Source organism: Triticum urartu, chromosome 5 (assembly GCF_003073215.2).
Source record: "Triticum urartu cultivar G1812 chromosome 5, Tu2.1, whole genome shotgun sequence".
NCBI classification, from domain to species: Eukaryota; Viridiplantae; Streptophyta; class Magnoliopsida; order Poales; family Poaceae; genus Triticum; species Triticum urartu.
This window is the reverse complement of record NC_053026.1, coordinates 642,953,698-643,025,786: the sequence shown is the minus strand read 5'-3', so window position 1 is coordinate 643,025,786 and position 72,089 is coordinate 642,953,698. Positions and strand designations below refer to the sequence as shown.

At 42.4% G+C, this 72,089-nt stretch overlaps 3 protein-coding genes across 5 annotated transcripts; 2 read left to right on the top strand and 1 right to left on the bottom strand.

Annotated features, from left to right (window-relative positions):
• Window positions 1-31,775: 31,775 nt before the first annotated feature.
• Window positions 31,776-37,336, bottom strand: LOC125511534 (transcription factor bHLH168-like). The gene is made up of 5 exons (XM_048676934.1): window positions 37,177-37,336; window positions 36,932-37,105; window positions 33,795-34,187; window positions 32,975-33,034; window positions 31,776-32,171 (listed from the first exon to the last, which is right to left on the bottom strand). The coding sequence occupies exons 1-5, from the start codon at window positions 37,198-37,200 to the stop codon at window positions 31,947-31,949; spliced, it is 876 nt and encodes a 291-aa protein (XP_048532891.1). The 5' UTR covers window positions 37,201-37,336; the 3' UTR covers window positions 31,776-31,946.
• Window positions 37,337-44,221: 6,885 nt separating this feature from the next.
• LOC125511533 (transcription factor BHLH6-like) lies at window positions 44,222-53,778 on the top strand. 3 transcript variants are annotated; one of them, XM_048676932.1, is made up of 5 exons: window positions 44,222-44,384; window positions 44,504-44,696; window positions 44,788-45,048; window positions 51,288-51,458; window positions 53,226-53,778. In XM_048676932.1, exons 1-5 carry the CDS (start codon window positions 44,308-44,310, stop codon window positions 53,292-53,294), a joined length of 771 nt encoding a protein of 256 aa, XP_048532889.1. In that variant the 5' UTR covers window positions 44,222-44,307; the 3' UTR covers window positions 53,295-53,778. The 3 variants fall into 3 exon arrangements, with proteins under 3 accessions (XP_048532889.1, XP_048532890.1, XP_048532888.1); XM_048676933.1 differs by lacking the exon at window positions 53,226-53,778 and adding an exon at window positions 52,318-52,609; XM_048676931.1 differs by lacking the exon at window positions 53,226-53,778 and adding an exon at window positions 52,170-52,609.
• An 8,695-nt stretch (window positions 53,779-62,473) lies between these two features.
• Window positions 62,474-69,162, top strand: LOC125507611. Its single transcript, XM_048672142.1, has 2 exons — window positions 62,474-62,713; window positions 69,012-69,162. Exons 1-2 carry the CDS (start codon window positions 62,474-62,476, stop codon window positions 69,078-69,080), a joined length of 309 nt encoding a protein of 102 aa, XP_048528099.1. The 3' UTR covers window positions 69,081-69,162.
• Window positions 69,163-72,089: the final 2,927 nt, after the last annotated feature.

The following is a 72,089-nucleotide window of genomic DNA, read 5'->3' as shown; positions in this document are numbered from 1 at the left end:
TATGACAAAAATGTATCATCACGGAAGTGTTTTTTTTGTAGTGGCTGGCAGCTCAACAACAATCTGACAAAAATCTTCGGTTTACCTGTCGGCATCTGTGGAGGCAGGAGTAACCTCTAGAACCCTTGGTGTGCCATGTTTAGTGCCGGCGCTACATAACGAGCGTTTGCCTAAGGATTTCTAGGGCCCCCGCAAGGTGCCAAACTACACCGTGGATCAGCCCCCAGAAGCCTGGATTGAGAGCTATGAAATGGCCATGGAGATATTGATTGTTAGTGATGCTGCGTGTGCTAAATATCTCACCATGATGTTAGATGGGCCGGCTCATACTTGGTTGAAAGGGCTGCCCGCTAACTCCACTAAGGCATGGACAGAGTTGAAAACATGTTTTATCCAAAAATTTAAAGACACATGCAAGCAACTTATGTCAATTTTGGATTTAGACTCTTGCGTCCAAGGTGAGGGCGATTCAACAACAAATTGGGTGCGCCGGATCTCAGTCGTTATACACTCATTGGACAATATCAATGCCGGTTCAGTAGTCCTGATGTTGGAGAAGAATTGCCGTTTCCTTCCCCTTAAGCAGAAACTGTGGTGGCTTAAATGCCACTTCAATGACATGGGGGAGCTCATGGCGGCTCTTGTCAAATATGTCGACTCTCATCATACTAAAGACCCTGAGTCTGATGAGGAGAAGGATGGTAAGGGGAAGAAGAGTGGCAAGAGACAACAGCATAACACAGCGATTCAAGGTGGCAATGGTAAGCACAAAGTCGACGGAGGTTTAGAGTTTGTGGCTAATAATACTAGTACGCAGAATAATAATCAGCATCGTCAGGGAAAGCCACCCTAGCTTGGAGGGACAAAGTTCAACCTTGACGCGATGATGAACCAGCCTTTCCCAAAGCATAGTACGGGGGAGAAGCCAGCCAATCATCTATGGAAGGATTTCTTCATCACGAGGGAGTATAGAAATTCCAATTTTTTCTAGAATAATCATGGCCCGAATGGTAGTGCAGGATCCAACTCTCACAGACCTGGTTTGGAGGTGGCGGTTCAAACTCCATTTTACAGGGCCAAGGCAATCAAGGTGGTTTTAATCAGCAATTTGGTCAAGGGAATCAGCAGCAACAATCTGGTTATCAAAGTAATCCAAAGCAGCTGAATAGTGGTCAATATCATGTGTTTACCACAAGTTTATGTAAACGGGATCAGAAGGTTCATAAGCGGGCGGTGAATGTGGTTGAGCCGGTAGTCCCTCGATACTTGCGATGGTCCGAACATGCTATTGTATGGAGCCGTGAAGATCACCCGCCCCGGATTGACAATCCGGGTCAATTGGCTTTGGTGGTTGCGCCTCAGGTTGGAGGGTACAAGTTCACTAAAGAGCTCATGGATGGAGGCAGGAGCATCAATATCCTTTATTATGATACTTTTTGCCATATGAATTTAACTGATAATGATCTTAAGCCGTCCTCTACTATTTTTCATGGAGTGGTGCCCGGTAAGTCGGCGTACCCAGTGTGTAAGATAGCTTTGGAAGTGTCTTTTGGAGATGATCATGATTTCAGAGCTGAGACACTGACTTTTGAAGTCTTCAAGATCGAGAGCCGGTGTCGGTGTCGGTGTCAAAACCGGCGGATCTCGGGTAGGGGGTCCCGAACTATGCGTCGAGGTCGGATGGTAACAGGAGGCAGGGGGCATGATGTTTTACCCAGGTTCGGGCCCTCTTGATGGAGGTAAAACCCTACGTCCTGCTTGATTAATATTGATGATATTGGTAGTACAAGAGTAGATCTACCATGAGATTAGAGAGGCTAAACCCTAAAAGCTAGCCTATGGTATGATTGTTTTTCGTCCTACGGACTAAACCTCTCCGGTTTATATAGACACCGGAGAGGGCTAGGGTTACACAGAGTCGGTTACAATGGTAGGAGATCTACATATCCGTATTGCCAAGCTTGCCTTCCACGCCAAGGAAAGTCCCTTCCGGACGCAGGACGAAGTCTTCAATCTTGTATATTCATAGTCAAGGAGTCCGGCCGAAGGTATAGTCCGGCCATCCGGACACGCCCTAATCCAGGACTCCCTCAGTAGCCCCTGAACCAGGCTTCAATGACAACGAGTCCGGCGCGCAGATTGTCCTCGGCATTGCAAGGCGGGTTCCTCCTCCAAGTACTTCATAGAAGATTTTGAACACAAAGGTAGTGTCCGGCTCTGCAAAATAAGTGTCCACATATTGCCATGCAGAGAATAATATTTACACAAATCTAATCTGCTGACGTATTCTGTAGCGTGACATCACACCACGACCAAGTCTTTATTTGAATCGTTTTACTGTCCCACCTCAGCACGTTTAGCGAGGCGGTTTCCTTGGCACGTCTTGTTAAAGCAGAGATCGTGTCCCCTTATTCCGGGATTCTCATCAATACGGGTGTGGGTAACCCAGCCGCGCCATTGACTACGGCGCTTGGGAGATAAGCGAGTTTTACCAGGCTGGTGGGGGCGCATAGTGCGTCCTCCCATATAAGGGGATAAGGATCCACCTTTTCATCCACGCCTTCTTCCTCCTTTGCCTATCCATTTCCGCGCACTCGAGCTCCAGCGCCCAAGTCTGCACACCCCACCTCAACCTTCTCCAGCCATGTCCGCAGCCAGAGGCAAGTAGATGGTTTCCTCCGTCACAGAGGGACACATCAAAAAACTGAGGAAGGCCGGATACTTGTCTAACGACATTGCGCACCGGCTTCCCGAAGAGGGGCAGCTCATCCCCACCCCTAGGCCCCATGAGAGGGTGGTGTTCCTCCCCCATTTCCTTCGCGGACTGGGCTTCCCTCTCCACCCATTTGTCCGGGGGCTCATGTTCTACTATGGCCTGGATTTCCACGATCTGGCCCCAAACTTTGTCCTTAATATCTCGGCGTTTATCATCGTGTGCGAGGCTTTCTTCTGCATCCGCCCCCATTTCGGCCTATGGCTCAAGACCTTCAATGTCAAGCCGAAGGTGGTGCGCGGCACTCAAGCGGAGTGCGGAGGCGCCATGGTGGGCAAGATGCCCAACGTCCTATGGCCCGAGGGATCCTTCGTGGAGTCCCTAAAGGGGTGGCAATCGAGGTGGTTTTACATCACCGAGCCGCGCGACCCTGAATGGGTCGCAGCCCCCGAATTCCGATCCGGACCCCCTACGCGGCTCACCTCCTGGAAAGAGACGGGCCTGTCGTGGGGTAAAGAAGGAGAGCTGACCGGACTCCAAACATGCGTCCAAACCCTGGTGGACAAGAAGCTCAAACTTGTTAACGTAGTCCAGGTTATGCTCATCCGCCGGATCCTCCCGTGTCAACAACGGGCTTTCAACCTGTGGGAGTTCGACCCGACACAGCACCGAACCCTAAGCAGGCTCTTCGACACAACATACGAAGATTCCTGGAAGGTGCTTTTCAAGGGCGCCGAGGCCCCTGAATCCGCTACTGAGGATCGCGGTTTCAGCACGCAGCGTCGCGCTCGTGCGGTAAGATGTCTTTACATTTTACAGGGTAGTAGTTTTTCATAGTTTGACTCCATGTGGGATCTTAAGCTCCCTTACCTTTGACAGGATTGGCAGGAGACGTCCGGACAGATCAGTTGTCCGGCTCCTTTGCCCGAAGGCCCAGCGGATGCTCGCTTGGCGAAGCTGCTGGTTCCGACACCCTATGTGGTGCCGGAGAAGAAGGCCAAGAAGAAGGCCACGGGGACTCGGAAGAGTGCCCGACGCCTGGGGGTGTCGGATTCATCATCCGATGACTCAAAGATGCACTCCTCCCGTGAAGGCGAGGAGGAGGAAGAAGAGACCTCTCCCCCTCCAGCGGGGGGAGTGAAGAAAAGGAAGGTCGCCCCAACTGGGGAGGCTGAAGGGTCCAAGAAGGGGAAAACCCTTCCTCCGGATGGCTCCACCAACGCCGACGACGGCGAAGAGGAGTGGCCGCACAGGGCCAAGCCCCTGGCGAGATTGTAAGTGTCTGGATACCAGAATGATTCATAGTATTCTTCCATTGCACAGCTTTTCCTTATGTCGGACATGTTTATGCAGTCCACCCAAAGATCGGCTCGACGTGTCGTCGAGCGGTTCCCTAGATTTGTCAGATGGGAATTCGCTTCCGACGGCTACCTCCCCCCATCCTACGGACGACGCCGAGGTGCTGTCCCAACAGGTTCCAAGCCAGGAGGAGGTGGTCCTGGAGGCGCCGCAAGGCGACCTCCCGGACTCCAGGCGCAAAGGGGATAAAACCCCCAAGGGCTCCGAGTCCGGCCTTGAGCCAGACACCACACCGGAACCTTGAATGGTTCCTGACTCCAGTAGGCGGCCTCCTTCCAAGAGGAGCAAGCCTACCGAGCCGGTGACCTCCGTCCAACCGGAGGCACCGGACAATTTGCTGGAGACGCTTAACAGTGCCTCCATCGACGAGGAGCACCGCACTATTATGAGTGTGGTGATCCAGAAGGTTCAGTCCGCCAAGAGCGGACTGACTGAAGCCTGTGCCAGCCTTCTAACAAGCTTTGAGGTAGGTAAAGAATATGTAAAAATATTACCGCATAGACAGTAGCCCCTGATGCTCTGTTCGGCGTTCGGAAAGAAAAGCGGAATAGAGGATCTAGTAACATTCGCAGGAGTCTAACATAATCAAGTAAATATGCGTATGCAGGCTTCGCTGTTGGCCTCCGCCGCACAGACTGCGGAGGTGGCTACGCTGAAGCAAAACCTCGCGCGGTCTGAGAACGAGCTCGGCCATGCCAAGAGGCAACTCGAGGAGAAGGAAGGTAAGTAATACCTTGCGCAATTATATAGAGAAGATGTGGTTGCAAAAAATGATAGGATCAACGTGCTATTATAGGGGCCACGACCGAGGTGGCAACCCTTAAGCAAGCGCTGTCCGAGGCCGAAAACAGGGCGGCCGCGGAGCGCACGGAGAGAGAGAAGCAGGAGGCGCGGGTGGAGGAGGTGCAGAAAGAGCTCTGGGCTCTCGTGAAAAAATAGGAGAGTTTGGAGCTTGACTCAAAGACGCAAGCGTCCGAGCTTGTGGCAGCCCTCAAAAGCGCGAAGTCTGCAAAGGCCGAAGCCCAGAAAGCCCTCAAAGAAATTGACGCGATGAAGAAGATAGCGGTGGGTAAGGCATTCATTATGCAAAGCAAGCACATGAAAGTGAATTACTTATTACTTACCCGAGTCCGGAGGTCTCCAGGAGCGTTCGCAGATTCGCCCCATAGTGCGTCGGATGCCGCCACTCACTACCAAGCCGAAGAGGGGAGCTCGACGGAGAAGGTGTTCTGGTCTAGGTATGCTGAGGCCGGACACCTGGTGCCTTTGAGCGACCAGCTGAAGCAAATGGTCGACCTCCACAAGGTTGCTGAACAGGCCATAAAGGGCCTCATAGTTTGGTTGTGGCCTGGAGAGGCTTTGCCTGGGAGCTACTTCGGACTGGTGAGGCGGCTGGTGGATGCCTGTCCATGGCTTGAATTAATCAAGCGCTCCGTCTGCATCGAAGGTGCCCGTAGGGCGCTTGCCCATGCTAAAGTGCACTGGGGCAAGATGGATGCGGAGAAGCAGGTGAAGGACGGGCCGCCACCGAGCAAGGAGCATCGCGTCCCGGAAGTGTATTATGAGGGCGTCCTGCAGGGTGCTTGCCTTATAGCGGATGAATGCCCCAAAGATGTAATTTTTGAGTAAACTCGCATTTGTGATCCTATACGCTGAAAACTTGTTCATATGCGCTAAGCAACGCTTTTGAATTTAAAATATTACCTTCTGTGCGGCCGTTTATCAAATTTGAGAGATGGCGAGTCGTCGGCTTCTGCCCCCATGGCACGAGTGCTGGGGTGTTCGGGATAAACATGAGCGCTCTTTTTCCCATTCTTGGGTCCTTCGAGGGAGGCGCTCAACACAACGAACAAGGCAATCGAACTATAATGCTTGAACACTCTCACTTAGCCATAGAATTCTATAATTTTAAATTTCGGCGAAGCCCCTAGTGTTCGGAAGACCGAGTTCGGGGCGCTATCCACGCCTAGGCCGGACAAAGCCGACTCCTCGCTCTAAGCGGCATAAGTCTTTAGGGACTCGAAAACCTCTCGAACAGCGACCAGCTCTCGCCTCATCATGGCGGTCAGTTTTAGCTTTCTCTACTGAGGTGCTTAGCCCAGCTCAACTGGGGCACAATCACAGTAGTTCTCCAAGTGCTACCTTAGCCGATATAACGGGACGTAAGGTACCAAAACATAGGAGCCGGGCAAACCCAACATTTGACCCAAGACATGATTCGGTGCCGATGCATATAATGCTATAATTTCGGGGTGCCGCACTTGGGAAAGTGTTCGGACTTCTCACGCCGTATTGTGGGGTACCTAAGCCCCTGGCGTATTGGTCGTACCAAAGTGTACGGGTGCAACATGTCATTAATGAACATATATTCGTAAAAAAGAGGTAATGCAATAATATACGGAAGCTATGCATTGTTTATTTAAAAAAGCTGCGATCAAAGCAGAACAATACAAATAGCGCGATAAGCAAAAGATGGGACTATCAAATATGTCCATTCCTGGGGCGAGCTGCGGAATGTTATGCGAAACAGGTATACTGCTCGTTATAGAGACCACCTTAGAGTTCCGTAGTGCGGCATAGCTTTCAGCTTCCCTGGATGTATCGTTTGTGCTTCAATTGTACTGCCGGACAAGCCTTCCGAAGAATGGAATCCTGAAAATAAGAGAAAATTAAGAAATCGGCAGCCCCTAGTGCGGTTTAAGCCACGTTTTGGGTGTGCCGTGATGGTGCCCCTCCCCCTATGCCCATGGTATTTCTAGAGCGTAGTTATGTACGCGCAACACTGGTTTCGCAAGTTCGTGAGGGCTGGGGTTGGGGCCGCATTGCTACGCTTGCTCGGAACGTGCCAGGCGGTCTTGTTGTAGGTTACTCCGAGCGCGCTTGACGGTGTCCGGACGTTTAATGGCCGGACTGGAGAATTGCCTTGAGAGGCTGCTTTGTACTTCCGTTGTGATAGCCGCCGTATGCTCCTCTGTTCGGAGAGAGCGTTCGGTGTTTCCATTGACCGTGATGACGCCTCGAGGGCCTGGGATCTTGAGCTTGAGGTATGCGTAGTGCGGCACCGCATTGTACTTGGCAAATGCGGTTCGCCCGAGCAGTGCGTGATAGCCACTGCGGAACGGGACTATGTCGAAGATTAACTCCTCGCTTCGGAAATTATCCGGAGATCCGAAGACCACTTCAAGTGTAACTGAGCATGTACAATTGGCTTCTACACCTGGTATGACGCCTTTAAAGGATGTTCTGGTGGGTTTAATCCTCAAGGGATCGATGCCCATTTTCCGCACTGTATCCTGATAAAGCAGGTTCAGGCTGCTGCCGCCGTCCATAAGGACTCTAGTGAGGTGAAATCTGTCATTAATTGGGTCTATAACCAATGCGGCGAATCCGCCATGACGGATGCTAGTGGGGTGGTCCCTTCGATCAAAAGTGATTGGGCAGCAACACCATGGGTTGAACTTTGGGGCGACTGGCTCCATCGCGTAAACGTCCCTTAGCGCACGCTTCTGCTCCCTCTTGGGGACGTGGGTTGCGTATATCATGTTCACCGTCCGCACTTGTGGGGGAAATCCTTTCTGTCCACTATTGTTCGGCGGGCGGGGCTCCTCCTCATCATCGCTATGCAGCCCCTTGTCTCTGCTTTCGGCATTTAACTTGCCTGCTTGCTTGAACACCAAACAATCCCTGTTGGTGTGATTGGCTGGTTTTTCGGGGGTGCCATGTATCTGGTATGAGCGGTCGAGTATTCGGCCCAAACTGGACAGGCCCAGAGTGTTTCTTTTGAATGGCTTTTTCCGCTGACCGGGTTTAGAGCCTTTGAATCCGGCATTAACTGCCATATCCTCAGTATTGTCGCCGTTAATGCGGCGCTTTTGCTTGTTGCGATGCGACCTGCCACCACTGTCCTTGGTATCCGAATTACCAGGGCTCTTGGTCATGTTATTGTTGCGAGCTAGCCAGTTGTCTTCTCCCGCGCAAAAGCGGGTCATAAGTGTCGTGAGGGCTGCCATAAATTTCGGCTTTTCCTATCCTAGGTGCCGTGCAAGCCACTCATCGCGGATGTTATGCTCGAAGGCTGCTAGGGCCTCTGCGTCCGGACAGTCGATGATTTGATTTTTCTTGGTTAGGAACCGTGTCCAGAATTGTCTGGCCGATTCCTCTGGCTGCTGAATTATGTGGCTTAGGTCATCGGCGTCTGGTGGTCGCACATAAGTGCCCTGGAAATTGTCGAGGAATGCGGCTTCCAGGTCCTCCCAACAACCAATTGATTCTGCTGGCAAGCTGTTAAGACAATGGCGAGCTGGTCCTTTAAGCTTGAGTGGGAGGTATTTGATGGCATGTAGGTCATCACCGCGGGCCATGTGCATATGAAGGAGATAGTCCTCGATCCATACCGCAGGATCTGTTGTGCCATCATATGATTCGATGTTCACGAGTTTGAAACCCTCGGGGATTTGATGATCCATTACTTCATCTGTGAAGCATAGTGGGTGTGTGGCGCCTCTGTACTGGGCTATATCACGACGCAGCTCAAACGAGCTTTGTCTACTGTGTTCGGCCCGGCCGGATTTACTATATCCGGTGTGATGAGTACCGTCTCGTGCCGTGGGGCGCCCACGTGATCCGTAGATCGATCTTGTTTGCCTTGCCTTGTCCTCCAATATGTCTCGCAGGTCTAGCGCATTTTCCCATGCCTTGGTATTTTTTGAGCGGCACTAGGGTGTGGCTTGAGTGGAGGGCCGAGAGGCCTCTCTGTCGCGGCCATGGGGTGGCCGGTCGCCTGCATCATGCGCTGGTGATTTAGGTGCTTCCTCCTCTAATTGGGGTAGCAACCTACGCTTTGGGTAGCTCTTGGAGGGGCGTTCGAGTTCATACTCTTCGGCCGCAAGGACTTCAGTCCATCTGTCGGCTAGCAAATCTTGATCAGCTCTAAGCTGTTGCTGTTTTTTCTTGAGGCTTCTCGCCGTGGCCATAAGCCTGCGTTTGAAATGCTCTTGTTCGACGGGATCCTCCGGCACGATAAATTCGTCGTCGTCGAGGCTTGCCTCGTCTTTGGAGGGAGGCATATAATTATCGTCCTCGACCTCTCTGTTTGCCGCTCCCTCATGAGGGCTGGCTTCTCTGTCCTCCTGTGCTGAATCTTGCTGGAGGTGGTTGTCTTCGGCACTGTCCGGGGTGTTATTATCCCCCGGGCTGGAATCACCGTTTTTGTTTTGGCGGGATTTAGAGTGGCGCCGCTAACGCCGGCGCTTAGGCTGCTTCTTGGAGGGGTCATCCTCCGCTGTTCCATCGCCATTGCCTTCTTTTGGGGTGTCCACCATGTATATATCATACGACGAGGTGGCTTTCCAGTGCCCTATAGGCGCTGGTTCTTGACCGTCACCTGCATCGGCGTCCATACTGTCGATGTCTTCGGAGTCGAAGTCGATCATGTCGGTCAAATCATCGACAGTGGCTACGAAGTGGGTGGTGGGTGAGCTTTGAATTTCTTCATCATCCGCATCCCAACCTTGCCAACCATAGTTCGGCCAGGGCTCTCCTGACAGAGAGAGAGACTTTAGTGACTTCAGAATATCGCCGAAGGGCGAGTGCCGAAAGATGTCCGCGGTGGTGAACTCCATGATCGGCGCCCAATCGGGTTCGATCGGTCGGGGCGCAGAGGGCTCGGAGCCCGGAGAGGAGTCTGGCTCCTTGGAGTAACGGGCTTCGCAAAGAATAGGGCTGGTGTTCGGCTCGATCGCCGTAGAGATTGCAGCCCCCGAGGCGGTGTCTAACCACCCATCCTCGGTTGGTGTGATCGGCTCCGAGCTAGGGGTAGGAGCGGACACGGGTGCGGCCTCCAGGGCACTGTTCGGCGGCAGAGCTAAATCATGCCCATTGTGACAGTGCGGCGCGCTCGGCTGTGGCTCGAATCCGTCGAAGATCAAGTCTCCGCGGATGTCGGCCGTGTAGTTCAAACTTCCAAATCAGACTTGATGGCCAGGGGCGTAGCTTTCGATCTGCTCCAGATGACCAAGCGAATTGGCCCGCAGTGCAAAGCCGCCGAATACGAAGATCTGCCCGGGGAGAAAAGTCTCACCCTGGATCGCATCGCTGTTGATGATCGGACAAGCCACCGGCCTAAAATTGACGACACAGAGGAACTCTCAATGAAAGCACCAATGTCGGTGTCAAAACCGGCGGATCTCGGGTAGGGGGTCCCAAACTATGCGTCTAGGTCAGATGGTAATAGGAGGCAGGGGACACGATGTTTTACCCAGGTTCAGGCCCTCTTGATGGAGGTAAAACCCTACGTCCTCCTTGATTAATATTGATGATATGGGTAGTACAAGAGTAGATCTACCACGAGATCAGAGAGGCTAAACCCTAAAATCTAGCCTATGGTATGATTGTTGTTCGTCCTAGGGACTAAACCTCTCTGGTTTATATAGACACCGGAGAGGGCTAGGGTTACACAGAGTCGGTTACAATGGTAGGAGATCTACATATCCGTATCGCCAAGCTTGCCTTCCACGCCAAGGAAAGTCCCTTCCGGACGCGGGACGAAGTCTTCAATCTTGTATCTCCATAGTCCAGGAGTCCGGCCGAAGGTATAGTCCGGCCATCCGCACACCTCCTAATCCAGGACTCCCTCAGCCGGCTTATGCCAAATTCATGGCACGGCCTTGTTATGTTTATCTGCAACTTAAGATGTCGGATCATAAGGGTACCATCACTATACATGGAAACATGAAGATAGCTCTGGAGTGTGAAGAGGGCAATCCCGCTTATGATGAGACTACCTGTGTAATAGAGGAGTTGATGTTCTACAAAGATAATGTTGACCCGGCAGATATGCCTCCTTTGAAAAAGCCAACCACAGAGCACAACCCGTTGTTGAAGTTTAAGTCGACAGATGACACTAAGCTGGTTGGCTTTGTTCCCGGCGATTCATCCAAGTAGTTCAGTATCAGTGCTAATATGGATCTGAAATAGGAAAGCACAGTCATCGAGTTCATCCGTGAGAACCTTGACATCTTCGCATGGAAGCCTTCAGACATGCCAGGTGTACCGAGGGAACTCGCTGAGCACACTCTCAATGTTGATCCAAAGTTTAAACCGGTCAAGCAATTCCTTCGTTGTTTTAATGAAGAGAGGCGTAAGGCCCATAGTGAAGAAGTGGTACGGCTCTTGGCGGTTGGGTTCATCATTGAAGTTTTTCGTCCTGAATGGCTGGCTAATTCGGTTCTGGTACTTAAGAAAAATGGCACTTGGCGCATGTGTGTGGATTACACATACTTTAATAAGGCCTGTCCGGCTGATCCTTTTGCTCTCCCTCGTCTTGATCAGATCATTGATGCTACGGCGGGTTGTGAGCGCTTGAGCTTTCTGGATGCTTAATCTGGGTATCATCAAATCAAGATGGCAGTTAAGGGTTAGGAGAAGACAGCTTTCATCACTCCCTTTGGATCCTTCTATTATGTATCTATGCCTTTTGGGCTCAAGAGTGCCCAGGCGACTTATCAGAGGTGTGTTCAAAATTGCTTGCATGATCAGATTGGACGAAATGTTCATGCTTATGTGGATGATATCGTTGTGAAGTCCAGGAAGAAGGAGACCTTTATAGATGATTTGAAAGAGACCTTTGACAATCTCCGGGTCTACAAAATGATGCTTAACCTGGCCAAGTGTGTCTTTGGTGTGCCAGCAGACAAGCTCTTGGGGTTTTTGGTTTCTGAAAGAGGCATTGAAGCTAACCCAGAGAAAATCAAGGCTATTACTTCTTTGTCTAAGCCAGTGTGTATTAATGATGTCCAGTTCTGGCAGGACGTATCATGGCCTTAAGCTGGTTTATAAGCCGGTTGAGCGAAAAGGCTATCCCTCTGTATCAGATGATGAAGAAAACAGACCACTTTGTTTGGAGTGATGCTGCTGATCAGGCGTTTGAGGCATTGAAAAAGTAGTTGGATGAGCCACCGATCCTTGCAGCTCCTATGGATAAAGGGCCCTTACTGTTATATGTCGCTACTAATAGCCGAGCTGCCAGTGTGGCGATTGTTGTGGAATGGAAGGAAGTAGGCAAGGAATATCCGGTTTAGTGTCCGGTTTATTATATCAGTGAAGTACTCATTCAATCCAAGCAAAGGTATCCACATTGGCAGAAACTGGTGTATGGAGTGTTCATGGCTAGTCATAAGCTGAAGCAGTACTTCTTTGGTCATCCCATCACTGTGGTCAGTTCTACTCCTTTAGGAGATATTATTCAAAACAGGGAAGCCACAGGTCGGGTTGCCAAGTGGGCTATTGAGCTTGGAACCCATGGTTTGAAGTACATGCCTCGGACAGCCATCAAGTCTCAAGCATTTGTGGATTTCATCAATGACTGGACAGAGTTGTAGATGCCTGAGGAGAAGCCAGAAATCACATATTGGACTATTCACTTTGATGGATCTAGACAATTGGAAGGATGGGGGGATGGAGTTATTTGACTTCCCCACGAAGTGATAAGTTTTTTTATGTCTTAATATTGATGTTCCGTTGCACTAACAATGCAGCTGAGTATGAAGCCTTGTGATGTCGCTTGAAGCTACGTCGGTATTTCCCCAAAGAGGAAGGGATGATGCAACACAGCGGCGGTAGGTATTTCCCTTAGATATGAAACCAAGGTTATCGAACCAGTAGGAGAACCAAGCAACACAACATAAACAATCCCTTCACCCAGATAACAAATCCTCGCAACCCGACGTGTTAAAGGGGTTCTCAATCCCTTTCGGGTAACGGTGCCAGAAATTGGTCTGTGATGATGCAATAAGAATCATTTTATCCTAAGTAGCAGCGATAGATACGTGTCGTTTCCCTTTCTGTCACTGGGATCAAGCACCGTAAGATTGAACCCACTACAAAGCACCTCTTCCCATTGTAAGATAAATAGATCAAGTTGGCCAAACAAAACCAAAATATCAGAGAAGAAATACGAGGCTATAAGCAATCATGCATAAAAGAGATCAAAGAAACTCAAATACTTTCATGGATATAAAAAGATATAACTGATCATAAACTCGAAGTTCATCAGATCCCAACAAACACACCGCAAAAGAGTTACATCATATGGATCTCCAAGAGACCATTGTATTGAGAATCAAGAGAGAGATGAAGCCATCTAGCTACTAACTACGGACCCGAAGGTCTACAAAGAACTACTCACGCATCATCTAAGAGGCACCAATGGAGGTGGTGAACCCCATCCGAGATGGTTTCTAGGTTGGATCTGGTGGTTCTAGAATCTACGGCGGCTGCTGGATGAATATTTTGTCGATGCCTCTAGGATTCTGGGATTTTTGGGGTATATATAGAGCAAAGAGGCAGTCCGGGGGGCATCCGAGGTGGGCACAACACACCAGGGCGCGCCTGGGCCTCCTGGTGCCCTGGTGGGTTGTGCCCCCTCGGGGCAACCCCCAGGCACAGCCAGGGCCCATTGTGTTCCTTCTGGCCCATAAAAACGCATCTAGGTTTTGACCGAAAAACGGAACCGGTCAAAGAAAAAAAAACCAGCGGCGACGGCGGCGAGGTGGCGGGGCGGCGACGCGGCTCCGGTGAGTCGTCGGCGGGTGCGGCGGCGGCGGCGCGTGGCGCGGGCGGCGGCGGCGGGACTGGATTGGCTATGATTCTCTACTAACTCCTTGGGTAACTCTTCGGTCATGAGTGTATTGACATGACTCTTGCGGGTCAACGCATCGGCTACTACGTTAGCCTTTCCGGGATGGTAGTGCAACTTCATGTCATAATCCTTAATGTCTTGCTTCTATTGCCGTGCCTCCTACTGACCCATTAGAACAATATTTGCTAGACCATGAAAATGATATGTTCATGAATGAAAGATGGGAAATACATGAAGTATTCTTTAAACAGGGACCTACTCTGAAACACAATTTGCCTGTTGGAATCCTAGGGGATCCTCCTCCACCCAAGGGTGATCCTGTGTCTAAGCTTAAACCATTACCTGATACTCTTTAATATGCTTATCTTGATGAAAAGAAAATATATCCTATTATTATTAGTGCTAACCTTTTAGAGAATGAAGAAGAAAAAATTATTGAAAACTCTAAAGAAGCACCGTGATGCTATTGGATATACTCTTGATGATCTTAAGGGTATTAGTCCACTCTATGCCAACACAAAATAAATTTGGAGGAAGACGCTAAACCAGTTATTGATCACCAATGACGGCTGAATCCTAAGATGAAAGAAGTAGTAAGAAAGGAAATACTAAAGCTCCTTGAGGCAGGTATAATTTATCCTATTGCTGATAGTCAGTGGGTAAGTCCTGTCCATTGTGTCCCTAAGAAGGGAGGTATCACTGTTGTTCATAATGATAAAGATGAATTGATTCCGCAAATAATTATTATAGGTTATAGGATGGTAATTGATTTCCGCAAATTAAATAAGTCTACTAAAAAGATCTTTACCCTGATAACCCACAAGTATAGGGGATCGCAAAAGTTTTCAAGGGTAGAGTATTCAACCCAAATTTATTGATTCGACACAAGGGGAGCCAAAGAATATTCTCAAGTATTAGCAGCTGAGTTGTCAGTTCAACCACACTTGGAAACTTAGTATCTGCAGCAAAGTGTTTAGTAGCAAAGTAATATGATAGTAGTGGTAACGGTATCAAAAGGTAACGATAACAAAAGCAATATTTTTGTTGTTTTGTAGTGATGACAACAATAGCAACGGAAAAGTAAATAAGCGAAGAACAATATATGGAAAGCTCGTAGGCAATGGATCAGTGATAGAGAATTATGTCGGATGCGGTGCATCATGTAACAGTCATAACCTAGGGTGACACAGAACTAGCTCCAATTCATCAATGTAATATAAGAATGTATTCCGAATATAGTCATACGTGCTTATGGAAAAGAACTTAAATGACATGTTTTGTCCTACCCTCGTGGCAGCGGGGTCCTAGCGGAAACTAAGGGATATTAAGGCCTCCTTTTAATAGAGTACCGGACCAAAGCATTAACACATAGTGAATACATGAACTCCTCAAACTACGGTCATCACCGGGACTGGTCCCAATTATTGTCACTTCTGGGTTAACGGATCATAACACATAGGTGACTATAGACTTGCAAGATAGGATCAAGAACTCACATATATTCATGAAAACATAATAGGTTCAGATCTGAAATCATGGCACTCGAGCCCTAGTGACAAGCATTAAGCATAGCAAAGTCGTAGCAACATCAATCTCAGAACATAGTGGATACTAGGGATCAAACCCTAACAAAACTAACTCGATTACGTGATAAATCTCATCCAACCCATCACCGTCCAGCAAGCCTACGATGGAATTACTCATGCACAGCGGTGAGCATCATGAAATTGGTGATGGAGGATGCTTGATGATGACGATGGCGACGGATTCCCCTCTCCGGAGCCCCTAACGGACTCCAGATCAGCCCTCCTGAGAGAGTTTAGGGCTTGGCGGCAACTCCGTATCGTAAATCGCGATGAATCCTTCTTCTTTATTGTTTCCTCCCCGAACACGAATATATGGAGTCAAGGTTGAGGTCGGTGGAGCTCCAGGGGGCCCATGAGGTAGGGGGCGCGCCCAGGGGGGCAGGCGCGCCCCCCACACTCATGGCTAGGGTGTGGCCCCCTGGCCTTGATCTTTTGCCAGTATTTTTTTATTATTACCAAAAATAATTTCCGTGAAATTTCAGGTCATTCCGAAAACTTTTGTTTCTGCACATAAATAACACCATGGCAATTCTGCTGAAAACAGCGTCAGTCCGGGTTAGTTCCATTCAAATCATGCAAGTTAGAATCCAAAACAAGGGCAAAAGTGTTTGGAAAAGTAGATACGACGGAGACGTATCATACCCCTTACCTTTTATTGATTAAATGCTAGAAAGATTATCCAAACATACACATTTTTGCTTTCTAGATGATTACTCTGGCTTCTCACAAATACTTCTGTCAGTTGATGATCAATCAAAGACCACTTTTACTTGCCCTTTTGGTACTTTTGCTTATAGACGTATGCCTTTTGGTTTACGTAATGCATCTGCTACCTTTCAAAGATGCATGATGGTTATATTTTCTGACTTTCGTGAAAAGATATGTGAGGTATTCATGGATGATTTCTCCGTTTATGGATCCTATTTTGATGATTGCTTGAGCAACCTTGATCGAGTTTTGCAGAGATGTGAAGAAACTAATCTTGTTCTGAATTGGGAGAAATGCCACTTTATGGTTAATGAAGGTATTGTCTTGGGACATAAAATTTCTGAAAGAGGCATTGAAGTTGATAAAGCTAAAGTTGATGCTATTGAAAAGATGTCGTATCCCAAGGACATCAAAGGTATAAGAAGTTTCCTTGGTCATGTCGGTTTTTATAAGAGGTTCATTAAGGACTTCTCAAAAATTTCTCGGCCTCTGACTAATCTATTACAAAAAGATATTCCTTTTGTCTTTGATGATGATTGTGTAGATACTTAACAAAGCATTGATTTCTGCACCTATTGTTCAGCCACCTGATTGGAATTTACCCTTTGAAATTATGTGTGATGCTAGTGATTATGCTGTAGATGCTATTCTAGGGTAAATAGTTGATAAGAAATTAAATGTTATTCAATATGCTAGTAAAACTCTAGACAATGCCGAGAGAAATTATGCTAAAACTGAAAAGGAATTCTTAGCAGTTGTTTTTGGTTGTGATAAGTTCAGACCTTATATTGTTGATTCTAAAGTAACTATTCACACTGATCATGCTGCTATTAAATACCTTATGGAAAAGAAAGATGCTAAACCTAGACTTATTAGATGGGTTCTCTTGCTACAAGAATTTGATTTGCATATTATTGATACAAAGGGAGCTGAGAACCCCGTTGCAGACAACTTGTCTAGGTTAGAAAATGTTCTTGATGACCCGCTACCTATTGATGATAGCTTTCCTGATGAATAATTAAATGTCATAAATGCTTCTCATACTGCTCCATGGTATGTTGATTATGCTAATTACATTGTTGCTAAATTTATACCACCTAGTTTCACATACCAGCAAAAGAAAAGGTTCTTCTATGATTTGAGGCATTACTTTTGGGATGACCCACATCTTTATAAAGAAGGAGTAGATGGTGTTATTAGACGTTGTGTACTTGAGCATGAACAGGAACAGATCCTACGCAAGTGTCACTCTGAAGCCTATGGAGGACACCATGCTGGAGATAGAACTGCACATAAGGTATTGCAATCCGGTTTTTATTGGCCTACTCTCTTCAAGGATGCCCGTATGTTTGTGCTGTCTTGTGACAAATGTCAAAGAATTGGTAATGTTAGTAGACGTCAAGAAATGCCTATGAATTATTCACTTGTTATTGAACCATCTGATGTTTGGGGCTTTGATTATGTGGGACCTTTTCCTTCCTCTAATGGGTATACACATATCTTAGTTGTTGTTGATTACGTTACTAAGTGGGTAGAAACTATTCCAACTAGTAGTGCTGATCATAACACCTCTATTAAGATGCTTAAAGAAGTTATTTTCCCGAGGTTTGGAGTCCCTAGATATTTAATGACTGATGGTGGTTCACATTTTATTCATGGTGCTTTTCGTAAAATGCTTGCTAAGTATGATGTTAATCATAGAATTGCATCTCCTTATCACCCACAGTTTAGTGGTCAAGTAGAAATAAGTAATAGAGAGCTCAAATTAATTTTGCGAAAGACTATTAATAGAACTAGAAAGAATTGGTCCAAGAAACTTGATGATGCATTATGGGCCTATAGAACTGCATATAAAAATCCTATGGGTATGTCTCCGTATAAAATGGTTTATGGTAAATCATGTCACTTACCTCTCAAACTAGAACATAATGCATATTGGGCTATTAAAGAGCTCAATTATGATTTTAAACTTGCCGGTGAGAAGACGTTATTTGACATTAGCTCACTGGATGAATGGAGAACCCAAGCCTATGAGAATGCCAAACTATTTAAAGAAAAGGTTAAAAGATGGCATGACAAAAGGATACAAAAGTGTGAGTTTAATGTAGGTGATTATGTATTGTTATACAACTCTCATTTAAGATTTTTTGCAGGAAAACTTCTCTCTAAATGGGAAGGTCCTTACGTTATCGAGGAGGTCTATCGTTTCGGTGCCATAAAAATCAACAACTTCGAAGGCACAAATCCGAAGGTGGTGAACGGTCAAAGAATTAAACATTATATCTCAGGTAATCCCATAAATATTGAAACTAATATTATTGAAACCGTAACACTGGAGGAATACATAAGGGACACTTTCCGAAACATTTCAGACTCCGAAAAGGAATAGGTATGTGGTAGGGTAAGTAAACCGACTCCAAAACAGTTATAATGGCAATATTACTTCTTTTTGGAATATTTAGAAAAATAGGAAAATAAGAAGCAGACCGGAAAGGACACGAGGCTCCCACGAGGGTGGGAGGCATGCCCTACCCCCATGGGCGTGCCCCCCTGCCTCATGAGCACCTCGTGCGCTCTCCGGACTCCGTTTTCTTGCACATTACGTATTTTGGTCGGTAAAAATTCATTATATAATCTCCCGAAGGTTTTGACCACCGTATCACACAAATATCTTATGTTTTTCTTTCGAGCTATTTCTGCTGCAGATTTAGAGCAACATGTCTTCTCAAGAGTCAGTCGGGGATAGCCGGGTGTCTCATCCGACACCAGGACCAAGATCAAACAGTGATGCTGGCCACTTTGGGGCATCAACGGAAGAGGAGATGGAGGCTGATTTGAAAAGGATAGATGCCATGGAAGAGGATCAAGAAGTTACTTCTCGTCTCCGATCTGAATTCACGATGGGGGAACTACAGAGCACACCAATTCCGAACTCGGTCATTCCTTCCAATGTTATATTTCTTTCTTATGAAAATATGAAAAGGAGTGTTACTTGTTCTCCCGCAGCTATGCAACATCCATTGGTGAAAGGAGCTTTAGCCGTCACGGGCAAGCTCCGAAAAGAAATGATGGGCTTCAAGCAGCAAGTCAATAAACTTGAAGAAGAGAACCGTATCCTGAGGGGCATCATTGCCAAGAATATCACCTCACCGCCTAAGAAGAAGGAGATATAAACACATGGGTATAGGCACTCCCCTTGGCAACTGCCAAGCTTGGGGGAGTGCCCCAGTATCGTATCACCATCACTTTTATCTTTACCATTTTTCTTAGTTCGATCATTTTGATGATATCTTGATCTAGCAGAATAAAGTTTTAGTATGATCTAGTTGTGAGTTTTGCTTTACGATCCCTCTATGTAATCGAGTCCGTGAGCTATATAATAAAGATTAGTGTTGAGTCAAGGCTTGATTATTTTGCCATGATATTGAGGGAATAAAATAAAAGAGAAAAAATAAAAAAAAATAAACAAAGAGATCATATGGAACTTATGGAAAGTAATGAGCTCACATATAAAGAGTATGATGAATAAAAGTTGTTGAGAGTTGGCAAACATAGTTTTGGTCATCGTTGCAATTAATAGGAAGTAATAAAGAAAGAGAGGTTCACATATAAATATAATATTTTGGACATCTTTTATGATTGTGAGCACTCATTAAAGTATGACATGCTAAGAGTTTATGTTGGACAAGGAAGACAACGTAATGGGTTATGTTTTATTTCATCTGAGATAAGTTATATTGGCATGGATCATCCAACATGTTGAGCTTGCCTTTCCCTCTCATGCTAGCCAATTTCTTCGCACCAAGTAGATATACTACTTGTGCTTCCAACTATCCCTAAACCGAGTCTTGCCATGAGAGTCCACCATATCTACCTATGGATTGACTAAGATCCTTCAAGTAAGTTGTCATCGGTGCAAGCAATAAAAATTGCTCTCCAAATATGTATGACTTATTAGTGTGGAAGAAAATAAGCTTTATACGATCTTTTGATATGGAAGAAATAAAAGCGACGGACTTCATTATAAAGGTCCATATCACAAGTGGCAATATAAAGTGACGTTCTTTCGCATTAAGATTTCATGCATCCAACCATAAAAGCGCATGACAACCTCTCCTTCCCTCTGCGAAGGGCCTATCTTTTACTTTTATCTACTACCTTACATAAGAGTCATGGTGATCTTTACCTTTCCTTTTTACATTTTATCCTTCCCTCTGCGACGGGTGCGGGCGCTTCTGCACGGGCATTCTGGCCGCCTGGCTGCCCTCCCCGCTCCTTGTCGCGGAGCTCGTCGCGGGGGGAGAGGACAGTCGGGTGCGTGCGGGCGAGCGGAGGAGTGAGAGAGAGGAGGCAGGAGGTGGGTGGAGGCGGCTCGAGTCGAGGGGGAGGCGGATCGAGACGGATCTGGGGAGCGCATGGGGGAGGCCATGGACGGCGGGGAGCTCCGCCAGGGAGAGGTGGCGGCCGCGATCTGGAAGGGAGGAGGTGGCAGCTGTGATCTGGAAGGGACGAGCGCGGATCCGACCGCGGCCGTGGGAGAGAAGGGGAGGGGAGGGGTTGTCGGCGACCGGGGTTGGGGGAGAGGACGGAGGACGGCGGCGGTGGCTGGGTGGTTGGGGATCGAGATATTGAGACGGAGGAGCGAGAAGGTTGGGGGTTGGCGGCTGTGGGACGAGAGGAGGAGAGTGGATCAGGGAAGTTAGGGTTTGGGTGAGAGGGTGAGGGGTGAGGGCTGCCGTTGGATCCAGAAGCATCCAACGGTGGTTGAGGCATGATCCGCGTGATATGCTATGGACCAATCAGAGCGCACCAAACAATTTGAAGATTTTTTGACGATATAAATTGGTCATGATTGAATACATACAAATTTTTCATTTCATTTTTCAATGCTCAAAATGAGTTTTTTTGTGAAAGACCTATCAAATATTTGTTCAAATGATGTCATATTTTGCACAAGTTTACATCTTAGATTGGCAAACAACATTGACAAACGGAGTTTTTATTTCTTTTGTATGAAAAAACAATTTTCCATTTTCCGAGTGCCCAAATGAGTTTTTTTGTGAAGGACCTACCATATATTTGTTGCAAAATTGGACCTAATCAAATTTATAAAATACTAGGCCATATTTAATGCACAATTGACAAAATGGTTGGGTGTCAAAAGTTTTGATCCACCTCTGGTGAAAAAGACAAATTCCCGCCGATTGAGTAGGAAGCGGGTCAAATTTGAACTGCATCTGCTTCATAGTTTGCTCTTTATTTTTCCAAAAATCATTTCTAGGTACATAAGTATCTATTTAATTAGATAATAATTAAAAGTTTTCCAAGATTCAACCACTAGCTAGGAACGATCAAGCCCGCCGTTTTGACCGCATTTTGAAACAGGCATAAAAAATTCAAAAAAAATCAAAATATTGGAAAACCTTCGCATTGTGTCATTATATGTGACCAAGTTTCCAGGAAAAATAATAACCTTGTAATACGGCAATTATTTTAAAAACGTGTTCTCAGAAATGAGGTATCATGCGTGAAGATTCATGGCTTTCAAGCCAAATGATCAATCTTATGGCCACATTCATGGCATAGTTCGTTCAAATGATCTCATATTGTGCACAAGGGTGCATATTGGAATTCCAAACAATGTTGCCTAAGGGAGTTTTCATTCTCTTTTCACAGAAAATACATTTTCCATTTTTTGAGTACCCGAAATGAGGTTTTTTTTGTGATGGAACTACCAAATAAATGTTGTAAATATCGACCAAATAAATTTTATAAAATACTAGGCCATATTTAATGAACAATTGAAAAAAATTGTTGGGTGTCAAAAGTTTTGATCCACCTCTGGTGAAAAATACAAATTCCCGCCGATTCGGTAGGAAGCTGGTCAAATTTGAACTACAGCTGCCTCATAGTTTGCTCTTTACTTTTTCCAAAAATCATTTCTAGGTACATAAGTATCTATTTAATCAGAGAAACATCAAAAGTTTTCCAAGATTCAACCACTAGCTAGGAACGGTCAAGCCCGCTGTTTTGACCGCATTTTGAAACGGGCATAAAAATTCAAAAATAATCAAAAATTGGAAAACCTTTGCATTGGGTCATTATATGTGACCAAGTTTCTAGGAAAAATAATAAACTTGTAATACGACAATTATTTTAAAAAAGTGTTCTCATAAATGAGCTATCATGCGTGAATATTCATGGCTTTCAAGCCAAATGATCAATCTTATGGCCACATTCATGGCATAGTTTGTTCAAATGATCTCATATTGTGCACGACGGTGAATCTTGGAATTCCAAACAATGTTGCCTAAGGGAGGTTTCATTTTCTTTTCACGGAAAATACATTTTCCATTGTCCGAGTGCCCGAAATGAGTTTTTTTTGTGAAGGACCTACCATATATTTGTTGCAAAATTGGACCTAATCAATTTTATAAAATACTAGGCCATATTTAATGCACAATTGACAAAATGGTTGGGTGTAAAAAGTTTTGATCCACCTCTGGTGAAAAAGACAAATTCCCGTCGATCCAGTAGGAAGCGGGTCAAATTTGAACTGCAGCTGCATCATAGTTTGCTCTTTATTTTTCCCAAAAATCATTTCTAGGTACATAAGTATCTATTTAATCAGAGAAACATCAAAAAAATTCCAAGATTCAACCACTAGCTAGGAACGGTCAAGCCCGTCATTTTGACTGCATTTTGAAACGGGCATAGAAAATTCAAAAAAAATCAAAAATGGAAAACCTTCGCATTGTGTCATTATATGTGACCAAGTTTCCAGGAAAAATAATAAACTTGTAATATGTCAATTATTTTTAAAAGTGTTCTTAGAAATGGGCTATCATGCGTGAAGATTCATGGCTTTTAAGCTAGATGATCAATCTTATGGCCACATTCATGGCATAGTTTGTTCATATGATCTCATATTGTGCACAAGGGTGCATCTTGGAATTCCAAACAATGTTGCCTAAGGGAGTTTTCATTTTCTTTTCACGGGAAATACATTTTCCATTTTTCGAGTGCCCGAAATGAGTTTTTTTTGTGAAGGAGCTACCATATATTTGTTGCAAAATTGGACCTAATTAATTTTATAAAATACTAGGCCATATTTAATGCACAATTGACAAAATGGTTGGGTGTCAAAAGTTTTGATCCACCTCTGGTGAAAAAGACAAATTCCCGCCGATTTAGTAGGAAGCAGGTCAAATTTGAACTGCAGCTGCCTCATAGTTTGCTCTTTATTTTTTGCAAAAATCATTTCTAGGTACATAAGTATCTATTTAATCAGAGAAACATCAAAAAATTTCCAAGATTCAACCACAAGCTAGGAACGGTCAAGCCCGCCGTTTGGACCCCATTTTGAAACGGGCATAAAAAATTCAAAAAATTCAAAATATTGGAAAACCTTCGCATTGTGTCATTATATGTGACCAAGTTTGCAGGAAAAATAATGAACTTGTAATACGACAATTATTTTAAAAAAGTGTTCTCATAATTGAGCTATCATGCGTGAAGATTCATGGCTTTCAAGCCAAATGATCAATCTTATGGCCACATTCATGCCATACTTTGTTCAAATGATCTCATATTGTGCACAAGGGTGCATGTTGGAATTCCAAACAATGTTGCCTAAGGGAGTTTTCATTTTCTTTTCACGAAAAATACATTTTCCATTTTCTGAGTGCCCGAAATGAGTTTTTTGTGTGAAGGACCTACCATATATTTGTTGAAAAATTGGAACTAACCAATTTTATAAAATACTAGGACATATTTAATTCACAATTTAAAAAATGGTTGGGTGTCAAAAGTTTTGATCCACCTCTGGTGAAAAAGACAAATTCCTGTTGATTCAGTAGGAAGCGGGTCAAATTTGAATTGCAGCTGCCTCATAATTTGCTCTTTATTTTTTCCAAAAATCATTTCTAGGTACATAAGTATCTATTTAATTAGAAATACATGGTTTGGTGGCGATACATCGAGGTTTGGATGGTGGCTAAGGGCCCCAACTCTAGAGCACGTAAGCTCGCATGCCCGCCGCGTGGTCACCGCGTGACCGTGGCGTTGCCATGCATTCTGGGCGGCCTAGGCATGTCTAGTGGGTTGGGCACTCCCCAGGTAGGTGCTAGGAAGAAAATTACAACATAAGATTCCCATGAGGAGACCGAACTATGCTCAAAGATGAATTAGTAGACAAGTGTTTCATTAGCGGTACGGGAAATGCATATGGCCAATGGGCGTGAGTTTTAGCTGAGGATGATCATTTACTAAGAAGAATGTCTTCACAAATTTTCAGCTCAAAAGGAGGATCCTAGGTGGTACTTCCTTCGCAATGCATCTAGGTGGACAAAAACTTTGGAAATTCGCTGAGGAAGATTTACTAGGCAAATGGAACTTAATATTGTCATGAGGCAATGATTTGGATAGGAAATAGTGCCCAAAAATTTTGAGGGCAATCAAGAATATATAAATAGCACTTCCTTCACAAAGTGTTTTTTTGAACAGAATAGGAAAATGAATATTGTTGAATTATTTTTGAACTAGGCAAGGAAGATTTTGTACAAATTTGACAAAGATATGACCCAAAGAATTTATGAGATTTTTTTGGGAATTTTGGGAATGATAGAAATATAGGTTGCCTCACGACCTAGGGCAAAAACTAACACATGGACATGACACATAGGCAAAACTAATGAGGTGGCGCCTAGTCATAGCAACCCACCACAATTTACAAGGTTATGACCATCTATATTGGTCATGACCAGCTAGAAATAAGGCAGCGGACCAGTGCTATATGCTTTATGACCATTTCGTGTAAGGAAATTATGACCTTTCTGACCAAAATGGTCGTTATAGTTTAGGGTTTCGAGCCCCCGAACAGCTTTTGACCAATTGGTCTCAAATGTCATAGATCTATGACTAATTCTTCTAGGGTCACTGACAAAATCTCACTAGTTGACATATTTCTTGTAGTGGCTATGTACCAGACCTATTGTGTACCTCACCATAAGATTGGAAAGAGGGTAGAATAGTGATCCAGGAGTGGATCACTGGACAGCGGTCAAAAATATCCTTAGTGGAATAAGGAAATGTTTCTCGGTTATGGAGGTGACAAAGAGTTCGTCGTAAAGAGTTACGTCGATGCAAGCTTTGACATCGATCTGGATTACTCTAAGTCTCGATCTAGATACATATTGAAAGTGGGAGCAATTAGCTAGAGTAGCTCCGTGCAAAGCATTGTAGACATAGAAAATTTGCAAAATGCATACGGCTCTGAATGTGGTAGACCTGTTGACTAAATTTCTCTCACAAGAAAAACATGATCACTCTTAGGGTGTTAATCACATAGCGATGTGAACTAGATTATCGACTCTAGTAAACCCTTTGGGTGTTAGTCACATGGAGATGTGAACAAATCACATAAAGATGTTAACTATTCGTGTTAAATCACATGACAATGTGAACTAGATTATTGACTCTAGTGCAAGTGGGAGACTGAAGGAAATATGCCCTATAGGCAATAATAAAGTTGGTATTCATATTTCCTTATTTCAAAGATGTGAACTATTCGTGTTAAATCACATGAAAATGTGAAGATTACCTGGGATGACTTCTGTCGAGATTTCAAAGCTCACCACATTCCTACAAGTGTTGCTGAGAGGAAGCGTGAGGAATTCCGCAGTCTGAAGCAAGGAAGCATGCCCGTGTATCAATACAACATCCAGTTTCAGAAACTTGCTCGCTTCGCAAGGCAGGACGTTCTTGATGAAAACAGCATGATCTATCACTTCAGAGGTGGCCTCAAAGAGGATCTACAGTTAGCTCTCGTGCTTCTTGAGCCTACTAAGTTTGATCAATTCTATTGTTGGGGAACACAGTAATTTCAAAAATTTCCTATGCACATGCAAGATCATGGTGATGCATAGCAACGAGAGGGGAAGAGTGTTGTCCACATACCCTCGTAGACCGTAAGCGGAAGTGTTATGACAACACGGTTGATGTAGTCGTACGTCTTGACGATCGACCGATCCTAGTACTGAAAGTACGACACCTCCGTGATCTGCACACGTTCGGCTCGATGACGTCCCACGAACTCACGATCCAGCAGAGTGTGGAGGGAGAGCTTCATCAGCACGACGGCGTGATGACGGTGATGATGATGCTACCAGAATAGGGCTTCACCTAAGAACCACTACGATATGACGGAGGTGGATTATGGTGGAGGGGGGCACCGCACACGGCTAAGAGATCAATGATCAACTTGTGTGTCTATGGGGTGCCCCTGGCCACGTGGAAGAGTGAATCATGTTAGCAGTTGCCTTCTTGCGATTTCCTTCTTGTGTGAAGATGACCCTTCTTTTCACACAATCCCATGTAATGAACAAGAAAGGGATAAATAGAGTTGGCTTACAATCGGCACGTCACACAATGATCAAATAATTCATACATCATCCAAAGTACACGCATAGTCCGGCTACGAACAAATCCAAATGAAAAGAAGATAACCCCAGAGCTAGATCCCCGATCGTCCCAACTGGGCACCACTACTGATCATCAGGAAAAGACACTTAGTAACGGTCAAGGTCCTCGTCGAACTTCCACTTGAGTTCGGTAGAATCACCTACATTGGTATCATCGACACCTGCAACTGTTTTGGTAGTATCTGTGAGTCACGGGGACTCAACAATCTCAAAACCCACGAGATCAAGACTAACTAAGATTATGGGTAGAATGTGGTAATGATGTGGAGTTGTAGCAAGCGCTAACAAAATATGGTGGCTAACATACGAGTACAAGAGAAAGATGAGAAGCTGCGCAACGGTTGAGAAGATAGAAGCGATCAAGAAGTGATCCTGAACTACTTACGTTCATACATAACCCAAACCGTGTTCACTTCCCGGACTCTGCCGAAAAAGAGACCATCACGGCTACACACGCAGTTGATGCATTTTAATTAAGTCAATGTCAAGTTCTCTACAACTGGATATTAACAAATTCCCATCTGCCACATAACCGCGGACATGGCTCTCGAAATTTTATACCCTCCAAGGGTGTCCCAACTTAGCCCATCACAAGCTCTCACGATCAACGAGGGATATTCCTTCTCTCGAAAAGACCCGATCAGTCTCGGAATCTCGGTTACAAGACATTTCGACAATGGTAAAACAAGACCAGCAAGACCGCCCGATGTGCCGACAAATCCTGCTAGGAGTCGCACGCATCTCGTTCTTAGGGCACACCGGGTGGGCAAGACATCGGGTTGGCTGAGACCCTGGTTGCCCAGGGGCGCCGGACATTGCCCAGGTTGGACCAGCACTCAGAGGAACACTGGCCCAGGGGGTTAAATAAAGATGAACCTCGGGTTTATAACTCCCTAGGGAAAAGTTTAGTTTATTATTAGGCAAATGTTAAAACCAACGTTGGTCCTTGTTGGAGGAGTTTTATTCAAAGAGAACTATCAAGGGGGTCCCATAACCCCAACCGCGCCAGGAACGCAAAATCAAGTAACATAACACCAGTATGACGGAAACTAGGGCGGCAAGAGTGGAACAAAACACCGAGCAAAAGGCCATGTTTTCCACCCTTTGCCATGTATATAGATGCATTAATTAAAATAAGAGATATTGTGATATCCCAACATATCCATGTTCGAACATGGAACAACCTGCAAGGCACCTGCAACTAGCAACACTATAAGAGGGGCTGAGCAAAAGTGGTAACTTAGCCAAACAACGGTTTGCTAGGAAGGTGGATTAGAGGCTTGACATGGCAATATGGGAGGCATGATAAACAAGTGGTAGGTAGCGCGACATAGCGATAGAACAAATAACTAGCAAGGAAAGATAGAAGTGATATCAAGGGTAATGGTTATCTTGCCTGCAGAGTTCTCAGAGTTGTCGAAAGCTTGCTCCTCGTTAGCATACTCAACCGGTTCCTCGTTCACGTACTCATCTCCCGGCTCTACCCAAAGCAAGAATACAATCAACAGAACAACAATCAATAATGGTGCACTGCACAAGCAACATGATGCAAGACATGACATGGAATGCAAGATATGATGTGCAATGCATATGATTACTCCGGAGTCCAGAGAGGAAAGGTGATCAAGGCATCAACTTGGCAAACCAAGTATGCCGCTGGAAAGATGTGGTGATTTCGGTCGAAATCGATATAAGGATCACCGGAAACGGATGCACGGTTTGCAAATGACAAGCAAAACAAGAATGATGCAAATCTGCGGTTAACAACACCATAGCACTTAGGATGCAACAACAAACTATGCTACAACACTCCAACATAGAAAAAAAGCACATGGCAAAAATGCAAAAATGGCTCTATAAATCATGAACACTGAGCTCCTACTAGAACTCAGTAGAACAAGCTTAAAATAGCATGGCAAAAATGCAAATGATATCAACCTCACAGAATTCGAGAAAATACTAAACAGGGCATAAGCAACATCAGGTAGCAATGTTTAGAGCTAGCAAACAACATGCTACCGAAACATATCATGGCAAACAAAGGCATGGCATGCTAGTACTAAAGGCATAGAACAAAACTCCCTTACTGAAATTTAACCAGAGATGCATGGAAAATATGGTAGCAGCCATGCAAACATGGCAAGTTATATGGTCAGCTTCAGATTTGGAAGAAAAACGGAGCATGATAGAAATAGATTCATGATAGGAACTTTGCAAGCTCACACCACTCACCACAATGCATTTCATGGCATAGCAACGTAACCAACATTAAGTAGTCATATTAGTGAAGCTAAAAATGCCAAGAGCAAGTTCATAGGGTGCATGGATCACTAGCAAAACACATGGCAAAACTGAATCTCATGTTAACAATCTACCGACAACAATACTTAGCAAAAGTAGAGCATGGTAATGACAAGCTAGAGTACTCCATAATTGCAACCAGAGGCATGAATGGATATAGCATAACCACATCTTCAAAACACTCTTACTGAACTACCTCAAAATATGCACGGAACTACTTGTAGAAACAAGTTTCCATAGCATCAAAATGTAACACGAAAAGACTTGGCAAAATTACTGTCTGAAAACAGCAACATCGTGAAGCCTACTTTGCATGCTTGTGCTAGTCGCCACAGAGCTCATAAAAATACAATGCTTGAACCATTGTAAAGATGGATGGAGATGCTCCAAAAACATGTAGACATCATGCTCATCGGATGCACACACAAAATGCAATGAAAATGACAAATCAGCAGGTTATGATAAATTTCAGCAGACAACATCATATAGGACTTTTGCAACGAAGATTAGGGCATCAATATGGACATTAACATGCATTCAGATGACACTAACATGAAGAGCATCACGAGACAAACATTTTGATATATCATATGCGCAAATCAGAGTTAAGCGCATGGAGATATGAAATGATCAACAAGTGCACATGAAGTAAGAATTTCAGGACTTAGAAATATATTCAACCACCGGAGCTAGGGTTTCCGGGCGTGCGAACCGAGGATCGTCGGAGTCCCCCGGAGAAGAGGGAGGTGGTGGCCGGAGGAGCTCGAGGGAGGTCCGGCGAGGGGGCCGAGCACCGGATCTGGTGGAGGCGGTTGCCGCCGACGACGGGCGACTGAGGAGACGACGCGGCGGACGAGGCGGAGGCTTGGGGCGGCGCTGCGCCGGCAGGGAAGCTCCTGCAGTGGTGAGGTTCGGCGCGGCGGCGAGGCGAAGAGCGGCGGCGGCGCGAAGGCGCAGGACGCTCGGGCGAGCGATGGGGAGTTTCGGGCCAGGAGGGCCACGGTCGAGCCCGGCGGGCCTGCGCGGGTGGAGGCGGCGAAGTGGGGCGCTCCCGGGCGATGTGGCGGCAAGGGAGTGGCTCCAGGCGGCGGGTGGTGACGTGTCGCCTCCCGGATGGCCGGGGCGACGTGTCCGGCGGACACGTCCGGCGGCGGCGGGTTTGTCCGGCGGCGCGAGGGGGTGTGAGTTAGGGTTTTATCCGCGAATTTGGAAGGGGGATGCCTATTTATATGTAGGGGAGCTAAGAGTGTTCAAATGAGGTTCAGTTTTCGCTCACACGATCATGATCCAATGACAGAGAGCATGGAGGGGGTTTAAATGAGTTACTGGGTTGTTTTGGAGGGGTGTTGGGTTGCAACAAGAGAGGGGCTTTTGCGGTTACCCGGTTAACCGTTGCGGCATCAAACGACCTCCAAATGGAGCGAAATTTGGCAGGCAGCTTACCGGTGATGTACCAAGACCACTCGACAAATCTCGACCCATTTCGAGAATATTTTTCTCCTGCTCATGAAACGAGATTGAGGGGTGCAACGGGTGCATGTGGGAGTGTCGGATTGCAAAACGGACAACGGGGAAAATGACCGGATGCATGCGATAAACATGAATGTAGACGAGATGCACATGATGACATGAGATGAGAGGCATGACATGAACCAAATGCAAAACGAAGACAAAAACCCAACCATGGAGGGAATATCATATCACATAGCCGGAAATGGCAAGAGTTGGAGTTACAATTATGAAAAGTTTTATCCGGGGCGTTACACGACGACAACCTTCTGATCGTGCCCGGGACGATCCATGGTGTACTCGAGGTCGAAGCCGACCACTTGGTACTTGTCCTCGGCAAGGAACTGCTGCATAGTTTGGATGCAGCTCTCCATCGAGACTGGATCATTCGTGTACACCACCGAGAGAGCCTTCCCCCTCACGTGGGTGTCCACGGCGTGTTGCGTAGTGAACTGCCTGCCGTTGTCGTCGTCGGCCGCTGGGAGTGGCATTGGAACCGCTGGATGTCCTCTCTGTATGTGTCCTCGTGGGTGTGCTTATTGTGTAGTGTGAGACGAGAGATGAAGGTAAATGGCCGCAGCAATAAAACGGCGTTGGGCGGCGTGGATTCCCGGCGCGTCCGCATGGCAGTTTTGCAGTGGGTAACTGCATTGTCGTGCCGCGCCCGGCGCAACCGCATACATACGAACGTGCGTTATCGTGCGTCGGCCCCAAACACTGGCAACGCGCGTGGAGGGGCGAGGGCAGAGCACCTGGAGGGACGCGAGAGCAGAGCGTGCGCGTCGCGGCCGCCTCAACCGCAAGCAACCACATGCATAGAGCTGTTGAACACGCAGGAAATGGTCGCCTACAAGCCGGCCGACAGTTGCGTCGCTGGTATATGTTGAAGTTCTTCCCCGGCAACGGCGCCAGAAATTCCTTTTGATGTCGCTTGAAGCTATGTCGGTATTTCTCCAAAGAGGAAGGGATGATGCATCACAACGGCGGTAGGTATTTCCCTTAGATGTGAAACCAAGGTTATCGAACCAGTAGAAGAACCAAGTAACAAAACGTAAACAACACATGCACACAAATAACAACTTCTCGTAACCCGACGTGTAGCTGTGGGAGGGCGGAGAGGGTAGCGGAAATTCTAGGACGATGAGCTAATATACAACATGTTTACAATTCTTTATCTTAACAACTCACCTTAATAAATATATAATGCTTAGATCAATTTGGAGCTTGCAACATTGTGAAAGTGCATCTCTTAGATATTCCCTATTGGGGTTTGATGATTTATGACATGTTTCGCCGCCACCACGCCCAGGTGGAGTGAAGTTGCTTGAAGAGTTGCCCTAGAAGGAGAGGTATTGCTGCTCCAACATGATTTGAAAAGAAAGTAGACGATAATACAACTCACCAAGGGATATCGGGTTTGTTTGAGTTGTGATCAATGGCAACGGGGGATTGTAACACAAAACATAGGAGACCATGTCGTCTTTGGCGAGAGGAGATAGTAGCATGGCCATAGTTCGACGAGTTCCTTTACTTTGTTGAAGTAGTCATTTACCGAGAGACATTCTTCCTCATATTTGCTAATTACATGGATGAGAAGAGAACATGCACCCAAAGGTAGACCAGCGCGCAACCATGGTTGACACAGCCCGCACCTACTCGAGTAAGTCTGTTGATATTGACGTAAGCAGGGAACTCCACATCACTTGGTCTTGCTTAGCCCAAGACTCACACTCGGGATTTGGCACCTTATTAGTTACACCTACATCGTTGTTGCTGACGAGCTCCTTGGGAGTCGCATTGGTCCCATCAGTGTACCTGAGGACCTGATTGCTGCGCATGCATGACGGTGCCTGATTTTCGTGCGAAGAAAGTCGGAGCTGCACATTTAGATGACCAAACAAGACAAGCATTTTCAAAAAAATGTTCGGTTTATACAACACTACATCTAGGAGGGTGGGATAAGATAGAACACTTTTAAACTTTATCTCAATTAACAACATACAACAAACTATGACAACCCAAAACATGTTAACATAAATTTATACTAGGTGACTATTGATCAAAGATCAATCAACATCTTTGTCATACATCGATCATGTTGTGAAATTAACATGGATAACACTATAACTAGCTAATTAAGAATGCGGCCATTCGGTGCCCAGGTGCAGAACTAATTAAGAGTGTCGTGATTCGGTGATGCACCTAGGCGTGAACATCAAATTCAAATAAAATTACAAAAACATTCAAAAAAATCTAATAAAACTTGGCATCCGATATGCTCGAATGTGTGATGTGCATGCAAAAATTCATGGTGTTTGGACATTATAGGAGGCTGTGGCTAAAAAGAAAAAAATGGCTCTGAAAGAAACTTTGAAAAAGAACACTATGTGTACTTTTTTATCTAGAGGTCCTCGAATGTCCAAACACCTCAAAATGTGCATGCTCATTCTGCACATGAGCATCTTCCATGCCATAAACTCTAGAACCATTTGAATTTTTAACTCCTTTTTTTAATTTATTGTTCTCTTTTTAGCCAAGCTTAGACATGAATTACTGGCTAGTTAAGGTGTTTCCATCCCCTACTTGGTCGATTAATCTCTAGACTTCTATGTACCATCCGTGGGATAATCATTTTATATAGTTGTTTATATATTTTGCATAAATCCATTTACTATCATACCAGTGCTCCCAGTCGTTCAGATACCCTTAAAACATCTATGCCAATTCTCGAGCTGAAGGCCTGCATATTTTAGAAGAAATTTATGCAATTAATTAACTGGACTTTGAGGCAAGAATAGATCAATGTTAGATATTTAGATAGTAACCAGTCCTCCATCACGCAATACAAAAGAGACATTTTGCAGTCGCATATAATTAAATTTACTAGACAATCTAGACAGTAGAGAGGGACGAAAAAGAAAGAAACATGTACTAAAAAGAAAACATATTAAGATGTGTATGGTACGTGTGTACATCTAAGTTGTTATCAAACTTCTCCACTAGAGATCCCCCCCCCCCCCCCACAAACAAAAAAACTTTTTTTGGGTCTCTTGTTATAGCTCCACAGCTTTTGAGAAAAATTTTGGGAGGAATCTATGGTTCCCATTTTGACCTATGGGTACATGGATGCACCGCTCTCATCTTTTTCTCTTACGATGTGCATTTTACTTGTATATATATGTCGCTATTCAGTTTAATATTACACTAGAAACAAATGGGTACCTCTCAATAAATTATGGTCAAATATTTTTATAAGGCTACTGATGCAAAGTTCCAAAAAGGAAGACTGCTTTTGGCACAAAACTCGTTTCATTCAGAATCAGGTGCTTTTGAATACGAATCTAGTGATACGATTTCCATACAATATAAACTATATTTTATAGGTGTAATTAATTATTGTTGAAAACTTGAATCCTTAAGACTGTTGTGTGCCATACATTTTGCAACGTAGATATATTTGCTAGTTGCAAAAGCAAAAGGCTGAACCTATGTATACATACCCGAGAGTGTATAGTATAGAACATTTTGTGGCCAGCAACCGAGTGATTGGCGTTGATGATCTCAGCACCTTCTTCCTCATGGATGGTGATTACCTCATGGAGCTTGATCGGCCTCTCCATGCAGCATATCAGTCTCACCTCCATGCTTGAATCATCGTGTTGCCGCACCTGCAACACCGGTTCCGATGCCTCCCAAGCTTTCTCTTCCTCTGGCGACCCTGCACCACTGCTTGTGGTAGTCGTGGTAGTGGGCGTTGGGATGCTAGTATCTCCTTTTAAGGTATCCAAGGCCTGCACAGAGCTCCTCCTACGTTGTAGCTCATCGACCCTCTCCTTCAGCTTCTTGATGTATGACGCCCCAACATCCAGGCTGCCTAGTTGGGTCATTGTATCCTACACACACATTTAAGGAACAACAATATGGAAACATTATGTGGAAGAATTTACAATTTTTATTTCTTGACATGATTTACTTCGCTCAAACAACATTATATTTTAGATAATGGAAGAGTTCTATTTTTACCGGTCTTTGCATCATGATGCACAATCACACATAATAAAACCTTTTGGATTACAGAATCATCTAACAAAAGACCAATTGTGGGGTTTCTTCAACGATATGTGGTACCTAAAGCAGTTAGGAAAAGACTTGACTTCTTGGTTAGTAACCTCCCCACGTACTTTATGTGTTCCTTTCTTCTCCCTCCTGGTGTGGTTGAGCAAATCGATCGTAGGCGTCGTGTTTTTGTTTGGACCGGCAAGGATACTTGCTCGGGTGCTCGCTGTCTAATTGCTTGGGATAAGGTGTGTGTTGATGTGCAGGAAGGTGGCTTCGGGATCCGCGATCTTCGACGGCAAAACATGTGCTTGCTTCTCAACTTCGTCCACAAGCTTCACCTCCCGGAGTCTCCGCCTTGGAAGCAGTGGTTCCTGCGCTGCTCCCGCGGCGACATCGGTGATTCCACATCGTCCCCGTCTTTTCTCCAGAGCATCGTCGACATGGGTCTGCCGACGTACAGGTCGGTCACCCGCGTGGAGCTCGGGGATGGCTGCACTACTTCTTTCTGGCAGGACAGGTGGCTCCCGGATGTGCGCTGTGCTTCCAGTTCGAGGCTCTCTTCTCCCACTCGACGCGGCCTAACGCCACCGTCGCGGTGGGTGTCCTTCAGAGACGCATCTCGCTCAGCCCGCGGCTAGTGCCACGGCTATGTCCGCTCGATCTGGCCGCCGGGAGCTGGAGGCGGTCCGGGTGGTGCTCCGCTCCGTCCATCTCTACCCTAGGGCGGATCGCCGGATCATGGCCTGGGGCCCGGAGACGCGGTTCTCCTCACATGCAGTGTACCGGGTGCTCTCTCTGCACGGCTGCACCGACCTCACCTCCTCCGAGATTTGGGCCTCCCGCTTCCCCTCGAAGATCAAGGTGTTCGCGCGTCTTCCCACCGGCGGGCGCCTTAGCACGCGGGTGAACCTCCATGCCAAAAAGTTACTCCCCCACCCCCGTCATGCGAAGTCTTGTGCGCTGATGAGACCATTGACCACCTCTTCATCCCTGTACACGCGCTGCCGAGGTCTGGGGGCGGTCAGCATGGGCTCCTACGTTGTGTTGCGAGCGCTCTCTCCTCTGCTCCCCCCTGAGTCTGTCTCTCGCTCGTTGGAGAGACGGGCTGTTGTTCTCCTCTTGGCAGGTTGGAAGGCACGAACGACGTGGTCTTCAACCGCCAACAGTGTGACGCGAGTCAGTTCTTCAGAAGGGCTTCCGATGATCTCCTATCTGGAAGTAGGCGCTTTCCGTGACCATGAGGCGCCACCAGCTGATGGTCGTTCGCGCCTTGCCTCCTTGCTTGTGCCTTAGCATAGATGAGCTCACTCCCTCCACCTGTTGTCTTCCTTATCTTGTTGCTTTTATCTTTTCGATAAAAACACTGTATGACTGCCGAGTCGTTCGAGTAATATAACAAACGGTGGGGTCCCCCCCCCCCCCCCCGTCATTCTCGAAAAAAAAAATGTTCATGTTGTCCATCTTTGGGGTACCAAAGCGGTTAGGAAATGACTTGACCTCTATAGATCTAGATTCTTCTTGCAATCTGATGAAAACAAAAGAAAATATCGCCTAACGAGATGCAGTGTTATTTGCATATCTATAGACCAAGGTGGTCTTGGTCTGGAGGATCTCAAAATAAAAAATAAGTGTCTGCTCAGCATATCGTTGCTCAAGTTACTTACTGAGGATGGGGTCTGGCAGGAGTTGTTGATAAATAAGTATCTCCACTCAAAATCCTTGTCTCGGGTCAAGCCAAACCCGTTGATTCGCCATTTTGGAAAGGTTTGATAGAAAAATGATCTTAACTAAGAATAACCTCAAGAAGCGTGAGTGACAAGGTTGCACAAAATGTTGTTTTTGTGGCAATGAAGAACTGATTCATCATATTTTCCTTCAATGCCTTCTTTGTCAAGTTATTACGGTGTAGTGTTCATGTCGTCTTTAATCTATCTCCACCTACAGGTAGTTTGAATACGTTTGGGTACTAGTTGGAGTGTATTCATCCTAGCATTAAGGCTCAGATTAATGTTAAAGTTTGTGCTTTACTTTTGGCTATGGAGAGTTGCCGCAATAATTGTGTTCTAACTTTTTAACCCAATTGAAAATTCAAATCTTTTACATGTCATTTTCAAAGCTATTAATTGGCTCCATACATGGTCCTTCCTGAGCTGGGAGGAGAGCTAGGCGTTCACCGTCGCCGGGTGCAACTGATAGAAGATGGTCACTCGGATTTTATTCAATCATTATATGGTTGGCATTCTAGTAATAGGATTTCTGAGGTAAGAGGATTCATATGTCCTTGTTACTTTTTTGTTGATGTTGCTTTTTTCCTTTTTTACTATGACCGCCCTGCCTGGCGCTTATGTCGTTTTCTTCGGTTGGATGCTGTAGAACATTGAGTTAGATAAGGTAGGGCCATGTGCGTCACTCCATGACCCGGGGTGTGTAATCCATCTTTTTCGAAAAAAAATCCATTAGTAGATTCCAAATAAAGATCATGCCTTTTCGAGACGATATCACAAGATAAACATGGAGTGAAAAAGCTGGCAATCACGCTGCTCAGGCATGCAATGAGAAGAGGCGTACGTGTTCTTACAGTGCTGGAGCAGCAGTGTTCTCTTGGGATAAGGGATGCGAGCTTCTCACAGAGGGCTTTCATGCGCTTCCTCCTCTCCTTCTCCGACTCCTTTTTCTCCAGCAGCACCACCGTGGTGCCGCCGCTCGCTCTGCTCCTCTTCCCGCCCCTCGCCGGCTTCGCCTTCACCTCCATCTATATAGCTCACGAGGTAGAGATCAGCATGGAGCCGGTCTTAACGGGTATGAAGAAGAAAAGGAAGATACCGAGTTCAGAGCGCAGGCATTCATGGAGTAGGAGACGAAGAATTCCGGAGGGAGGAAAATGATGAGATGGAGGACGAAGGACCAGTAGATGGATAAGGGCCGGCCGGCCTATGGGAGTATGGGAAACATGCTACTATATATAATGTATATATAAGGGCACCGCACACGTAACTAGTTTTAATTAAAATGTGTGTAACTGAGGTATATGTGGTCACAATAGTGCAATACAATGCAGTACGTCACCGGAAAGTCACTTTGGAGCACCGGCACTTTGAGCCCCATTTTTAAGTTCAATTTTTTTATTGTTCATAAAATTCTGATTTTTTTAACTCAGTACACGCAGACGCTCATACATACGCTCACATCTATGAACAGACACATGCCCACCCTATACCCCGGCCTATGAGCACCCCGGAGACACTGAGCCGGCACATTAGCTTGAGATTGACGTAAGTCTCCATAAACGCCTTCGTAGTCGACTAGGACGTCTTCTCCCACTTAATGCACATCGCTGGAAGACCTGGAATAAATTCAAGAAAATGCGAGCATCAATACCTAGTTTAGATCTTGAATCCTAATGGGCTGGAATACCACTATCCTTCTAACTATCCAATCATATGTTGGTTTGCAATTTTGAATTTTTTTTCTATATATGCATATAGAGATGTGTATTACCCCCTCGGTTATTTAATATAAGATATTTTTTTGACAGTATCATAATGTCAAAAACGTCTTATATTAAGTTACAGAGAGAGTATATATCTATGAAGTTCCATGGTTTGTATGTGAGATGCAAAAAAAACTTCAGAATAGTTTTTAACCTTTTTTGTCTTTTTGTGCAGGTTATATGTATTTTATGCTGTGTCTAGCTCTCATGTAGACAAGAAATAAATATGTTCATCTAACTTGTAGACCATTGGATTTTTACACGGAGATTCGTAGGGATATTTTTTTTCTGTTTGGTTAATCAAGTAGTGTAGGATTAGATGAGAATTAGCAAATCTGTATATTTTATTATTGGACAAAAATTAACAACTATATGGAGAACATCCATACATATTTCTGTTACAATATATTATTATTAAAACTTCAAAAATACCGTTTTGAGGTTTTTAAAATGAAGTGCTCCAGTGCCCCCGTGCTTCCAAGTCGACACTCATCCTACTCCAAGAAATATCAACGGAATTGGCCACTATGTTGTTGCTGTTATACTAGCAACATAGTATAAACGTGCTAACTGGGCACATGTTGCTGTTACACAAACATTCAATGTGGTGACAAAGTGACAGCAGCGTATATTTGGATCCATCGTTTAAAGACAAGCACATAGTTATCGGTCATGGGCCATACATGAACATTATTGAGTGCAGGTCCTCTTCCCACAAGAAAAAAGCTGCAACATTTTATGAGCATAAAATGCAGTAAGTGGAATGGGAACCGGCCGCACAAAAAGCAGTAGCTACCTATATTCCGGGATGCAGAGAATAGAAAAATATTTCTGGCTCTCACATTACTTCACTCCGAGAAAGAGAAATAACTCCGGCCGGTGCTCTACAAAGATTTATTTTGCTATGTTGTTGTAATACAATTGAACTGTTTCCTGTGAAATTTCAGAGAAGCAGCCCACAGTTCATCATCTTCTGACCGTGGAGCAGGCAGCTAGCTCCACGAGAAGCAATGGAGACCACCACCTCGCTCTTTGCCAAACACTGCCCATTACGCAGGGACCTCACCTACCACGCAGACAGATCTGCTACCATTTGACCCTCTTTTTATCGCCAGTAAAAAAAGACTTCTTTTTTATTTCCACTGAGCGGCATTTCTGCATTGGCTAAACAAGGGTTTGCAAAAATGTTAGTGACACACTCGAAGGAGGTCAATGCAAATATACTATGGCGTTGAACTCAGTTGGACTAAGTATATGTCATAAGATAATATAGCATTAAATTCATTCTGAATGGTATAATTTTTATGGCACACAACTCATATATGACTGTTCTAATTGATATTCAAAACAAATCTTGATACGTTTAGATGGTTATGTGCATTTCTTACCAATATAGATGTGAACATTTCTTACCAATATACCTATATCCATGATACGTTTCAGATTCTTGGTAAAAACTTAAAAATAAATTATTGTGATAAGAAAAAGAGCATTGATTTCTTTTGGAAGCTAGCTATGGCCCATATACATGTCACGGATAGATGTAGACATCAGACAGGGAAACGTGTGGACGTACTGGATAATGTTTCTCACATGTGTATGCATGCATGCCGTCCAGATCGGTACGCCGTCGACAGGCCACAGGCGTAGCGTACAAACAAAATCAGCATCCATCTAGCTACAACGTACGTATCTCAGTTTGTGAGCTGGCTTGGCTATGGTTCTTCGTGGTCCAGGAGGCATTTGGAAACGTAGCTTTCCGATCGACTTAGCTACATATAGACGAGATCGAGCTATACACAACCAGCCAACGACATGCTACATCTAGATAGAAAATGGCCACCGCCCGGAGCCCACAGCCAGCAAGTACGAAAGCTACAGATCCCCACTCGTTTCAGTCATTGTTATTCTCTCCTTTTTATCCCATTCTAGGATGATGAGATGAATGTGGCCAGCAATTTCATTGGCCAACAGGTACTGTACACTATAGTTGAATACTTGTAGGAGTATAACTTAAGCTTCACGTGGCCTGTCTATTGACACTCTACCTCGTGTGAGTCAGAACTGTAGTTGTCTTTTGGTTTTCCACTTGTCTTTAAAATTAGTACTGTAGACTTTTTTACATGGAAGATACATGTTGTTCTTACATCCTGCATTGTTGTCATTTATTAATGAAACTTCTAGGTGAGTCTGGGTGCATTGATAAGTTTTGGAGTACCGGATAGCAATATTATTGACTATGTGCATTGTTCTCTCGATTCCATGGCATATCGTCATTTTTCTTTGTGTTGGACCGAAACATAACTTTTGGAGTGAAAGAAATGGGGCAAATTCTGCTTGTTTTTACTCTCACTGAATGAAAATACACATGTCATTTTGGGGATTGACACGCCGGTAACATACACCTTCAACTCGGCATTTTTTTAGGTATGTGTTCGTAAAATTATACAAAAATATAAGCTGTGGAACTTTTATCCATGAAAATAAACTGAAAAATATGTCACCTTATCCATGTGAACAGCTCTAAACGTTTTCATAGCCAAGTTACACAAGTTTTTTTTCGCGGGTAAGTTACACAAGTTTAACTGCATGCTTTTCTGGACAACATATATTTATCAATTTAGGTGATAACCAATTAGCAGTTTAGAAATAGACACCATTGGGAACAAGTACATTCACTCTATTTTTCATGTTGTATCATGCATTGATGTGGTCATGAACACAATACAATTACCAGTATTTTTCTAGCTTGTACCTGTTGGTAAAAATTACTAGAAACTAGATGATATACCTCGCGTTGCTGTGGAAATTTATTGCAATATACTTCAAATTTGATGAGATTTGGTTGTCTGAATTTGAATACGAGAATGAAGACTACAAATACATAATATTAGTTGTATTTGATTATTATACAGTTATAAGATATTTATATAATATATGTAGTTTTTCTTATACATTTTGAGAGAAATAAAAGTGGTAGGGTTGATGAAGTGGGCATGTGTGCATGTTGAGAGAAATAAAAATAGTACTGGTTGATGAGATGGCATGTGTACATTTTGAGATAAATAAAGTAGTGGGATCAACTACTTATGTATATAGGACATGACAGGATGAAAAATGCATTATACTAATATAAAAAAAGTAATAAAATCAGCACACAACTACTTCACATAACCGTGCATCAATCTCAGAGACATGATGTCCTCTGATCTCAGGTCGAAACCATATGGCAGCCGCCACTGGTACAACTCCTTGGGCACGTTTAGGGCCTCATTGATTCGGAGGATTCCAAAAACGTAGGAATAGAAAAGATGTAGGATTGCAATCATGCCCTTTTAAATCCTACAAGATTTTTTTTTTTTGCAAATACCCGCAATCCTACAGGATTTTGATTTGTTTAATTGCATCGAAAAACAAAGAATTCTTTCCAAGTGGTTAGAATGGATATTAAAATACCTATGGAATGTAGTACAAAGGAATCCCTAGGAATAAATCATATTGGATTCAATCCTACAAAAATCAAACGGCCAATATAGGAAAATTTGCCAAGGATTCTAATCCTTCAAATTTTCTGTGAAAATCCTTTGGATTGATGAGGCCCTGAGGCAACTCTCTTTTTTGCTAATACACGCTGATTCAATTCTTAAAATGTCACTCTAGACCTTTAAGTCGTTTTCGCAACCAGTTGCCCACTTGTCATAGCAATTGTATGGGGGCAGTGCAGCTAACTCGGCACAAGCATATGGCGTGCATAACAGCACTATGGCACAGTGTATACAGTCCTCATACCGCAACAGATGTGTGCACAGTCCATGTCACATCACTTTCAAGTTTAATTAGGCAGGGACCCCTACCACAATGCATATAGTTATTCAGAGCATTGCATATGGCATTGCCCATTCATTTGACCCATTTTATTATCTGGTAAGAAATGGTATGCCAACTCGAACTACTTTTTGCTTAATAAAGATGGTTATGTGCATCCTGATGATGCAGAGGTAGGGGAATCCCTTTTTCGAAAAAAATACACCCTCACTTTGGCAAAACTGTTTTATTGTTAGTGCCACATCCTGTCATCTATTCTTAAGTAATATATTTTATTGGCTATTCTTAGATAGTTGTGCATCAACAAATCGTGCACATCTGCCACACCATCAACATGCCAATCACTATCTATTTGTATACGCATGTGGCCCTTTCACATCAAGAAATCATGAATCACTATCAGACCCTACTAAATAATATTTTTTGCAGGACACACCATCATAATTAATCGCACAATTATTAACATCATTTTCCTAATCATCCATTTCTTAAAACTCCATGTTTTCAGCAGTGTCCATGGGGCAACATGCAGGTTATCTTCTAGTATAACTAAATAGATGATCCCCACTAACATATTTCTCTCACCATGAAACCATGCCACTTGCAACCATGTTACTTATATCATTTTTTTTACAACCATATGATAATTAAATACAATAAATCATATCTATTTCCAATTTGAGTTCTCATAGTATATGTCCAGATGTTCATCTTATATGTAATCAAATCTCGTTGATGTATAATGCAACTAATTCCGACAGCAACATGTGGTGCAGTATATGTTGGTGCCACATTGTTGTCAACTATGGGAGGGGGCTGAATAGATGACTACAAATTTTAACTTTCTTATTGATTTTAGGGATTTTGGAATTATAAGTTTTCTATAAATGCAAGTAAGATTACTGAATAAAGCTTTCATGTTGTGCAGATTTCTAGGGTGATTGGTGTGTGTTCTTTGACATGCCAATTATTCATTCCACGCTGTCTTAGCTAATTTTAGTGTGCTCTTGCTCTTTTGGTTTCTAAAGAAATGTACACGAGGATGATCATTTGTTTAGGCAATCTGTTTGACTATACTTATCTTAGTTTTTTTGCACATAATTATATTTCCCTTCAATCTGGACCAAGAGGATTAAAACCTTACTACAATTCATCCATACCATCGACTTCAGTAATAGATGTTTTGTTCTGACTGTAACCCAAGAAATATTTAAGGGCGTCTCTCTAAGTTCGGATGGAAAATAGCGAATCATCCATACATACTAGCATGCAAATAAGTCTAGTACAACAATAGTTCAAATTCAACGAGATCAACCGAATGTTCAACAAGTTTTTCATGAATGGATCATGTCGTCCCACACATACTGCCCCTTCAGTTTCATCCAACAGTCCATGTGCATGAATGGTCGTCCCTCTATTCTATGATACATCACCACAACGCATGCGGGCTACACAATGTGTAGAGCAACATTAAACCAATCAATCAATCAATCAACAAGTTGAGCAAGAAGAAGCAAAACTTATGATTTCCTCCTCTGTATTGCGCAATGACCACCTTGCCTCCAGCATATCAACCGCGCCACAAAACTTGGTGACGGAGGTCTGGATGGCTTACCATCGATATGATAACGACCTCACATTGCGATCAGGGATGATGTGCATGTCGTAGGGTGCAATCTGCCGCTAGAAGGTCCCCCTCTGCTCCTGCCTACGAAACCCGCGGTTACGGCCAACCACGCATCGCACAACAACTCATCCTCTATGGTCGAGTACCACGCCATCCTTCATACTCTAAATAAAATGACATGCCGTTTGAAAATAAGCTCAATGGCCTTTGTCCAAACACCTACCGCATGTGGTGACCGCCATGGACGACGTCGACAGGGGGCGGCGTGTACCTACTTACGGACGTGTCTTGGGTGGACGACGCTGTCGTAAAAGGCGAGTGGGCGCGTCGGTGCTGGTTGTGGAGGTCTGGTGATGCTTGTGTGACGGCCGGGGAGGTACAGCGCCGGCGGCAGAGGAGAAGGGTGCAGATGCAAAGTAAGGGGGGAGAAGGGGCAGATTGAAAGAAAATAGAACCGGGAGGGAGGATTTAGTGGGCCGGGGGTGTCAGACTGCTACGTGGTTGTTGTCCGGACTCCGGCGAAGCCCCTCTAATTTTGTCCCTGTTTTGCAGGAAAAAGTGCGTCTAGACCGTTTAGCACACCGATAAGGCTCATGTTGCATGGCACAATACGTCCGGATTGCGTGGTCTAGACGTATGCGAGCGGTTTGATGGTCAGCGTTGAGATGCCCTGGACATGCTATAATTTTTCCATGCTGCAAAACTTTGTGCGCCAAAGTTATGGACCCAAAATGAACGGTGACATGAACGCACAGATCCAGATTTGGTGTCGAATTTAAGGGGAAGCAATCCGAAAGTAGAAAATCAGCCAATTACCGTGCAGTACGCACGATGCCTCCTCGAGAGGGCGCCAGGTGGCATCAGGATAGGGTGGCCCCCGCTACCCAGCGACGCAGAACTTAAACAAGCACGAGAACAAATAGCAGAGAGAGAGAGAGAGAGAGAGAGAGAGAGAGAGAGAGAGAGAGAGAGAGAGAGAGAGAGAGAGCAGATCTAGCAGAGTAGCAGAGCAATGGCGTCGTCCGACATGGACGTGAGCTTGGATTTCTCTTGGGAGGCCCTGGTGCTCGAGCTCGGCGACGCAGATAGGTGAGCCCCTGCAGCATGCAAGCATGAACACCCTAGTCCACTGCTTCCTGATCTTGCTGTGACTGTTCCGTCTTTCGTGCATACTTTGTAACCCTTGGGAGTTGGATGGATTGTTGCAGCATGCACCTGCCGGCCGAGGACTCTCTGTCCGGCCTGTGCGACGACTCGACGAGCTCGCCGGACGGCGCCACCTCGCGGTCGACGAAGGCAAGCAGCTTGGAGAGGAAGAACATAATCAACGAGAGGCACCGGCGAAGGATGCTCAACGAGAAGCTTTACGCCCTTCGCCGTGTCGTTCCAAACATCACCAAGGTTTCATTTACAGACCACTACGGGAAGAACACTTTTGTGTGCGTGTTTATGCTGCGCTATAATTTGATCTTGTTCATGCGACGGATGATAGATGGACAAGGCGTCCATCATCCAGGACGCTATCGCCTACATCGAGGAGCTGCAGGAGCAGGAGCGCCAGATTCTTGCCGCCCTCCGAACCGACAGCTGCACCGCCGTGGCCAAGGTGGACGATGCTGCCTCGACCGGCAGCAACGCAGAGGACCATGGCGTCGGCTCCTCGCCGCGGAAGAAGATGAGGAGGACCACCTCTGCCTCCTCCATTAACGGCGCCTTCTGTTCTCCTTCCACGCATCCGGTTCAAATCTTTGAGGTAATCATTCACATGTGACATGTTGCTCAGTGTTGATTCCGTAGTGAAAGGAAGTTAGGTCAGAATGAAGTGAGGGAGATAGTTGAACCTCACGTCAGAAAATAAGAATATTCCGGGCATCTGCTTTTAGTAATGCACACGACTATTTCATCCAACTGATAATAAAATTACATAACTCATTCACAAATTATGTTGCTTTGGACTACGATCCAAACCGATTGAACTGTAGCCCAAGCTACCGACTCTACCAAAAGCCATGGGCGGTTGTGCTTCCACATGTTGTATGGAACAGGACATAGTTTAAGGGAAAATACACCTAAAGTGTGTAGGCAAACTCCTTAGTGCGGGGGTGTCTTCTCCTCACCAACGTTGTCGCTAGTTTCCCTGGCATGTATCCAGTCAAAATCATCGAGGTAAATATTCACATGTCTCTAACTCCGAACCCAAAGAAAGTTGGGGACCAGAATGAAGTAAGCGTGATAGGTGGACCTGCACCTAGCAAAATGAGGAAATAATGGTACTAGTAGTTAGAAACACTGAGATGCGTAGAGTTGTGGAAGTTCATATTGCTTGGACGACCACACAAGTTTTTCCCGAAAAGGTGGAATATATCCTGCCAGGCAACTCTTTTATTGATAAAAGTTACATCATTCGAAATATTATACATGGACAGAAAAAGTGTCATCAAAACCACCTGTTAATAACATTACATGACTCACAAATCATGTTACTGCTGCACTGTCGTCCAAACGGGTTGAACTTAGCCTGAGCTACCATTTCCAATTAGATGAATCGAAAGCCAAGGGCGCTCATGCCTTTACACGATGCCAGGAACATTTATATGTTCAGTCGAATTGACCAAGTACCACCTAAAAATCTTGATTTTGTTATGGCATTTTAATTTCCAAATGCATTGGTTGCTGAAAGCATGACCAATATTAATGAGGTCCCCGTCAAGATTTTAATAGAAATATTAACGGAAAAGACACCTGAAGTGTCTATCTTCCAATGGTACTCAGTAGTTGGAAGGGAATTTTCTTGTATTATAGGTTTCTCTTCTGGAATTGGTAAATCTAGCGAGATATGCACCAATAGGGTGCTGCCAGCTTGCTACTAGTGAGATATGCACCAATAGGGTGCTGCTAGCTAGCTTTACTAGTATATCACTAGTCATCAACCCGTGCAGCTGCACGGGCTAGAATTTCAAATGTATAGAAAAAATAAAATAACTACATCCATTGTACATGAATATTTAAGAATTCAAAATATAGCGAAACATGGAGAAGTAGTATGAAAAACTACCACAAAGTCTTTGCATTAGTATTTTTCATATGGAAAAAGAAAAATGTATTCATTGGGTCTAATAGATAGTTCGGTGGTCGTTGTAATCTTTGGTAACATCAAGTATAGATGAAATTAATAGATTATGTGAAATAGCTAATAATAGGTTTTAAGTTGCTTGAGAGTGACAAACAATATTTGAAGTCAAAAAAGTGGAAATGACCATATGATGGTTTGCATTATTTAAGGTACAGGTTCAGGTGTTAATGCATATATGTTTACAGTTTCGGTTAAAGAAAATGAAACTATGATGACTTAAGCATAAAGGTGAAAAAATTCATTTGACATTATAAACCAAGGGCTATTTCCCATCAAAGAGGAAAAGATTAAAAATATGGTGGGCATCTTATTCATATAAATTTGGCAAACATATCTTTTTGTGTACCAAATATGCCCCATAGTTCTCGTAACTACATATTTAAGGTACTAAACCCTATGAGATGGGAATAATTTTGTTTTGAAGGAACAACACAATGCTAACATTCTTAAATCCAACCCCAAGAAGCCAATTATTAGTATGATGAGAGTGCTGGTTAGTCCAATGTCTCACCAAAAAGTTATAGTGATGTTAGAGAATTTGTCCAACTACAAACATAAACTTAGTAATTTGTTCATCACTAAATTTATTTGGAAGTATAATTCGACTAAGAATTATTAGCATAAATAGATTTTAATGGCACCTTTTGTAGTGGAGTATGTAGATCCAAGTGTTACCATACATATACACTGAAAACAATTCCAATCTGAGATCTTTATCGACCCAGGGGACAAACTAATATTAATGAAGTGTTTCTCAAGAATAACTCCGTGACATTCGAATGTTGTCAAGTTCAACAAAAATATAGTCCATTATATATTCGTGTGAAAACTGATCTCATGGAGCCATTGTTTTATAGACATGTGTGTAGAACATCCTAGATACCTTCCAACACATGTAATTGTATTTCTTTTCTAACACTGAGTAGCATGCTATTAGCAAATTAAATAAAAATAGAGAAACAATCGTTAGATTATTCTTTCCGAAGAGCCAGATGTGATTGTCGATTTTTGGAACTTCGACGTGGATGTGTTTTTCTTCATTAGTTGCACGTGGGGCTGAGAACCTTTTTATTTGTACGTGATTGTTTTCATTTTTATTTGCTGGAACTTAGCTGTAGGTGTGGAGGACTTTTTTTTGTACATGTACGTGTTGTCTTTTTTCTTCAATTATTGGACGTGGGTGCTGAGGAATTTTTTTTACGTGATGGATTTTTTCGTACGAAATCAATTTTATTTTTATTTGGTGGACCTTGGACGTGGGTGTGGAGGTCTCTCTTTTGTACATGTACACTTTTTTTTTCAATTAATGGGCGTGGGTGCTGAGGACTTTTTTTACGTGATGGATTCATTTTTTCCTGGAACATGGAGCGTGGGTGTGGAGGATTCCTCCTTTTACATGTACGTGGTGTTCTGTTTACAAATAGATTTGAGTGTGTTTTTTTAAGGGGAGACGTGGGTGATAGGACTTCTTTTTATTTATGTGATGGATTTCCTTTTTCCTCAAATTTTTTGCTAGAGGACGTGGGTGCCGAAGAACATTTTCTTTTCTTTTTTGACGGGTAGATATATTTCCTTTTAATGTTTGTACATGTACGTGATGATTTTCTTTACAAATAAATAAGAAATGTTGTTTTAATAGATCATAGCCATTAAATTTATAATCTAACGGCTAAATTAATCTTGTTGATGTGGACTAACATGGAAGCTCTTGTGCTGCCTCCAATTAGTAAATATAAGATATGAGCCACGTATCTAGTTTATTCCACTACTTTACTAGGTTTCCACCTTCTATTTCTGGCCAGGCCCCACCATGTGCATCATTTACACTTTAAGCTGGTCTAGCATAATCCCGCACATGCATCATTTGCACTTTAAGCTGGTGTACTTAACCAATTAGATATACTCCCTCCGTTCCTAAATATAAACCCTTTTAGGGATTCTAGTATGGACTACATATAGAGCAAAACGAGTGAATCTAAAATCTAAAATATGTCTCTATACTTTCGCATGTAGTTTGTATTGGAATCTCTAAAAAAACTTATATTTAGGAACAGACGTAGTATTATATATATATATATATATATATATATATATATATATTTAATTTCATTCCATAAACAATTTCACTTTTTTTATTTTAACAAACTGCAAATATTCCAAAGATTTCAAAACTCAAAATAGTAATATATATATATATATATATATATATATATATAAAATCAATTTTACGCGTTGAAACAATCAGTTTCACCTATTTCATATATTTTGTTTCACATCATTAAAAAACGCACTTAAATATGTTTCACATCAATTATTTTCAAAACCTAATTTCATTTCAGAAATGATTTCAATTCTTTCAGAAAAAATATTAATATATAAAAGAATTGCTTTCACAAGGCATTTCAATTCCAGAACATGCATTTCACAAAACATGTTAGAGTGAAACTAAATCAAAATATATATTTCGCGCAAATTTACGCTTTTGTGCGAATTTTTTTATTTATTTAAAAAAATATTTCAACTAAAAAACACTTTTATATATTGTAATAGGCATCTTAGAAGAAAAAAAAACTAAATATTGCTTCATGTATTTGACTAAAACCGGTTTTATATATTCAAATATTAAATTTCACACATTTGAACAATCAGTTTCACATATTTGGAAAAAAATATTTCACATGATTTAAAAAAAAACCTCACATATTTCATATATTTGGAAAATATTTTGTTATTATATTTGAAAAATCAATTTCATAGATTGCAATTATTGATTTCAAATATTTGAAGTAACTCATTTCAAATATTTCAAAAAATTGTACAAAAATTTGTTTCATACTACCCCCGCTAAAAAATAATTGAAGTTCTTGGTTTATCATAAGTCAATTTTGTTTAAGTTATCAGTTATATGAAAAACATATGAACATCCAGAACAACAAATTAGTCTCATGAGATTCTTCACGAAATATATTTTTGTATCATGTGTAGGCGGTGTTGTACATCATAGCATACCTTTTCATAGAGTTGGTTAAACATAAGCAAGTTTGAATTAGGACTAATGTAGAAGTTAAAGTATTTTGGGACAAAAGAAGTATATTTTAAAAGTTTAATATATTTGAATTAATCAATTTCACACTCTAAAACAATCAGATTCACATATTTGAAACTACTTGTTTCACTATCTCAAAAGAACCAATTTTAGTTATTTCATAAAACTAATTTCGCTCATTAAAAACCCGGTTTCAATTATCTCAAAAACTGATTTCAATTCTTTCAAAAAATTAAAATATTTTACGTTTATATATCACTTTGTTTCACGTAACTGGAAACCATATTTACAAATGTATTTATTGGATCAGTGTAATTTAAGCATGAGCTATAGACTATATCCAAGATTGCCCTTGCTCTATAGTTCTTATTGCTAGGATTACAAATATATTATAAAAATACACAAACAAAATTATAGTTCAAACGGTATAAATTATGGAAGTTATCAAAGAGAAAACAAAAGGAATGGATTTGTTGAGTTAGAGAGGAGAAAGAATGGAACTATTCTCTCCCTGCAGATGTACATTCTTGGGACCAAACCTACTTCCTATGAAAAAATTGACAACTGTAGACATGTGAAAACTGTTTCTTGTAGAAGTTAGAAAAATGTTAGGATGTATTGCTATGTGTTTAGTTGGGAATATGAATTGCACTTCTATACGGGGCATGACTGTTGTAATGTCAGTGTCCATGCAAGCGATGGATTTTTCGCTGTGACATACCCAAACCAGTAGAAACCACTTGTGTTCTTCTAATCCTCATCAATATTGTCCTCACTAATTTACTGATGTTTATGCTATTCTTCTTTGAAATGCACAAATGAGTAAATAAAATACTGGATTGTTACATATCTAGATTTTTTGGGGAATGTGATGAGCATAGACAGAAATAAAGAAGGATCTGGGGGGATCTCAGGAATGAGGATCTTGAAAGTAAGAACATGTGTTTGCTCATTAAGTTATTGTTCAAGATGCTTAATGCTTAATCATGAATTAGTTTGGCAAGAGTTTATTCAAAACAAACATGCCTCAACACAACATCTTCAAAGTATACCTTCTAGGAGATAAGTCGTTTAGTCTCCAATATCTAAACTTACATAATATGGTACGATGGAAAGACGTTTTTCTTTCCTCGGCTCCATTGAATATTGAGTTTCAAAGGGCCCTCATTAGTGATAAGTGGACGTCGTGGTTACAACTCTACTATTCCATTGGTTGACAATGACCAACTTATTTCAGACAATCACATTTACTCCCTCCGTTTCTTATTGGTTTGCATATAAGATTTGGTCAAAGTCAAAATTTATAAAGTTTGACTAGCTTTGTAGCGAAAGATATTATTAGATGCATATGAGATCAATATTATTAGATGCATGATGAAATTAGTTTTCATAACATATAACTTTTGTATTGTAGATAGTGATGTTTTTTCTACGAAGTTAGTCAAACTTTGTAAAGTCTGACTTTGATCAAATATTATATGCAGATTAAAAAGAAATGGAGGGAGTATATTGTCCTTCTGTAGTCTTAGATATATAAGAGGCTTTGATATGAGAAGTCTAAAATATGTAAATAAACAACAATTGATTGTAAATGCAGTGCTAGTAGTTCCGATGAAATGTGAAAAACTTGTAGAACAATTTAAATATGTGGGGGTGTTAATCATATCTATATCGTTTTTTATGTGTGAAACATTTACTCGGAAATGAGACATTTCTGAGATAGTAGAGCGTATGTGAATACTTTTAGGGAAAATTTATGCAACAACATTATCAACAAACGTATAATTCAATAACCACATAACGAATTGTGCAGCTAGAGGTGACACAGGTAGCAGAGGAGTTAACAATGGTCAGCCTGAGACATGGCAATGCCCACAACGCCATTGCCAAGGTGTGCGAGGCACTCGAGTCGCTCTGTCTCAAGATCATCTCGACAAGCATCACCGCCGTGGCCAGTGGCATCGTCCACAACATGTTCGTTGAGGTAACCAACATGATTTCCAACATTTCCCATCCAAATAATTTCTCCTATCGTTCTTTAGATTTAATGAACGAAAAAAACTTCTCCCATCTCTTCCTCTCACTTACTCTTGAGTTCTTTGAGCGATGTCACCATGTTAATGGCATCATATGGAATGCCACTGTCTAATTATCAAAAGTGTATGTTGGGTTCCCATTGAACTGGTAGGCTTAAGAGTTTTCTTCTATTGTACTTCCCCGTCTTCTCTCATTCGTCCACAAATCATTCAATTTACATATGTTCTTCTTTTTTCCCTTCGTCATTGGACGACTAATATGAACAAACACATATATATGTACTAGATATTCATCATGTTTTATAGGGACTAGGCATGAGTTGTTTTAAGAAACCATTGCAGAAAGAAATTTAATATAATTTTTAGGCATTAGTTAAAGGTTTCATGGATAGTTTTCTTTCTAAAATATTGCAAAATAGAAATAAGTTCCAAAAGATAAACAATTTCTTCAACCATCATCCTAAAAGGATGCCATGAATAAACTATAGCCATTGTCGAAGTATCATTCACCTATGAATCTCCCCAAGTTCCTTTGTTCTTCGATACCTGACCTAGCAGTAAGAGGCAAGGTAACTAATCTTCATCCATTGGTTAGTTCTAATACGTTCTTTGTTTCGCCTTTGTATTTTTCACGGTTGAAACACTCTCGTATGGAATAGAAGCCCCCGGGTTCATTGCCTCTCCTAGCGATACAATCGTTCTCTACTCTATGGAGCCAATGGTTGTCAGGCTTTTCTTTTTATGATTTTAACAATCTGCCTCATCAATTACACTAATGAGGCTCCGTTTGTCAATCTTTCTTGTAAGGTGTGCATCCAGCATGGCCCATCAAAATATTTTAGGTTCTCTCTTCTTGAGGTGTGTGACTTGTAAATGTATGAGGTTAGTGTAGCGTATGCTGGCTTGGCATTTTGCACATCATCGGGTACATGGAAAACATCAAGATGCGAAGAATGGAACAAATGTCGACCTAGAACTTTTACAGGGCTTTTGGCATTATTAGGGATCTTTGTTTTTATGTGTATTTCATGCTTTTCAATCTACCATACCTTCCTTTATGAATTGCTAAAGCCAGATAATTGTTTAACATATTTGCTAATTATGCTTAATCATGTATCGTAGTCGCGTGTCCTTGCATGAAAACTTGCTAGACATATGTGTGGCTTGACTAATGCTTGTGAACACATGTGTTTGCCAATGCTTTCTAGGAACGATTTGTCTCTCAAAGAAATTTTCGTGAGGTCTATCTCATGAATTAGGTCGTGGTTCACTAAGGCTATTTGGGATGGGATTTTGTTATGTTTTTTGGGGTCCAAGCTTCAATTTGAAAAGGAGTCGGGATTGGTTCTAATGTTCGTGCATATTAGGAAAAGTAAGGCCAGGCTAGGGCTGCAGCTGCCCAACCTATATCCCGATGTCTCTCTTGTTATTGGGTTGTTATGCAATTCAACCTATCGATTTTTTTCATAGTGTTTAGTTGACTCCATATCTCATGCCCACTCATCTCCCAAAATGAGGGATCGCTGCCCTAACACTTATGATGTGCTCTTTCACACAAGAGCACGTGTATCATCCATGATCAGGTATTTTGGTGACTATACTTTTGTGGGGAGTTAAAATTTGTGCAAATCTTTGTGTGCACAGACATGAAAATCTTTTCTGCCAGTATTAGCAGCCATTTATATCATTTAGTATAATCTAGTTATATTTTCCAGGCAGAAGGAATGCATGGTGCTCAAACAATCAAGGAGATGATACAAACTCACTCAACCATCTCGATGTGAGAAGAAGCTCACCGATGTCTATGAGTCCATGTTGAAGATTAAGTGTTGCAAATAATGCACTAATGGGCATCCCATCTATCTACGATTTAATCGTCTCGTTGTGACTAATGTGCTTCCCAACTGCCTATGCTCTAGTCATGTCGATGTGAATCTCAACCACCTATGCTCTAGTATAATCAAGGGATGCACTAATGGAAATCCCAACATTGCTCAAGCAATCAAGGAGATTGACTCACTCCGCGACCTCAATCTGAGAAGAAGCCCACCAATGCCCATGAGCCCTGAGGAATACGAAGTGTTGCGAATAGGCATCCTTCTGATTTTTCACTAATTAATCAGACAATTTTCTTCTTCTTAATAAATGGATAGAGGCCTTTTGGCCTCAGTTTCAAGAAAAAAAGATTAAGTGTTGCGAAGAATGTACTATGGCCTCCCAACTACATATGTTCTAGTCCACTCTAATACTATAGTCATCTTCTAATAACTTGACAGCAATTGGAGTTAATTATATGGCCCTAGAAATAAAATTCATCTCTGGACTTGGTGGACTCTAGTACTATGCAGTCATCTTTGGAAACTAACATATTGACAATTGTGTGTGTGAGCATAAGTTGGACTTTGTTGGGATAACGAAACCGGGTAAAAATGATTAATCGACGTGTGCCCTCGACCACCTTTTCGATGGTTTCGATTTCACTCATGAGATGATAAAACACTTTTGGCTATGTAGGAATTATTTCGCTTTTAATGGTAAATTTCCTCTCCGCGGCAAGCTATATACTAAGGATGGCAGAGGTTACCATCTTTGCTCACTCTAGCTATGTAGGAATTATTTCACTTTTAATGGTAAAATTCACTCTTGAGTGCAGCCTATATACTAGTGCACACACTGGCTCCATTTGTGATCTACACTACAGCGACAAGGAAACCAACTGCTATTTACGATAGTGCGTACGCGGTTGTAACAAGTGGCTTAAATTATTTTTGCCCCATATGGCGGTCATCATTGTCTCAGGATTGCTCAAGCGCTACTTTCATATTCGCCTTAGGTGGTCTACTTGGTTTTATCATAGCTTTGTATTTGCAAATAAAGCGTCTTGGCTATGTGCATCCTAATCATGTGGAGGTCGGATGTGCTGACTGGTTTCTGTCAATCAGTGCGATACTTTGTGTTAATAAAGGGTCCATTATTGGAAAAGAATGTATGATATAATTTTTTTGGCAATAATGCATAGGACATCCTATGGCAGAACATCCAGTATTGCTACTTTTGTAGTAGTGATGATATATTTGGGAGAAAGAACCTGTGTATATTATCTGAAGATTCAATTCTACTTTTAACCTTTTAAGTTTGAGTTTGTGAAACCTTTTACCCTCATAGAAGAAATTGCTCCCAAGAACCCCCATTAAATCCTCCTACAAACCTTGACTTAGGGCGGGAGAGGTAACCTTGATTTGGTCGCTCTGACTAAGATTGAGTTTGTAAACCTTTTTTATCTAAGAACTATAAGAGCTATGAATCAATAACATCGCAGAACTCTTCGATTAATAGACAATAGCTAGTCGAGTAGTATAAATACATATGTAGACAGCTTATGGATTGCACGACATTTAGAGAGAGGAAAAATGCTAGACAATATGGATTATCTCTTATTGCTATCTCTAATTATTAAAGGTAGGATGATCCTAAGTAGTGTGATTGAAATAAAGCTAGAAACTTTGAAATTATAAGGAGGCATCTCATACAATAGGAAAAATTGCCTTATGTTTACCAAGAGATCATATTTTCCCCCAAAACTAAGCACCGGAGGATCTCAATTTCTTAAAAAAGAAGAATGTGCGGTTAATTTGCCCAAAACCGAGCGAAAACTGTCACAATACGTCCAGAAAGAAAGGCACCCCAGCCAACGTGGTACCCACAAGACCCACATGCACCATCGAGGAGAGGACACCGTCCGGTTGCCTGCAATGTCATTGTCACGACCTCTGCATGAGCAAACTACTCCGACTTCGCCCTGGACGACCTATAGAGTGAAGGAAATATGCCCTAGAGGCAATAATAAAATTGTTATTTATATTTTCTTATATCATGACAAATGTTTATTATTCATGCTAGAATTTTATTAACCGTAAACTTAGTACATGTGTGAATACATAGACAAACAGAGTGTCCCTACACTACTAGGAACAAGCCTAGCAGTAGCAGGGTTTTAGACAATCAGTAGCGCGGGTGGCCGCCTTACAAGTACGACGCTACAGCTAATGTTTAGCAGTAGCGTGGGCTTAATCGCGCTACTGCTATATCCACTTAGTAGTCACAACTTCTTGTCATCATCATCAACTCTAACACATTGTACCACATAATAACGCATTCTACCTAGGACCTACTTCTCTCTCATAGGACCTACTACCTTGTCTTAGGTAAAATAGCATAAAACAAGATAGGCCCTGACTCTCCATTATGGAGAATGGAGATTATCCTGTCTCCAATTCTTTCCTTTCGCACAATGTTGCTTCCAGGTACCTCCTTACTACTGTCCATACATTTTTTCCATTCTTTCATTTTTCATGTCTTCACCGGTTTTAGAAATCTGATATGGACAGGTGTGATTCGTAGGATGACCTGGCAGTATGTTCAAAACATCAAGGCGACCATTCTGAAACATCAGGTGAGGCACACAATCCTTCGAGATTCTCTGTTGAAAAATGTAGTAATAACTTCGTAATTATCAATGTAGTTCAGTTTTAGAAGAATTTATACAAAACATGCATGGATGTCGTAATAGTAAAAAATCTTACCATGACATATCCATGGATGTTAACGTAGTTCAGCATGTGCACTAGTGCCACGTATTGACCATAATGTGGAGGAGTTTGATAATACATATTGTAATTCTCAAGATCAGTACAAAATGTGATCAGATGATTTTTCTCCTGATAGGTTAATTCTAAGCCATCAGTGTAGTAGGTTCTGTATACCATCTTCCGCACATTCTTTGAAGAATGAAAATAAGTTGTCAATGGAAATAAGTTGTCAACTATTTTGAAATGAACAATATAAATTACTTAATAACTATGTTTGAGAAACTCACATAGTGGTAGAATTGGAAGTGTATCAACAAGGACCTAAATGTCCATATTGTCTTGCTCGATGTCAGGATCACCAAGATCCATGGTGACAAACATACCCTCATAAAAACCATACATCTTGCAAAGTGCTTCCCAATTTGTGCAATCAAAATGGGTTATACTCTCAGAATTGTACATATTTACTTCAAAATCCATACCATGATGGGTCCTTAGGTGAATTTTCTTTATTTTGAAACTTTCATGGTCTTCAAAACCCATCATCTCCAAGACATAGCGTCTTGCATGGCATGTGATAAGCTAGTCGAATTATAAAAGATGAAAATTACACGTTTAAATAGTTGAAGTCGTGCATAACTATGAAAAAAAACACTTGTCATCGTTGCGTACCATTTCAACATCGAATGTCTCCTCGAGCTTAATGCTGAAGCGCCGATCTTCGTCAGGTGAGGCCTGTCGCACAGACCTCGGTTGTCGTTGCACCAGCCGCACTCCCCCGGGAGACTTTCGTCGTCCCATGATGACATTTCCTATGTTCATAATTCTAAGATTAAACTTGTATAATTAAATATATGTACTACAAAAACTAAATTAGATCATTATTATTCATCACGGGCATAATGTCGTTTAATTGTCTTTCTAGAAATTCCAAGCCACTCGATATTTCTGACATATTCTAGCACAAGTCATGCCAAAATTCACGGAAAAAATCCGGCATGACCTTTGCTAAAAAAGGACATATCAAGTGCCTAGAATTTGCTGGAATGGAAATTAATCAACACTCCGGCAAAACATAGGCAAGCATATATCCTATTTGCGCAACACAAGATATACATGTCTTTATCTACATCATATGAGCATTCAAACTTGATGGTCATTTCATTTCAATGGTTGAAAATATGAACAAAAACGTTTCAAAATATCTTATAGGACTCATATTGACATGGAGATTTGGCTGGTCTCACCTCGAGGTCGGAGGGGGTCGGTGACGGGGACGACGGTGGGGATGATGGAGGGGATCCTTGATTTCTGCAAAAACAAAAACCCTATAAGCTATCAACTAATCAAATGCATATGCCTTGCATAGTGGGGTCCAATTTGAGCATTCAAAATAGGAGTACCTCTCCAATTTGAGCATTCAATAAGCAAAATCAAATTGTAAAATAAATAAGTATTGAAATTAGCATGCATTCAATAAGCAAAAGTAAATCATCTCTTGCATCCGTACATCGTCGAATATTATCACTAATACATCTCGAATAGTATCATACATATAACATCACTAATACAACTAAAACCCTAGCGAACGACGGGTATCGGCGTGGATGGTGGACACCCAAAGAGAAGGAACCATCATAGGATCATAGCTCTAGTGAGATCCCTGAAGAACCTACCAGGTATTGGAGAACCTGCCCTCCAACACAACCATGTAGCGACGGACGTGCGCGTCCTCCTCGCTGACACGGTGACGTACCACCTCCGCGGGGTCCCCAAGCCTCTGCACCTTCACTAGCCCATGCGACCGCCACCAAAGAAGGTTCGGGTCAATGACAGGTAGGCTCCTCACCAAGCTGCGCCCCTCGATAGGTAGCACATCCCAGTACCAGCCCGGCAGAGCTCAGTCCCGGACATGGCACCTCTGATCAAGGTGTCCTCCGCCGATTCGACGACGAGGATGCGGGATAGGCATCGTCGACGTCGATGCGGGAATAATTTCTTTAACTAAAAAAATAACAACTAAACATAAATTTTCTTATTAAAAATAGACTAGTTCTTACTAAAAATAAACTAGTTCAACTAGTTCTATTAATTCTCTTACTAAAAATACACTAGTTCTATTAATTCTCTTACTAAAAATACACAGTCCCTAGGAGGGGAGGTAGGAGGGAAGAGAGAGGAGGGAGAGGGGCGGCCAGAGGAGAAGGGGGGAGGGGCCGGTGGGAGGAGGCACTACTAGGGAAAATCTTATACACATCATCTTAGCAGTAGCGCTCGACAAAACAGGGCTCTACTGGTACTTAGTAGTAGCGTTTATAAATAGACCGCGCTACTACTACTACTTTAGCAGTAGCGCATCCTGCGAAACCGCGCTGCTGCTATATTTGTACTCGGCGCAGATGGCTAGCCCCACTTAGCAGTACCGCGTACCACTGACCAGCGCTACTGCTACGGCCCGTAGCAATAGCGCGTTTCTCTGAAACACGCTACTACTTACTTTCATTATCCTGGAGAGGTTCACCCTCTCACACTCATTCCCTCTCACTCGCTCTCGCCCGCGCCAAACCCGTACGTCATCCGTCGCCGCCGCGCTGCTCCTCGCCGAGGTACTCCCTCCTCCCTCCTCCCCTCCCTTCTCCCCCTCCTCCCCTCCCTCCTCCCCCTCCTCCTCCAGCCGCCCTCCTCCCATCGCCCCTCTCCCTCCTCCTCCACCGGCCGCCCCCGCCCTACTCCTCCTCCGGCTGCCCCCTCATCCTCCAACCCCGCCCCCTCCCTCCTCCTCCTCCGGCCGCCCCCTCCTCCTCCTCCCCCCGCCCCTCCCTCCTCCGATCCCACCGGCCTCCTCCACCTCCTCCTCTCTCCTTCCTCCTCCCTTCTCCTCCTCCCTCCATCTCTTTTTTTTGTCTTTCACTGTAGTTTTTACTATTATATAATGTTTTTTTTTTACTGTTTTTAGTAAGTGTTTAAAATAATTAGTAAGTAAACTAATAAACTAGTTGAACTAGTTTAGTTTTAGTAAGAACTAGTTGAATTAATAGAACTAATGTATTTTTAGTAAGAAAATTAATATAACTAGTTGAACTAGTTTATTTTTAGAAAGAACTAGTTTATTTCTATTTATAGTAAGTTTATATTTAATAAGAACTAGTTCAATTAATAGAAGTAGTTGAACATGTCACATTTGTTGTTATTTTTTAGTTTAAGCAATTATTCCTGCATCGACGTCGACGATGCCTATCCCGCATCCTCGTCATCGATACCCGTCGTTCGCTAGGGTTTTAGTTGTATTAGTGATGTTATATGTATGATACTATTCGGGGTGTATTAGTGATAACTTATAGGTTTTTTTTGCAGAAATCAAGGAGCCCCTCCATCATCCCCGCCGTCGTCCCCGTCACCGAGCCCCTCCCACCTCGAGGTGAGACCAGCCAAATCTCCATGTCAATATGAGTCCTATAAGATAAGATGTAGATAAAAACATGTATAGATAAAAACATGTATATCTTGTGTTGCTCAAATAGGATATGTGGTTGCCCAAGTGGCCGGTCATGTTCAGGTTACACCTCCGAGTGGCCTATGTTTTGCTAGAGTGTTGATTAATTTCCGTTCCGGCAAATTTCAGGCGCTAGATATGTCCTGATTTAGCAAAAGTCATGCCGGAATTCTCCATGAATTTTGGCATGACTTGTGCTAGAATATGTAGAAAATATCGAGTGGCCTGGATTTTGTAGAAAGATAATTAAACGATATTTCGGGTTGACTTTAAGTCTGTCAAGGCCGAAGAATCCCGACTATTGTCGTGGGGGTCATTTCTCCTTCTTCTCCGGGTGCTAGACCTTTGTTATGCACTAGGGGAAGGAGGAGTAACGACCACCTGAGCTGAGAGTTTTCAAGAAAAGACTCGACATATCGATAGTCAACCAGGGATGAATATAATGATCTAATTTAGGTTTTTCAGTACATATATTTAATTGTACAAGTTTAATATTTGAATTATGAACATAGGAAATGTCGTACTCGGACGACGAAAGTCTCCCGGGGGAGTGCGACTGGTGCCACGACGACCGGGGTTTCTGCGACAGGCCTCACCTGGACGAAGGTCGGCGCTTCAGCATTAAGCTCGAGGAGGCCTTCGATTGTGATACGATAAGCTACGACGCAAAGTGTTTTTTTCGTAATTAAGCTCGACTTCTACTACTTCAACGTGTAATTTTCGTCTTTTACTATCCGACTAGCTTATCACATGCCATGCAATACGCTATGTCTTGGAGAGGACGAGTTTTGAAGATCATGAGAGGAATGAAACAAAGAAAATTAACCTAAGGACCCATCATGGTATGGATTTTGCGGTAAATCTATACAATTCTGAGAGCGTATCCCATTTTGGTTGCCCGGGTAGGGAAGCACTTTGCAAGATGTATGATTTTCAAGAGGGTATGTTTTTCACCATGGATCTTGGTGATCCTATCATCGACCAAGACAATTTGGACATTTGGGTCCTTGTTGATACTCTTCCAATTCTACCGCTATGTGAGTTCCTCAAACATAGTTATTAAGTAATTTATATTGTTTATTTCAAAATAGTTCTTAGCTTATTTCCATTGATAGCTTACTTTCATTCTTCAAAGAATGTGCGGAAGATGGTAGAAAGAACCAACTATACACCGATGGCTCTGTGTTAACTTATCAGGAGAAAAGTCATCTGGTCGCATATTGTACTGATCTTGAGAATTATAATGCCTTTTATCGATCTCCTCCAAATTATGGTCAATACGTGCCACTAGTGCATGTGTTGAACCACGATAACTTCCATGGAGATAGTCTGGTAAGATTTTTTACTATTACGACATCCGTGCATCTTTTGCATACTTCTAAAACTGAATTACATTGCTAATTATGAAGTTATTACTATGTTTTTCAACAGAAAATCCCGATGGATTGTGTGCCTCATTTGATGTATCAGAATGGTCGCCTTGATGTTTTGAACATACAGCCAGGTCGTCCTATGAATCTCACCTGTCCATACTGGATTTCTAAAACCGGTGAACACATGATAATGAAAGAATGGAAAAAATAAATGGACAGTCGTAAGGAGGTTCTTGGAAACAACATTGTGCGAAAGGCAAGAATTGAAGATAGGATAATCTCCATTCTCCATAATGGAGAGTCAGGGGCTATCTTGTTTTATGCTATTTTACCTAAGATAATATAGTAGGTCCTAAGAGAATGTAGTAGGTCCTATGAGGTATAATATGTTTATGAGAGTTGATGATGATGAGTAGTTGTGATTATGTCTAGTGACCAACTTGTATGTGATGTCTCATTGATGAAAACGATGATCATGAGGAGGTGTTATATGACAATGATGTATTATGATGATAAGTTATTAATGATATGATAATGATAATGATGATGATGATCATGATGATGATGATGACGATGATGATGATGATGATGATGATATATTATAACATTGGGTGAACGAACCGCGGATTAGTTTCAAGTGGATGTCCATCGACTTCAAACTAGTCCACGGTTCTTTCTCCCAGTGATGTAATAACTCATTATGATGTAAAATCATTCTCTAAATTGCTGCGGCATGAAAACTTGTATAAAGGTGTATGAATACAATATGAAATAAAAAAGAAATACGGAATAATAGTAGTAGCACGTGCTAGAAGCACTACTACTAATTACCAGTAGCGCTCATAGTACAAAGCACTGCTACTAAGTCAATATAGCAGTAGCATGGTCCAACCCACGCTACTGCTAACCTTTAGTTGTAGCGCCTTACTAGTAGCGCCGCACCCCGCGCTACTGATAGGATTTAAACACGCGCTACTGCTAGGGTTTTCCCTAGTAGTGAGGGCTGCCGGCGGAAGAGGGAGGAGGGGGAGGGGGCGGCCGGAGGAGGAGGAGGGAGGGGCGGTGGGAGGAGGGCTGCCGGCGGAGGAGGAAGGAGGGACGAGGGGGCGGCTGGAGGAGGAGGGAGGAGGGGCGAGTGGAGGAGGAGGGATGGAAGGAGTACCTCGGTGGAGGAGTAGTGCGGCGGCGGTCGGGCGCGTGGAGAGGATAAGGTAAGGTTAGTAGTAGCGCGGTTTCGTGAAAAGCGCTACTGCTACAGAGCGTAGCAATAGCGCTGGGTACGGATACGTGCTACTGCTAAGTGGGGCTAGCCATCTGCGCCCAGTACAAACATAGCAGCAGCGCGTTTTGCTAGTAAGCGATACTGCTAAAACCATAGCAGTAGCGCGGTTTATTTACAAACACTACTACTAAGTAGCGGTAGCACATGACTTTGTCCAGCGCTACTGCTAAGATGCTGTGTATAAGGTTTTCCCTAGTACACTACTAGAAAAACGGCTATAGCTAATATGGACGCTATCGCCTACATCGAGGAGCTGCAGGAGCAGGAGCGCCAGATTCTTGCCGCCCTCCGAACCGACAGCTGCACCGCCGTGGCCAAGGTGGACGATGCCGCCTCGACCGGCAGCAACGCAGAGGACCATGGCGTCGGCTCCTCGCCGCGGAAGAAGATGAGGAGGACCACCTCTGCCTCCTCCATTAACGGCGCCTTCTGTTCTCCTTCCACGCATCCGGTTCAAATCTTTGAGGTAATCATTCACATGTGACATGTTGCTCAGTGTTGATTCCGTAGTGAAAGGAAGTTAGGTCAGAATGAAGTCAGGGAGATAGGTGAACCTCACGTCAGAAAATAAGAATATTCTGGGCATCTGCTTTTAGTAATGCACACGACTATTTCATCCAACTGATAATAAAATTACATAACTCATTCACAAATTATGTTGCTTTGGACTACGATCCAAACCGATTGAACTGTAGCCCAAGCTACCGACTCTACCAAAAGCCATGGGCGGTTGTGCTTCCACATGTTGTATGGAACAGGACATAGTTTAAGGGAAAATACACCTAAAGTGTGTAGGCAAACTCCTTAGTGCGGGGGTGTCTTCTCCTCACCAACGTTGTCGCTAGTTTCCCTGGCATGTATCCAGTCAAAATCATCGAGGTAAATATTCACATGTTTCTAACTCCGAACCCAAAGAAAGTTGGGGACCAGAATGAAGTAAGCGTGATAGGTGGACCTGCACCTAGCAAAATGAGGAAATGATGGTACTAGTAGTTAGAAACATTGAGATGCGTAGAGTTGTGGAAGTTCATATTGCTTGGACGACCACACAAGTTTTTCCCGAAAACGTGGAATATATCCTGCCAGGCAACTCTTTTATTGATAAAAGTTACATCATTCGAAATATTATACATGGACAGAAAAAGTGTCATCAAAACCACCTGTTAATAACATTACATGACTCACAAATCATGTTACTGCTGCACTGTCATCCAAACGGGTTGAACTTAGCCTGAGCTACCATTTCCAATTAGATGAATCGAAAGCCAAGGGCGCTCGTGCCTTTACACGATGCCAGGAACATTTATATGTTCAGTTGAATTGACCAAGTACCACCTAAAAATCTTGATTTTGTTATGGCATTTTAATTTCCAAATGCATTGGTTGCTGAAAGCATGACCAATATTAATGAGGTCCCCGTCAAGATTTTAATAGAAATATTAACGGAAAAGACACCTGAAGTGTCTATCTTCCAATGGTACTCAGTAGTTGGAAGATCATTTTCTTGTATTATAGGGTTTCTCTTCTGGAATTGGTAAATCTAGCGAGATATGCACCAATAGGGTGCTGCCAGCTAGTTACTAGTGAGATATGCACCAATAGGGTGCTGCTAGCTAGCTTTATATGAGCCACGTATCTAGTTTATTCCACTACTTTACTAGGTTTCCACCTTCTATTTCTGGCCAGGCCCCACCATGTGCATCATTTACACTTTAAGCTGGTCTAGCATAATCCCGCACATGCATCATTTACACTTTAAGCTGGTGTACTTAACCAATTAGAGCAAAATGACTGAATCTACATATTTTACTAGGTTTTCCACCTTCTTATCCGGTCAAGCATAATCCCGCACATGCATCATTTACACTTTAAGTTGGTGTACTTAACCAATTAGATATACTCCCTCCGTTCCTAAATATAAACCCTTTTAGGGATTCTAGTATGGACTACATATGGAGCAAAACGAGTGAATCTAAATTCTAAAATATGTCTATATACTTTTGCATGTAGTTTGTATTGGAATCTCTAAAAAACTTATATTTAGGAACGGATGTAGTTTTTTTATATATATTTAATTTCATTCCATAAACAATTTCACTTTTTTTATTTTAACAAACTGCAAATATTCCAAAGATTTCAAAACTCAAAATAGTAATATATATATATATATATATATATATATATATAATCAATTTTACGCGTTGAAACAATCAGTTTCACATATTTCATATATTTTGTTTCACATCATTAAAAAATGCACTTAAATATGTTTCACATCAATTATTTTCAGAACCTAATTTCATTTCAGAAATGATTTCAATTCTTTCAGAAAAAATATTAATATATAAAAAAATTGCTTTCACAAGGCATTTCAATTCCAGAACATGCATTTCACAAAACATGTTAGAGTGGAACTAAGTCAAAATATATATTTCGCGCAAATTTACGCTTTTGTGCGAATTTTTTTATTTAAGTAAAAATATATATTTCAACTAAAAAACAGTTTCATATATTGTAATTGCCATCTTAGAAAAAAAACTAAATATTGCTTCATGTATTTGACTAAAACCGGTTTTATATATTCAAATATTAAATTTCACACATTTGAACAATCAGTTTCACATATTTGGAAAAAAATATTTCACATGATTTAAAAAAAACCTCACTTCTTCATATATTTGGAAAATATTTTGTTATTATATTTGAAATAATCAATTTCATAGATTGCAATTATTGATTTCAAATATTTGAAGTAACTCATTTCAAATATTTCAAAAAAATGTACAGAAATTTGTTTCATACTACCCCCGCTAAAAAATAATTGAAGTTCTTGGTTTATCATAAGTCAATTTTGTTTAAGTTATCAGTTATATGAAAAACATATGAACATCCAGAACAACAAATTAGTCTCATGAGATTCTTCACGAAATATATTTTTGTATCATGTGTAGGCGGTGTTGTACATCATAGCATACCTTTTCGTAGAGTTGGTTAAACATAAGCAAGTTTGAATTAGGACTAATGTAGAAGTTAAAGTATTTTGGGACAAAGGAAGTATATTTTAAAAGTTTAATATATTTGAATTAATCAATTTCACACTCCGAAACAATCAGATTCACATATTTGAAACTACTTGTTTCACTATCTCAAAAGAACCAATTTTAGTTATTTCATAAAACTAATTTCACTCATTAAAAACCCGGTTTCAATTATCTGAAAAACTGATTTCAAATCTTTCAAAAAATTAAAATATTTTACGTTTATATATAACTTTGTTTCACGTAACTGGAAACCATATTTACAAATGTATTTATTGGATCAGTGTAATTTAAGCCTGAGCTATAGACTATATCCAAGATTGCCCTTGCTCTATAGTTCTTATTGCCAGGATTACAAATATATTATAAAAATACACAAACAAAATTATAGTTCAAACGGTATAAATGATGGAAGTTATCAAAGAGAAAACAAAAGGAATGGATTTGTTGAGTTAGAGAGGAGAAAGAATGGAACTATTCTCTCCCTGCAGATGTACATTCTTGGGGCCAAACCTACTTCCTATGAAAAAATTGACAACTGTAGACATGTGAAAACTGTTTCTTGTAGAAGTTAGAAAAATGTTAGGATGTATTGCTATGTGTTCAGTTGGGAATATGAATTGCACTTCTATACGGGGCACGACTGTTGTAATGTCAATGTCCATGCAAGCGATGGATTTTTCGCTGTGACATACCCAAACCAGTAGAAACCACTTGTGTTCTTCTAATCCTCATCAATATTGTCCTCACTAATTTACTGATGTTTATGCTATTCTTCTTTGAAATGCACAAATGAGTAAATAAAATACTGGATTTCTACATATCTAGATTTTTTGGGGAATGTGATGAGCATAGACAGAAATAATGAAGGATCTGGGGGGATCTCAGGAATGAGGATCTTGAAAGTAAGAACATGTGCTTGCTCATTTAGTTATTGTTCAAGATGCTTAATGCTTAATCATGAATTAGTTTGGCAAGAGTTTATTCAAAACAAACATGCCTCAACACAACATCTTCAAAGTATACCTTCTAGGAGATAAGCCGTTTAGTCTCCAATATCTAAACTTACATAATATGGTACGATGGAAAGACGTTTTTCTTTCCTCGGCTCCATTGAATATTGAGTATCAAAGGGCCCTCATTATTGATAAGTGGACGTCGTGGTTACAACTCTACTATTCCATTGGTTGATGGTGACCAACTTATTTCAGACAATCACATGTACTCCCTCCGTTTCTTATTGGTTTGCATATAAGATTTGGTCAAAGTCAAAATTTATAAAGTTTGACTAGCTTTGTAGCAAAAGATATCAACATTCACACTATGAAATCAATATTATTAGATGCATGATGAAATTAATTTTCAAAACATATAACTTTTGTATTGTAGATAGTGATGTTTTTTCTACGAAGTTAGTGAAACTTTGTAAAGTCTGACTTTGATCAAATATTATATGCAGATTAAAAAGAAACGGAGGGAGTATATTATCCTTATGTAGTCTTAGATATATAAGAGGCTTTGATACGAGAAGTCTAAAATATGTAAATAAACAACAATTGATTGTAATTGCAGTGCTAGTAGTTCCGATGAAATGTGAAAAACTTGTAGAACAATTTAAATATGTGGGGGTGTTAATTATATCTATATTGTTTTTTATGTGTGAAACATTTACTAGGAAATGAGACATTTCTGAGATAGTAGTGTGTATGTGAATACTTTTAGGGAAAATTTATGCAACAACATTATCAAAAAACGTATAATTCAATAACCACATAACGAATTGTGCAGCTGGAGGTGATGCAGGTAGCAGAGGAGTTAACAATGGTCAGCATGAGACATGGCAATTCCCACAACGCCATTGCCAAGGTGTGCGAGGCACTCGAGTCGCTCTATCTCAAGATCATCTCGACAAGCATCACCGCCATGGCCAGTGGCATCGTCCACAACATGTTCGTTGAGGTAACCAACATGATTTCCAACATTTCCCATCCAAATAATTTGTCCTATCGTTCTTCAGATTTAATGAATGAAAAAAAAACTTCTCCCATCTCTTCCTCTGCCTTAATCTTGAGTTCTTTGAGCGATGTCACCATGTTAATGGCATCATATGGAATGCCACTGTCTAATTATCAAAAGTGTATGTTGGGTTCCCATTGAACTGGTAGGCTTAAGAGTTTTCTTCTATTGTACTTCCCCGTCTTCTCTCATTCGTCTACAAATCATTCAATTTACACATGTTCTTCATTTTTCCCTTCGTCATTGGACGACTAATATGAACAAACACTTATATATGTACTAGATATTCATCATATTTTATAGGGACTAGGCATGAGTTGTTTTAAGAAACCATTGCAGAAAGAAATTTAATATAATTTTTAGGCATTAGTTAAAGGTTTCATGGATAGTTTTTTCTAAATATTGCAAAATAGAAATAAGTTCCAAAAGATAAATAATTTATTCACCCATCATCCTAAAAGGATGCCATGAATAAACTATATCCATTGTCGAAGTATCATTCACCTATGAATATACCCAAGTTCCTTTGTTCTTCGATACCTAACCTAGCAGTAAGAGGCAAGGTAACTAATCTTCATCCATTGGTTAGTTCTAATACGTTCTTTGTTTCGCCTTTGTATTTTTCGCGGTTGAAACACTCTCGTATGGAATAGAAGCCCCCGGGTTCATTGCCTCTCCTAGCGACACAGTCATTCTCTACTCTATGGAGCCAATGGTTGTCAGGCTTTTCTTTTTATGATTTTAACAATCTGCGTCATCAATTACACTAATGAGGATCCGTTTGTCAATCTTTCTTGTAAGGTGTGCATCCAGCATGGCCCATCAAAATATTTTAGGTTCTCTCTTCTTGAGGTGTGTGACTTGTAAACGTATCAGGTTAGTCTAGCGTGTGCTGGCTTGGCATTTTGCACATCATCGGGTACATAGAGAAACATCAAGATGCGAAGAATGGAACAAATGTCGACCTAGAACTTTTACAGGGCTTTTGGCATTATTAGGGATCTTTGTTTTTATGTGTATTTCATGCTTTTCAATCTACCATACCTTCCTTTATGAATTGCTAAAGCCAGATAATTGTTTAACATATTTGCTAATTATGCTTAATCATGTATTCTAGTCGCGTGTCCTTGCTTGAAAACTTGCTAGACATATGTGTGGCTTGACTAATGCTTGTGAACACATGTGTTTGCCAGTGCTTTCTAGGAACGATTTGTCTCTCAAAGAAATTTTCGTGAGGTCTATCTCATGAATTAGGTCGTGGTTCACTAAGGCTATTTGGGATGGGATTTTGTCAAGTTTTTTGGGGTCCAAGCTTCAATTTGAAAAGGAGTCGGGATTGGTTCTAATGTTCGTGCATAATAGGAAAAGTAAGGCCAGGCTAGGGCTGCAGCTGCCCAAACTATATCCTGATGTCTCTCTTGTTATTGGGTTGTTATGCAATTAAACCTATCGATTTTTTTCATAGTGTTTGGTTGACTCCATATCTCATGCCCACTCATCTCCCAAAATGAGGCATCGCTGCCCTGACACTTATGATGTGCTCTGTCACACAAGAGCATGTGTATCATCCATGATCAGGTATTTTGGTGACTATACTTTTGTGGGGAGTTAAAATTTGTGCAAATCTTTGTGTGCATAGAGATTACAATCTTTTCTGCCAGTATTAGCAGCCATTTATATCATTTACTATAATCTAGTTATATTTTCCAGGCAGAAGGAATGCATGGTGCTCAAACAATCAAGGAGATGATACAAACTCACAAAGCCATCTCGATGTGAGAAGAAGCTCACCGATGTCTATGAGTCCATGTTGAAGATTAAGTGTTGCAAATAATGCACTAATGGGCATCCCATCTATCTACGATTTAATCGTCTTGATGTGACTAATGTGCTTCCCAACTACCTATGCTTTAGTCATGTTGATGTGAATCTCAACCACCTATGCCCTAGTATAATCAAGGGATGCACTAATGGCAATCCCAACATTGCTCAAGCAATCAAGGAGATCGACTCACTCCGCGACCTCAGTCTGAGAAGAAGCCCACCAATGCCCATGAGCCCTGATGAATATGAAGTGTTGCGAATAGACATCCTTCTGATTTTTCACTAATTAATCAGACAATTTTCTTCTTCTTAATAAATGGATAGAGGCATTTTGGCCTCAGTTTCAAGAAAAAAAGATTAAGTGTTGCAAAGAATGTACTATGGCCTCCCAACTACATATGTTCTAGTCCACTCTAATACTATAGTCATCTTCTAATAACTTGACAGCAATTGGAGTTAATTATATGGCCCTAGAAATAAAATTCATCTCTGGACTTGGTGGACTCTAGTACTATGCAGTCATCTTTGGAAGCTAACATATTGCCAATTATGTGTATGAGCATAAGTTGGACTTTGTTGGGATAACGAAACCGGGTAAAAATGATTAATCGACGCGTGGCCTCGACCACCTTTTCGATGGTTTCGATTTCACTCATGAGATGATAAAACACCTTTTGGCTATGTAGGAATTATTTCGCTTTTAATGGTAAATTTCCTCTCCGCGGCAAGCTATATACTAAGGATGGCAGAGGTTACCATCTTTGCTCACTCTGGCTATGTAGGAATTATTTCACTTTTAATGGTAAAAATCACTCTTGAGTGCAGCCTATATACTAGTGCACACACTGGCTCCATTTCTGATCTACACTACAGCGACAAGGACACCAACTGCTATTTACGATAGTGCGTACGCGGTTGTAACAAGTGGCTTAAATTATTTTTGCCCCATATGGCGGTCATCATTGTCTCAGGATTGCTCAAGCGCTACTTTCATATTCGCCTTAGGTGGTCTACTTGGTTTTATCATAGCTTTGTATTTGCAAATAAAGCGTCTTGGCTATGTGCATCCTAATCATGTAGAGGTTGGATGTGCTGACTGGTTTCTGTCAATCAGTGCGATACTTTGTGTTAATAAAGGGTCCATTATTGGAAAAGAATGTATGATATAATTTTTTTTGGCAATAATGCATAGGACATCCTATGGCAGAACATCCGGTATTGCTACTTTTGTGGTAGTGATGATATATTTGGGAGAAAGAACCTGCGTATATTATCTAAAGATTAAATTCTAGTTTTAACCTTTTAAGTTTGAGTTTGTGAAACCTTTTACCCTCATAGATGAAATTGCTCCCAAGAACCCCCATTAAATCCTCCTACAAACCTTGACTTAGGGCGGGAGAGGTAACCTTGATTTGTTCGCTCTGACTAGGATTGGGTTTGTAAACCTTTTTTATCTAAGAACTATAAGAGCTATGAATCAGTAACATCACAGAACTCTTTGATTAATAGACAATAGCTAGTCGAGTAGTATAAATACATATGTAGACAGCTTATGGATTGCACAGCATTATGAGAGAGAAAAAATGCTAGACAATATGGATTATCTCTTATTGCTATCTCTAATTATTAAAGGTAGGATGATCCTAAGTAGTGTGATTGAAATAAAGCTAGAAACTTTGAAATTATAAGGAGGCATCTCATACAATAGGAAAAATTGCATTATGTTTCTTACCAAGAGATCATATTTCCCCCCAAAACTAAGCACCGGAGGATCTCAATTTCTTAAAAAAGAAGAATGTGTGGTTAATTTGCCCAAAACCGAGCGAAAACTGTCATAATACGTCCAGAAAGAAAGGCACCCCAGCCAATGTGGTACCCACAAGACACACATGCACCATCGAGGAGAGGTGTCGGTGTCAAAACCGGCGGATCTTGGGTAGGGGGTCCCGAACTGTGCGTCTAGGCCGGATGGTAACAGGAGGCAAGGGACGCGAAGTTTTACCCAGGTTCGGGCCCTCTTGATGGAGGTAAAACCCTACGTCCTGCTTGATTAATATTGATGATATGGGTAGTACAAGAGTAGATCTACCACGAGATCGGAGAGGCTAAACCCTAGAAGCTAGCCTATGGTATGATTGTTGTTCTGTATGTTGTCCTACGGACTAAAACCCTCCAGTTTATATAGACACCGGAGAGGGTTAGGGTTACACAAAGTCGGTTACAATGGTAGGAGATCTATATATCCGTATCGCCAAGCTTGCCTTCCACGCCAAGGAAAGTCCCTTCCGGACACGGGACGAAATCTTCAATCTTGTATCTTCATAGTCCAGGAGTCCGGCTGAAGGTATAGTCCAGCCATCCGGATACCTCCTAATCCAGGACTCCCTCAGTAGCCCCTGAACCAGGCTTCAATGATGATGAGTCCGGCGCGCAGTTTGTCTTCGGCATTGCAAGGCGGGTTCCTCCTCCAAGTACTTCATAGAAGATTTTGGACACAAAGATAGTGTCCGGCTCTGCAAATTAAGTTTCCACATATTGCCATAGAGAGAATAATATTTACACAAATCTAATATGCTGACGTATTCCGTAGTGTGACACACCACAGCCAAGCCTTTATTCGAATCGTTTTATTATCCCACCTCAGCGCGTCATGCGAGGCGGTTTCCTTGGCACGTCTTGTCGAAGCAGAGATCGTGTCCCCTTATTCCGGGATTCTCATCAATACGGGCGTGGGTAACCCAACCGCTCCATTGATTATGGCGCTTGGGGATAAGCGAGTTTTACCAGGCTGGTGGGGACACATAGTTGCGTCCACCCATATAAGGGGATAAGGATCCACCTTTTCACCTACGCCTTCTTCCTCCTTTGCCTATCCATTCTTGCGCACTCGAGCTCCAGCGCCCAAGTCCGCACTCCCCACCTCAACCTTCTCCAGCCATGTCCGTAGCAGGAGGCAAGTGGATG

What these genes read in the sequence shown, in the direction of transcription:
- LOC125511534 (XM_048676934.1), bottom strand. Translation starts at nt 37,200, where the DNA reads ATGAATGCCTGCGCTCTGAACTCG. An exon ending in ATGCCTGCGCTCTGAACTCG is followed by an intron (nt 37,106 to 37,176) that starts GTATCTTCCTTT and finishes TGAGCTATATAG; the next exon opens with ATGGAGGTGAAGGCGAAGCC. An exon ending in TCTATACTATACACTCTCGG is followed by an intron (nt 33,035 to 33,794) that starts GTATGTATACAT and finishes TAAAATATGCAG; the next exon opens with GCCTTCAGCTCGAGAATTGG.
- LOC125507611 (XM_048672142.1), top strand. Translation starts at nt 62,474, where the DNA reads ATGGACGCTATCGCCTACATCGAGGAGCTGCAGGAGCAGGAGCGCCAG. An exon ending in ATCCGGTTCAAATCTTTGAG is followed by an intron (nt 62,714 to 69,011) that starts GTAATCATTCAC and finishes TATATTTTCCAG; the next exon opens with GCAGAAGGAATGCATGGTGC.
- LOC125511533 (XM_048676931.1), top strand. Translation starts at nt 44,308, where the DNA reads ATGGCGTCGTCCGACATGGACGTGAGCTTGGATTTCTCTTGGGAGGCC. An exon ending in GAGCTCGGCGACGCAGATAG is followed by an intron (nt 44,385 to 44,503) that starts GTGAGCCCCTGC and finishes GGATTGTTGCAG; the next exon opens with CATGCACCTGCCGGCCGAGG. An exon ending in ATCCGGTTCAAATCTTTGAG is followed by an intron (nt 45,049 to 51,287) that starts GTAATCATTCAC and finishes CGAATTGTGCAG; the next exon opens with CTAGAGGTGACACAGGTAGC.